At 31.4% G+C, this 72089-nt stretch overlaps 1 protein-coding gene across 3 annotated transcripts; it reads left to right on the plus strand.

Moving 5' to 3' along the window:
* The first annotated feature begins 213 nt into the window (after positions 1-213).
* LOC143072852 (neuropeptide Y receptor type 2-like) lies at positions 214-59745 on the plus strand. Of its 3 annotated transcripts, none has more exons than XM_076247965.1 (3): positions 214-446; positions 36023-36082; positions 58102-59745. In XM_076247965.1, exon 3 carries the CDS (start codon positions 58200-58202, stop codon positions 59379-59381), a length of 1182 nt encoding a protein of 393 aa, XP_076104080.1. In that variant the 5' UTR covers positions 214-446; positions 36023-36082; positions 58102-58199; the 3' UTR covers positions 59382-59745. The 3 variants fall into 3 exon arrangements, with proteins under 3 accessions (XP_076104080.1, XP_076104082.1, XP_076104081.1); XM_076247967.1 differs by lacking the exon at positions 214-446 and adding an exon at positions 33053-33075; XM_076247966.1 differs by lacking the exon at positions 214-446 and adding an exon at positions 35370-35585.
* The last annotated feature ends 12344 nt before the right edge of the window (positions 59746-72089 follow it).

Genomic DNA, 72089 nt, shown 5'->3' on the forward strand with positions numbered 1-72089 from the left:
ATTATAAGCCAAATTATCCAAAAGAAAAACGATCTGGTGACCATTTTAAATCCTCTGGTGTTTCTTTAATAACTACATAATTGATTCAGCCACATTTTAATCAATATTTCTATTTTTTTAACATCCGTTAACAAGCAATAGTATTCGTAGAGGATGCGCACTATGATAATGAACACTATCTATTGATTTGCATGGTTATAAAGCAGACGATATCCTCTGCCTTCATTTTCCCAGTATTTTACTCGTGCTCACTTAACGTCTGTTTAGTGTGTTTTGGAGTTGTCTTTCGTAATACGCCTGGATTAGTGGAGATTTTTTTCTGTGACAAGCTAATATCAATATGCTTTGTAGAGCTTGATCGTCAAATCGATTGCAGTAGAGTTTGAAGAAGGATTGTCGCTGTGTGATGAAGATTTTCTGGATCTTAACTAGAATCTAGTAATCAGGTTTGATGCCTTTTTATATTATTATTCCACACTTACAAAGAATTGTGTGTTGTTATTGTTGCTGTGTAATTTTTTCTGGATAAATCTTATCTTTTTTTATACTTGAATTTTATCAAATTTGCAGGTTTGCAGTCGTTTTAAGCTTCCTACATCATCACTTACTTAAAACATGAAATACGGAAAAACATGTTTTATTTTTTATATGATTCAACTTCGTGTTCAACTTCTTCATTTTTAAGCTGGTGAAACTTATTGTCAACTATAAGACTACAAGATTCAATCAAGTGTTCTGATAATTAGATTTTAGAAGTGCATTACATTTTATAATTTGATTTTGTGATTTATATATATAAAAGCAAAAATAAGTGTCAATTTCATAAAGCAAAAATACGTGTCAATTTCGAATAGTTAAAAAAATGTGATGCGGGTATGCTTCCTCATAAAATATTGGAAGCAACAAATGAAGCGACAAAATAGGAAAAGAAAAATGAAAAACATAACAAAGGTTTTAAATTCATAATTTCTATTAAAGTAAATTGAGAAAAAACAGTTTTAAGATGAATGATAAAATAAAAAAAAAACTAACTCGAAACTTTGCTTTTTTCGTTGGAATACAACAGAAACGAAGTATTGAATTACAATGTACAATATTTTTACGTTGACGTTGTTTCTTTGCCTTTTATATTATAATATTACAACGCATCTGTTGGGTTTTTCAATTCGAAATCGGAAAAGTTATCAACAGCTAACGAAGTAGCACGCCGACACCAGAAACTTGCAGTCAGGTGTAAGCTTTTACTCTGCATTTAAGACTTCTCCCTGACTTTGATATGAAGAACAACAAAACACTTTCTTTGCTTTGGGCTGTACATGAACATACTTACATTTCTATTGAATTATTGACGGAAAATATATTTTTTTGAAATAAAAAAAATAACGAAGAAAAGCATAGTCTACGTGGGTTGCGCTTAATAAAAAAAAAAGGAGTTGTGGTATTATTTCCAATGAGCCAACTATCCACCAAAGTTCAAATGAAGTGTATGTAAGCAGTTATAGGAAACTGACGGCCTTCAACAATGTGAAAAACCACTTCATGCTGTTTTCCTTGTATATATGTAGATAAAAGAAACGATAAAATCTTCAGTAAAAATCGCACTTTACTACCAAAAGTTTTTTCCCCTTAAATTTCAATGTTATGAAATAGAAAACAAATTGGGAATGGAAATGGGGAAATGTGCCAAAGTGCAGAAAACACACGAGGGCCACCAATTGGTCTTCAACACAGCGAAAAAATCCTGCACCCGGTACTCATATTCGAACCACTTGTGCTGATGAAGGTGCTTAGAACTAAATAATTACTAGTATATTTTGTTAAATGCCGTGAAATGAATCTGCTAGAATGGTTATGATATAAGGTCAAGATGGTACAAGTTTCTCTGCTAACGAATAAGTAACCACAAGGGAATCTTTTGGAAAACAATTTAAGAAACAAAAGAATATAGATCGCTATTAGTAGGTTGTCATTACCAAGTACCACCTGGGTTGTATATTACATCAAAGGCCAACACTTTTTGTGATCTATCTTGCAGAATATCTCAGGGCTAGTCGATGGAATCAATAACTTTCCGAAATTAATTGCTAATTAGAAAGCTTCGCTGGAATCGTAATTTTAACGCATTTATAAACACTAAGCCTGAAACCAATTCTATCTAGAATTAATTTAAGTCTCATTTGATGGTGAAAATACAATTAAATGCTTACATGACACTTCGTGATACATCGAAGATGCCCATTATTTGAAAAATATTATAACCTACACTTTCTGTCTTGGTTAACGACTTTAATGTTTGATTGAAAATGAATGAGGTTTTCCGTTAAACTTGCTGCACTGCAAACGAATTTTATATTTTAATAGTTAGCAGCACACAATGTAACGATGAATGCCTTCATTTAAAAAGAGCAAAAACAGAACAGTTTTATTTTAAAAAGCAAAGCAGACGATTAAGGAAGAAATAGTAAGAAAAACAATCGTCTTACATTTTTGAAGGAATTATATGTCAAAGCCACTTATATCACGGATCACAAATATATGGTAACCGATATATTCAAACAATTTATGTATTACTGAAAAATTATTACACCAGGGTTTTCGATATCACAAACTAGTCAAAACATTTACTAAATTTTATCATCGGTATAAAGACATCATTCGTAAATATAGCTCAACATGCAGACTTCTAATACGTTCAGGTATTTCACATCCAATTTTTTATGGAAATATTCTTTATAAAGCACAAAGGTGTCAGTATTCACCTCAGAAACTTACAAAACCTTTGAATAGACTTATTAAGAAGGGATATAATTAGTTGTCAAGTCATTAAAGATTGCATATTTTGGCGTTAATATTGAGTCACTGATAAGGTCTTTGCATCGGAACTAAACACATTTATTCTAAAAACAGTTGTTGGCATGACACGGGTTATGTTCTTCTCATATATGTTATGATGGTATGATACTAAACCCCTAACGGGAAGGATTGTGCCTGATGTTCATATGATGAAATCATAATCTTTCAGTCAGTTTAATTGAAGTCTGGAGCAGGCATGTCAGTTAACTGCTAGTAGTCTGTTGTTATTTATGTATTATTGTCATTTTGTTTATTTTCTTTGGTTACATCTTCTGACATCAGACTCGGACTTCTCTTCAACTGAATTTTAATGTGCGTATTGTTATGCGTTTACTTTTCTACATTGGTTAGAGATATAGGGGGAGGGTTGAGATCTCACAAACATGTTTAACCCCGCCGCATTTTTGCGCCTGTCCCAAGTCAGGAGCCTCTGGCCTTTGTTAGTCTTGTATTATTTTAATTTTAGTTTCTTGTGTACAATTTGGAAATTAGTATGGCGTTCATTATTACTGGACTAGTATATATTTATTTAGGGGCCAGCTGAAGGAAGCCTCCGGGTGCGGGAATTTCACGCTACATTGAAGACCTGTTGGTGACCCTCTGCTGTTGTTTTTTATTTGGTCGGGTTGTTGTCTCTTTGACACATTCCCCATTTCCATTCTCAATTTTAATGTTTAAATACGATGATTGCTTTCAATATATAAAAAAAAGCAAAAGCAGAACAGTTTCATTTTAAAAAGTAAAGCAGAAAGAAAAAAAATCGTCATACATTTTTGAAGGAATTTCTCTATACATTTGAAAGTTCTCGTTTATTTGTAAAGTAAACGTTTTAAAGGTAAATGTATTTGACACTAATTTTAATTAAATATCAACGAATTCAAAGAAAAATTACAAGTTGCGTATAAAAGCATCTTATATATATCTAACATAATCTGGACGGGAGCACCATTCTTTGGTTTTGCATAACTATTACAGAAGTTTAAGTTTATCTTTTCAGTATTATTTCTATGTTTCACAACCCTAAGTAATACGACTTTATCAGTTATTTTGAGTGTAATTGATGTACACATTTATATATTGTTTAGATAGTAAATTTCTGTGTAATACTTAGTTTTTCATGTCTATTGATTGCAGAAGAAAATAAGTATTGACAATAAATAAAGAATACTTTGAAATTGTTGTATGAAAACAACCGACAGATGCTTTTAACATTACGGGAATATTATGTATGCAAACAATAACGTGGTTAAACCTGATCATAGATCTAGAATAAAGTCAACCATCAGTGGCGGATGCAGGAATTTTCGAAAGGGGGGGTGCTAGCCCAGGGCAAAGGGGGGGTGCAGGGGGGGTGCAAACATATGTCCCGATTCAAATGCATTGATCGGCCAAAATAAAGGGGGGGTGCGGACCCCCGGAACCCCCCCTCTGGATCCGCCACTGACCATGCATTTTACAATTTTGCATAACTATACAATTATGTTTTGAAAAATAAAAATAAAATGAATACCCGAAGGCTGTTCCGGAGACAGATTGACAAGTAAATGATATGGAGTATAAAAAGGGACGCTGAAATGATTAACTTGAAAGACATTTTTACATTATTAATTTTGAAGTCGGGAATAGAAGACTACGTCATATGTGCACGAAGATAATAAAAATAAAAAAAAAAAAAAAACTGTAAAAACGAAACTTCTCAAAAGCACGAAAAAATAGATACGGAGATTTTCCCCCCTGAAATGTACAGATTTAAATTATCAAAATGACTATAGAACTGTTAGCATATAGTATGTTATGAATACTGGTATTTCATGATGATAAAATAAATGCTTGATGGCTCATATCAGAATACAAAAGTCATGATACAAATGTCAGTCACACCCCAAATAAATCAAATGCAAAACAACCCGTAGTAAGTAAATCATATGGTTGATATAATCATAACACACCCCATATCAAACTCTCGACCTTTGCTCTCGAGCATGATCGTTTATAGTATTGAATGTGATTTTTTCAATTTTATCTTTGAAAAGGTTGTCTAGCTTATAGTTTTATAGTTTATTTTTTGAAAATACTAACAATCTAAAGTAAGCATGTATTTTCTAAGTGAAACCAGCATGAAATGTACAAAAAATGAAATTGCACAACAAAACCAACTTAAACGATGTTTTTGCTTAAAATCAACATGGTTTTATAGATTTTAACAAAAAAACTTAAAACTGAATTATTTTACTCTTAAATTTGATTGAAATCAACGTAAAACGCCTTTCTGTTTTACTACGACGCCGAAAGCCATGGTATTATACATAGACTAAACGTAATAGAAATTAGTTCAGAAATGAGATTTCTATGTTAAGTCAAATTATTACGGATCTGTCTTCTGCCTAATTGATAGACATGCAATTTTGATTTATCAAAAACACCTGTTGTTTATTCCCGTTATTGAGGTCATTACCCTTCAAATCTTTTATTTATTAGAAATTCTTTTGATTATCTATTTTACCGAAAATACTTTTATAAATAACACGAGACTTGTAATGTCCTTCAATTAATGTCTGTTACATTGTTCGCTGTAAAATTATAAGCAAACTGTAAGTACTTCAGACGATCAAAGGCAGTACAGTGAACAAGCAATGTAGATTCAAATTTTACACATATATGCAAATAGCGAACAAATGTTTGAACATTATTTAATGATAATTTACAAGTCGTTTTTTTGTAAATGTATATGTTACTAGGGAAATAAATGTTTATGAAATAATAATTATAATTGAAACACATATTAGCTGAGACCACTAAAGTTTCACAAGGGATACGACTTTCTCTGCAAATGTGTAATGTACCATAGACGTCAACATAATTAACGTGTTATCTTTTACTGTGCGCATGCATGCACGTGCCGCGTCGTTTGCAGCTTTACGAACACCTTATAAACTTGCAGCGTCAAAGCTCTTACCGAGATTTACTTTCATCAGGAACACGTAAATCTTTAAATTTGGAAGCCCAAAAAATACAATTGTTTTTGGTATTTTTTCCTTTGCAAACAAACAATGATAACAGAAATATGTTTTGTATCATTACAATGACTTTGAGATGACGGTTTCGCACAGCAAAATAAATGGGCGGCCCATATTAAAACTAACAAATATATGCAACACACGTTTCGCAGAATATTTTGCATTTCAAAGAGCGAGACCTCAAAAGGAAAAATACACGATTGTTGTCGGCGAAGGATGAAAAAGAAACAAAACGAATGCTATATTTTGTATTTTTATAAAATCGATTTGAATTATCAGACATAATCAGCAAAAAAGAAAGGAATAATGAAAAACAATTCAAACAAGACAACAAACGGCCTGAAAGCATGTTTTGTAATGTAAGATCTTATATAAATCAGTAAAAAAACAAACAAATACCAACCACAAAAAAAAAAAGAAAGAAAAAGAAAACATCAACGGTCGGTAAACAGTCTAATAACATAGTTTCCAGTATGGAGATATTTGTTACTAAGTATTCAGTTTCTTTATAGCTTTTCGCCGTTGAAGCGTGACAAAAGTAAATGTACCATTGTGTATTTAAAGGAAGTATAGTATTGTTTTATTTCTAATAAAGCTGGCGGATAATATGGGATAATTTATCGACTCATTGTCTTCTTTCTATAATGTAGGTCTTTATATACGTAAAAAAAAATTGAAGGAAGAAACATTAAAGATTTTCGCGTGTACAAGTTTTTTTTTAAATTTCGATTCTGTCTTTTTTCGACGACATAATTTGTTCCTCGAATGATTCCCAATGACGTTAGCATGTTTTAATCAATGCTCGTATTTAACCTTTATAAAATCTGATTAGGATAGTTTTTGTAAAAAAATGTCCAAGTTATTGAATATCTACATTTAATTATTTTGAAAACAATTTAAAGGAAGCGTGGACGTATAGTGAAGCAAATAGTAGGCGTCAGAACTGGAACATACGGAAACAAAAACTCGATAAATTATGGTGATGACATTACATAATTTTAAGTTGTATAACTGTTAATGTTAAATGATACTTTGGATATTGATTCCTTTAACTATAAAAGTATTACTTTTATAGTATGGTGCGTGATATCGAATTACCATGAGAGATTATAGATACAACTATCTTTGGTAGGTCTCCCGAGACCCTCGTTTTTATAGTGTTTATTCCGATAAACACTACATCAATCGATGTTTTGACTATGTGGAATTATGTTATTCTGCATGTACACACCCCATAAACTACTATCGAAACTACAAAATGCAATTAGCAACACAGATCAAAATGTGTTGTCAACTGTAAAATCTTTTGTATTGCAATGGCAACCGGAAATGCAGACAAAAAAAGTTTGTCATCAACTGATGCAAAATTCATTGTCTAACAATGGCAATCAGATCTGCAGGGGAAAATATGATGTCACTTGTTGCAAAATCCATTGTATCACAATAACAACCGGATCTAAGATAAAAATAAAAATGTTATCAAGTGTTGCAAAAATCAGTATATTGCAACTGCTATCGGGACTGCAAACAAAAAAATCTATGCTGCCAATTGTTGCAAAAACATCATTTGAATCGAAATGAAATGTGAACTGCATACAACAATAAATATGATTTAAACTGCTGAAAAATCCATTGTATTGCAATTGCTATCGGGATTGCCGACAAAAATGCATATGCTGTCAATGGTCGCTAAATCCTTTTTATTACAATAACAATTTGGACTGCAGACAAATATAAATACTAGTATGCTGCCAACTGTTTCAAAATTCATTGTATTGCAATTGCTATCGGGACTGCAAACAAAATAAATGTTTTGTCAAATGTTGCAAAATTCATCGTATTGCAATGGCTATCGGGATTGCAAACAAAATAAATGTTTTGTCAACTGTTGCAAAATTCATCGTATTGCAATGGTTATCGGGACTGCAAACAAAATAAATGTTTTGTCAACTGTTGCAAAATTCATCGTATTGCAATGGCTATCGGGACTGCAAAAAAAAAAAAAAAAAAACTATGCTGCCAACTGTTGCAAACTTTTTTGTATTGCAATGGCTATCGTGACTGCAAACAAAAACATATGTGTTGTCAACTGTTGCAAAATTCATTGTATTGCAATGGCAATCGTGACTGCAAACAAAAACAAACGTGTTGTCAACTGTTGCAAAATTCATTGTATTGCAATCGCTATCGGGACTGCAGACAAAAACTATGCTGTCAACGGTTCGAAATTCATTGTTTGGCAATGACAATCGGGGCTTAATGTAAAATAAATGTGTTATCAATTCTTGCAAAACTACTGCTGTAAACGATAGTCAAAAAATATATGAATGGGTGATAGTCTTTGTACTAATTAGTAGGAATAAATTTTTGATGAAATGAAATAATTCTTTTATTTCACCCTTATGTCTATTGTATTTTTGGGTATGAGAGTTCTCGAAAAAGGTCAATCCAAAAATGCATTACGGATGCACCAAATTAACAAGGCGTTGGTTAATTTCTTTATAATTGCAGGCAAAAAACCGAATGTATTATGTTATGTTATACATTAATGTACTCTTACGATTAATTACTAAGTCTGATAGAGCATTAACCTTTATAAAATGCGTGGTACATGCACTTAAGTTTTTCAGCAATACATGGTTTATTTCTGTATTAAGACTTCATGATAAGCGACTAGATGATATGTTGAATAAAAGGATGTAGCAGAGTTTACTTGTCTTCTAATCATGCGATTCTTGCCTCTACATATACTGATATACAAAATTTGTAACTGATGTTTCCGATTCATATCTTCGCGTCCATTAACAATAAGTGATTGCTTAGTATTAACCTGTTGAGTCACCGTAGTATGTGTAATATATATCACTTCTGAAATCTTATTAATTGTACAGGGAACAACAATTTTCTTTCTTCAGTATGTTAAGTTCTGCTAAGTGGTGTTGGTATTTTACCTTGCCCTGTATTATAACTTTTGTCGATTTTTCATGTATTCCTTATGTTGCTTGTTCTAGTATTTTCATTTTTCCAATATGATTTTTATAGGTCGTCTTTAGGTTTAGCTAAAGTTGAAACAATAATTCTTAAGGAATAATAATGAGTTCATCTGAAATAGTTTCGGATTTTTGAATCTTTCATTTCTTGTATTATTTCCGTTACGGTAATGAAATGCCAAATCACACGTGACACTGTTAGTTCTAAATATACAGCTGAATCTCGTTATCATAGAATTCATATTTTCTGAGCGTCAAATGTCTCTTCAAATTGATAGATTCGCATGAAATTACTTACTGTATATCAAAATCATTTCAACGCAAATTTTTAAGTCAATTCAATCAACTTTCGGTAAACGACAGTGAACTGTAGGTTTAAATGACTCTTATTTCTATTTCAAATTGACATTTGCGCTTTATGACTTTACTAGCATTTGCCAACATCACAAAACAAATATTAAAGCGCTCCAAAGATTTATAAACTGTAACTAAAAATCAAATGAAAAACAACACAGGAAGTGAAACCAGGTTTAAGAGGTTGGGTTAGACTGCCTTCGCATCTAAAGTTGTTAGGTAATATTATATTGTCAGTAGGAGCAGACAATTGAAGTATAATACCCACAAGCTCATTAATGACGATATGGAACTATAACCGATTAAAAATTGAAGCACATTATTAAGCTTATTATGGAATACTATTATTTACTGATTTATAGAAGTACTTTCAAGATGAATATCAAAAAGTACAATAACAAAAATACTCCAAGTTCGGTTTTAAGTTTATATCTGAAATTCAGAGTGTTATTAAGTATTTTGTCTCATCTGTTTGCAAGCCTCTCTTATCATTACAAATACGAATAAAAGTAAATATGTTTTCATTTTGTCCGATGAGGTTGAGTATCTATTTGAAAGGATCCCAAGACTCCGCCTATTCTCCGGTTACTAGACGTACAGAATGCACTTTAAGAAACCGTAACAATAAGATAATAATCCATATCATTTCATATAGTAATAGACTCCGACTAAATAGAGTCTGGGTCTCAATTTTTTAGGCCCATTGTATGATTATCACTTACATAGTTGCATAATATTGTCACAACAGAAGGAAATAAGATCATATCGATCCTTGCTTTCTCATGTATATTTTATATCAGGAATAACATGAAGAAAACATGAAAACCTAAGGCAAGATTAAAAATGTATTTGCAGACTTAGCCGTATTGTATTTCTAGTCTTGTACATGCAATCTTAATGTAATGAGTCTATAGTTGTCTCATTGTATGTCATGTTTTTATGAATAGTACAATTGAGACATACATTCATGTCTTATTATTGGATCCTGTATATTGACGTGTAAAATTATAAAGTGTTTTTTTTAAACATTTTTACATTTCTTTATTGCAAGAATTTATTTTTTTTGGAATCTATTGTTCCAGTTGACGGATATTAACATTGACTATCCAGTTTCTAGTTGCTATCCGGTTCTATTCATATTCAAAAGGCAAAACCACTCTTTCCATCAAAAACATGTGTTCACACATTGTTGTCAATTTAATGGAAAATCCGCCCTTTTCTACATAAGAAAATGCTGTTCCAAGCTAGGAATATTACAGTTGTTATGAATTCGTATGCTGTCTTTGAGCTTTTGATTTTACCATTTGATAAGGGACTTTCCGTTTTGAATTCACCTCGAAGTTCAGTTTTTGTCATTTAACTTTTCACTACATAGAAACAAGAGCTATACAAAATTTCAAACTGCGAATTTTGTATGATGAACTTTTATCATATTCAATTATGACGTATGAGTTTTGTATAATTATTATTTGGAGGATTCATCAAAATCTTGACAAAAGTTTATAAAAGTACAATGCTTTCATCGAAAACACATGTTGAAATTAACTTTCCAAATTGTACAAGATGTCATTTTCCACGACTTCTTTTTAATTTCATCATTTCTCGATCTAATCATGCTATTATATACGCATGCTTTCCCTGTCCTTTTATTAATATTAAAGTGCATTCGAATAGTTGGGTATTACTTAAGAAGTATTTCGATGTTATATCAGACTTATTCAGACTTGCATATTAAAAGAGAGCATAGTTACATAGCTTACATAATTGTCTTAAAAGGCAATAACGAAAATAAATGTATTCTTAAATTAATTTCTCTATCAGAACTAGAAATAGATTTACTTTAACAAAATTGAAAAGGGTGATAGAACACACATTGACTCGATTTTCTTTAAATCTAATAATTGCAGAAAATTAAATCACTGGCTGTAAAATTGTCACCAGATCGCTGCCATTAAATCTAGAATCGATCCATCACTGGTTTTATTAGCTTTATTGTTGACATATCCTACTTTAGACTAAGACTGAGAAAAATAAACAACATAATGTAAAGCATAGCCAAAGGTTCTTGAAAACTTTATACAATAGATCCTTAAATGAAAATAAAGTAATACAAATCACTTCTTCGACCAAAGTACTGGGTTAATTTTCTTCATTTTGGTATTGAACGATTATCGACAGGAAATATAACTCATTAATCTCAATATAAAAAGCTTAACAAAAGAAAATTGCTGTTCATGTTTTAAGGACAAAAACATCAGGGGATCAACAGAATTTAAAAAAGTATTTGTGAAATAAGTCAATTCTTAGAACATCACACTGACTGGAAAAGCGTAGTTGTTGCCACTATTTCTTTCTTCTTTTTTTCGAAGTTGTTTGACATTACGATTTAAGTTAAGATATACAAAATGCTTTTTTCTATTGTAAGCATTGTCAAAAGGCTAGTTTAATCCCATATTATACACCTCGATGTATAACTCAAACGTTCTTTATATCTTTATTTAGTTTGTCGATATCGAGTGGTTCCTCTGCAAATATGACAAACAAAATTAAACGGGGAAAATCCATTGAAACGAATACATTACAACGTTTTAAAATCACGTTCATAAAGATCAGAGTTACAAAGAATGGTTAGATTTGTGTTTTATTTGTATTTCATCAAGTGCAAATCAAATTACTTTGCTGTTTCCTGTTTGAAATGGTATATTCTGATTTGTTATCAACTGAAGACATGTTATGCATGCAATATCAGATTTGAAGTAATGATGTTATGAGATGATTAAATACTTTTTACAGGACAGATTTGAGTAAAAATTACTTCATGAAATTATGCATTCATCGAATTTTTCTTCATCAATATCAACAAAGATCCATTCTCACATGCAACACAGAAGATGTTTTTAAGAATGAGTGCCAAGATGTAGTATCACACAACAGAGAATATATGTTCAAAATGACAGAAGATTTATGCGGTGTGCGTGGATTTCGGACCGCTCTGGACCTTCATCAAAGTTAAGTAAAGGACCGGTGAGGTCCGGAAACCATGCCACATCCAATCAACAATCATCCAGATAGATTAAATATTCAGCACCTTGGGCAGCATCGATCTAATACAAGATAAACATGAGTTCACAACGTTATATGAACAATGCGACAAGTCTATATAACTAAACCAGATACAGGATGTTTCAATGGACAAATATAAAACAACAGACAAACACTCATTTTCACAGTGTTGTTACTGGATATACAATGATCAACCTAGAGCTCAAACGAAAATCTTCACGATGCAACACGTAATACAATCGTAAGAGCGCTTCTCCTACATTAACAGAGATACTATGCAGTACTAAACAAGACGCCGTTACTGATACAATGATCAGAAAAAAAACAACACCCATTTATAAAACAAGCAGAAACTTACATCAATATCATTTACCACGTTTGTACACTACAACTAGACGATACTACACGAATTCCATCGTATTGTTAAGAAGACAAACATAACAGTATTCACCCTAAAGTGGACCTAATATCCAACATCGACTTAATAAAAGAAAACAATTGGAGATACCAAGGCATTTCATTGTTTAAAGTGAAAGTTGGACACAAAGCATTATAACAACAAGGGTAAGAGACGAAAACGCCTTTTCAACTTACAACAAAGCCCTATGCACAGAATAATAAGTATGGAAATCCTAACAAAAATAGAGAGAGTACCTACGGGCAGAGTACTCTGTTCGACGTTATAAGTGGCATTAATGCAACAGTAGTTTAACGAAGCCCAAATATCGTAAATCTATGTACCAAACAGAAACTGAGGGAATCGCACGAATTAAAACTCCATTGGTGTTTCGCATGTGAATAAGGCAGCAACCATTTGATTTTCTGGGGGGGGGGGGGGCTATGGTTTTTTTTCTGGACAAATTTTTTTTTCGCCTGCGGCGAAAAACAATCTATTTTTTTCGCAACAAGTCGAAAACAATTCTTTCAATTTTAGCATTACATATAGTGGCAGCTGAGGGTGAAACAAACAATTTTTTTTTCTCAGAATCAAAAACAATTATTTTTTTCTCCAAAAACTGGAAACAAACTTTTTTTTCCAAAAAAAAACCATAGCCCCCCCCCCCCCCCCAGAAAATCAAATGGTTGCTGCCTAAAGCATCTGGTGATAAATCAACCAAACAGAAACTGAGATAATCGCTTGCATTCCAATCTATTCGTGTTTTGCATGAGAATATAAATATATATATATTGTGGTCCAATCGTCCAGGAAAATACTCATAACTATTCAGTTTTGTTATTAAACATGTAACTTAAGTATAATAAACGTTTATTCCTTTTTCAAATGAGAACAAAGGGTAATTTTATTATATCGTGTTGTAACCATACTAGTTATATAAGCAGATGTTGTCAGAAAAACCATGCAAGATGTGGCACAGTAAGTATTTAATTGTCTTTTTAAACCATTTTATATATTTTAATAAGCTTTGTCTAGACCTAAAATTTTTAAAATCATAATCAAGTAGGATCATTACTTGATATTTATAAAAATCAAAATGATGCTAGAACATATTGATGTGGAATATTTTTTTCTTTTGTAATAATTGTCATTGGACGGTAGTTAATAAAACATATCTCTGGAAAATATCACTTCATTATGGTTAAGAAGAAAAAGACGATACAAATTGGTATACAATTGTGGTCAAATCGTCCATATCCCGTCGACTTTTTTCCAGGAATATACTCATAACTATTCAGTTTTGTTATTAAAAATGTAGACTTAAGTATAATAAACGTTTATTTAAATTTTTAGAAAAACTAAGGATTTTCTTATCCCAGGCATAGATTACCTTAGCGTATTTGGCACAACGTTTTGGAATTTTGGATTCTCAATGCTCTTCAACTTTGTACTTGTTTGGCTTTATAAATATTTTGATATGAGCGTCACTGATGAGTCTTATGTAGACGAAACGCGCGTCTGGCGTACTAAATTATAATCCTGGTACCTTTGATAACTATTTACACCCTGGGTGGATGCCACTGCTGGTGGACGTTTCGTCCCCGAGGGTATCACCAGCCCAGTAGTCAACATTTCGGTGTTGACATGAATGTCAATAATGTGGTCATTTTCATAAATTTCCTGTTTACGAAAATTTAAATTTTTAGAAAACTAAGGATTTTCTTATCCCAGGCATAGATTACCTTAGCCGTATTGGCACAACGTTTTGGAATTTTGGATCCTCAATGCTTTTCAACTTTGTACTTGTTTGGCTTAATAAATATTTTGATATGATTGTCACTGATGAGTCTTATGTAGACGAAACGCGCGTCTGGCGTACTAAATTATAATCCTGGTACCTTTGATAACTATTTATACCACTGGGTTGATGCGACTGCTGGTGGACGTTTCGTCCCTGAGGGTATCACCAGCCCAGTAGTCAACATTTCGGTGTTGACATGAATATCAATAATGTGGTCATTTTCATAAATTTCCTGTTTACGAAAATTAAAATTTTTAGAAAAACTAAGGATTTTCTTATCCCAGGCATAGATTACCTTAGCCGTATTTGGCACAACTTGATATGAGCGTCACTGATGAGTCTTATGTAGACGAAACTCTCGTCTGGCGTACTAAATATTAATCCTGGTACCTTTGATAACTAATTAGTCCTTTTTTCAAATGAGAACAAAGGGTAATTTTATTATTTCGTGTTGTAACCATACTAGTTATACATATATACAAACAGATGTTATCAGAAAATGCGGCGACTAATTTTTGATAGGTTTACCAAAGTTGTAAAGGGAATATTGATACAACTGATTTCATAGTTAAGTTGTAAAGGTCCGTTCAAATATCAGCATGTTCTAATATGCTATTGGTACCAGGTATGCAAGAAAATAAGACACGTGCACTTTATGGTCTATGTACTTACAGTTCTTCAACATGTAATAGTATTACATCTTTTCACATATTAAAGTTCAGACAGCTGGAAATACGATGCCCACATGGTTTAAAATTTCATCAATATTTGGAAAGTCAATATTTAAAGTGGCTCTATACTATCCTTTTAAAACAAAATTCAAGACTTAAGCAAGATGATTGGTATGTGTTAGCCATAATGAATTCTGATTCTCAGAACGGTTTTCTTAAAACATTCCATTGACCACTGACATTTTAAAGAGGATATTTTCTACTTGATTTACAGAAATGTCTGAACATCCGTTTAAGTAATGTGACTTTAAGACGAAGTAATAAACGTTGCAATGTTGATATACATGTACTTTACATTTTTCGATGACCGTCCAAAACACTTCATCTTTCACTCTGGTGGTGAAACGTCGGTAAGTGAACTTAGCTATTACCGGAGATTTGTGTTTTCCTTAGTTCGTCTGATGAGAAGGAAATAAATGTCATCCATCTCGGTCGTTACATAGTGAGATCCCGTTTCCTCTACATCAATACTAAGAAATAATAAAGTTATTTTAATTGTACTGGCCTGTTTCTGAGGTGTAAATTGCACCGTATTACAATAATAGGCTGTAAATGGAAAATATTGATTATCATGTCTTGGTACTGTAGAATGGAGGAATGACAGAATGCTTATTACGTTAAATCACTGAATACTGATTTTATTTCCAGTTTATCATCAAGTTCAGGATTTCATTACTGCACTGTTTCGTTTAAAATTATACCACAAAGTTCGCTACGTTTACTGATAAGGACTTTGTTCCTTTCGTCACATTATTCGCCCCCGGAATTGCAGTTTTGTTTTCTCTAATTTCAAAACATTTATAAATTTATGAATGATTATCGCTGGTGCCCAAGGAGACAGGTAGAAAAATTAATCCCATGCGTTTAGAAATATTCACTGCGATACTTCCAATCAATTTTTTCAGTAAGTCAGTCACATCGAAGAATTTTTAAATGTACTTTTGTTTCAATAACTCAGTATAATACTTATAAGAACTGTTTTCTCCTTAATTAAATCATAATCATCCTTTTTATATAAACGATAAAGGTACTGGAAATACGTAACCAAAATCAGCAACCAAACACCCCTTCCCCCCCAAATTAAAAAAAAAAAACAAAAAAACCTGGATACTGTGGATGGCAGCATTAAGTCCCGAATGATAATATGTCAACAATAATTTTATCATTACAAGTAATGAATCATGCCATGCTGGACTTACTCTAGTGTAAATAACCAATTACCTTCTATATTCATGTATATTTGTATTCACAGCTATGCTGAAAAATTATAGTTATATTAGTCCGTTCATTACCCTTGCATGTGTTCTTAAATTATCATTAATATCCGGTTCGTAAAAAATCTGAAACTTATTTTAATAAGGAATTACTTAAAGTGTTATATTTTGAATTGTATCTATTTTAAAATAATTGCCACTTATGATCCTCGCTTAACTAATGAGTGATAGGGCTGAAGGTGATGAGGGTTTCAAAGATAACATTCACATGGACCATTTATGCTTTTCAACTTTATTTGGCCATTTTAACAGGTGTGATTCGAGCGTCACTGATGGGGTTTATGTGGACGAAGCGGGCGTCTAGCGTGCACAAATTTAATACTGGTATATATGATGAGTTTATTTGTTAATTAAATTTCCCACAAGTACTTTGGGAATGTGATATCTGTCTAATTTGGATATATAGGGGCCTCATAAAATATGATGAGGGTATCGATAAAGATTGAACGAATATAGAATAATACACTGTATAATATCTATTAGAGAGCAATTAATTCAGAAACAATTGAAAATACAGACCTAATATGTTGAAAAATAATGAAAAAAAAACTGAAAGAAAAATCCCTTTTAACGTTAATTCGTAGTAATGATTGTGTTATTGACACTATACATTGTATATAACTAATTTGCATTATCTGTTAAACAAAATTGCATTTTTGTGTTTTTGATGGTTAAGTTATATGCTCCTCAAGTGTTAAAACTTGCAATTACAGTAATAGTATGGATTGTGCTGTGGGACCTTGAAGATGTTAAAACAATAGTTATTACAACCATTTCCAAACCCTATTCAGGAACTTGCATGTTTTCATGGAATATCAAAGAAGGGGAAAATATATCAAGTCCGGAATATGACAGTTGTTTTCCACTCGTTTCATTAATTGATAGCGTTTAATTTTGTCAGTTGATACGGAATTACATGCCTTGGATTTCGGCATTTTTGTTATACTTTTATACAATATGACATAAATATCGAGGGCTTGAAGTTGATCTCTTTAGATAAAGGGAAACATACTTTGAGGTATAAATGAATATGTATCCCTTTGAATCTAAGGGAATGTTTTCTGCTAGTTTAAAATCGATTTGTAACATCAATGTAATATAGATATTTATTTAAATGTTTGAAGATCCTTTGATTGTTTTGTTTAGAAAACTATACTGGTACAAATCGTCAAACAATGTTAAATGAGCTAAACTGTTTGTACTTATCATGACAATGTGTATTATATTACTTTCTTGATATCAATTATTTACATATTGATAGCTATCTGTATTGTCAGATAATTAAAAAAAGGAAAATTTGATATCCATAATTCTCATTGACATATATTGATATTTGTTCAGCTTTTACGAAAACAGGAAGTTTGTTTTAAATCCTTCAAATCATATTATGCAGACGTCACAGATATAGAAAATATTAAATAGGCAATAAATATATTGTATATCCAATTTCAAACAAAGTTAATGTTTTCATTAGCATATATTTTGATTTTGAATACTAACCAATGATAAATATATTATATCGTCAAATGTTAGTTGCACTAGTGAAAGGACTTCAATCTCGAGATTGCATCGATATCAAAAGTGCCGAACATACGAATCGGACAACATTTAATATAGAATTAAGTAAAATCGGTTTAAAACGTGTTAGATATATCATGGTATACATAGATTATTACATTGATACAAGTGGATTATCGGATTTATCCAATCGAGATAGTTAAATTATCAATTTTAAAGTCCAAGCCTCGGCGAGGACTTAAAAATTGATAATTTAACTATCGAGATTGGATAAATCCGATAATACATGCGTTACTATGTAATAATCTGTTTCTCTAATGAGTAAAAGATGATTTTTCTTCTTTTCTAAACCAAAATCCCCTTCGAGTGCCTTCCACTTTCCACGAAGTTGTTAATTTCATTAACACCTGTTGGAACATTTTGATCAATTCAGGGAGCCGAGAAAGGTTATGACCCTTTCACTCAGCCAATCATCTTCTGAGATCACCGGCAACCACACGTTGATTAAATTTTTTTATACAATTCGTTCGGAAAGGTATATATTTCCATAGAATTAGAGAAAATAATATATAGTATAGATGTTACACATACGAATCGGACAACATTTAATTAGAATATAGTAAAATCAGTTAAAAAAAGTATTAAATATGCAGGTAATAGTGATATATAGTATAGATGTTACACATATGCTAGGCAAGAACAGATGTTTTTATTCTCTGTAGACCATGTACATGAGACTTAAGATATATTTTATTCATGAAAAGCCAGTAAGTGGAAGAAACAGAATATGCTGCTTTAAATTACTACTTATAAGTAATCGTTTGCGAAAAGATCAAATCTGAAGGTTAGGTTCTACATTTTGCAACTCGTACTATATTTGAAAATTTGGATCAACACTATTCAAACACAATTCGATCCGAAAATTTGATCAATATTCATAATCACTATTATATCTTATGATTTGAATCAACTTTCCTCAAGCATTATTTGATATGAAGGTTTGATTAAAACTTTATAAAACACTTTAAGGTCCAAAGTTTTGTCTTAAGCTTCCTAATACACTATTATGATTAAGATTTTTATCAATTTCCTAAAACGTTAGAATTCTTCATGAAAAGACCTTCTTGGTGCATAATTAGATTTGAAGGTTCGAATCAACCATTCTGAAGGACACTTTTTAATTACTGTGGATTCATTTATTTTCATGAGTACCAATTTTCGTGGTTTGAGGAAAATTTGCATATTCTTGGATATTTAATTTCGTGGTTTTAAAAAAAGTCTGCAATCATTCCTTAAGGCCAATTAAAATTAATTGATAGATTTTCATCCCCGCCCGCCCCTCTGAAATCTTCCCGCCCCGATTTTTTTTATTTTTGAAAAAATTATGATTTCCGGATTTTGTTCATTTCCGTTACCGGTAACCGTCGATAATTTCGCTTCATGTAAAACTTCCTGTTTTAAAATACGGTTTTCGTATTTCTCAGAGTATTCTTACTAAAATCATTAAGTCGATATATTCTGATCTATGATGACAACATCATTTACCGAGAATAGAGATTGATTACGAGAAGGGCATGAAATATTCGGGTTACGAGTAATATGCTGTGTCCAAAAACGCAAGTCGCCGTATGTCACAAATGACACAAATGTTTGTGAATAAAACACCTTGGATTTATTTTATTTATACAATGACTTTGTGTCAAGAAATTTGAACTGTGAATGAATCCCAAAAGCGTAAGAATCGTGGAACACATTTGACTGGAATAAAGAAATTGACACAAGCATGAACTTTTTAGATTGGTGACGGTATATTGAGTTAAGAAAATCGACAAACATACGCATTTTTTATTTATTAATTTATAGCAAGCTCTTAGACTTAGATTTAGCCATGCCTTTCGTTTTTTGTAGAAAAACAGCAAACATCCTCTGTCACAATACCCACGATAGTCATTAAACAACTTTATGTTTTACATTGTAATTATATTTGCATCTTGCATACTAAGGACCAACCCTATTATTTCAACACTGTTTAAGTTTTCATTTTATTCTGTACTTATCGTACTCGTGTTGCATACCAATGCATTTGCTTCGTTTTATTAAGACAACAAAACATTGCTTAGAAAGCAAAATACATTTGATGGAGGTAGTCCAACTGAAGAGAGCATTTCTCCTCATTTCTGCTGTTTACTATAAAATAGGTATCTAAAGCGGCAATAACATGAATAACAGTGATTGCCAATCAGAGATATATATTTACGAATTTGAAAAAGCGGCACCAGCATATGGAGTATATATGTGTCTCAATTGATACGTTACTCTAGAGCTAGCTCAAAGTACGTTGATTTGTTGAACGAGGAATACTGCTTTCTCAAAAGTTGATAAGACAGGGCTATGAATCAATCAAATTAAAGTCATCACTCAAGCAATTTTATGGTCGCCATCATGAGCTGATTGGCCATTATGACAAAAGTGTGTCAGAAATCATATCTCAGTGATATTCTTCCTCAGTCATAATAACCTTCCATCATAACCGAACTGAACAAAGAAATAACATGACGGGAGCCGTATACGGTGCAGGAAATGCTTACCCTTCCGGAGCACCTGATTTCACTCCTGGTTTTTAGTGGAGTTCGTGTTGTTTCCTACTTATTATTTGTAACTGTTGATGTAAATGTCTTTTGGTTTTATGAGTCTTTGGTTACTCCTTGGTTTTGATTGTTACTGTCTTATACAAGACACCTTATGGTTGTATTTACATATCAGCTTATTATTACACTTGCATATATGAATAAACCGTGACCAGAAGGTTTCATATGAAATAAAATTTAAAAAATAAAATCCTCCCACCCGCCCCATTTTTTTCAAAAATTTGGATGAAAATCTACTAATTAATTTTAGTTGGCCTAAGGTAAATACAATTACAAAAAATCAATATTATATCTGAAAGATTGAATACAATTCTTCAAACTCTGTGATATTTGAAGGTTTTGATCAACAGTTTTCGGATTGTCTCGAAAGTAAAAACTTTATATGAATGTGAAGGCGAGTATAGTAAATTGTTTTCTCAGTGCCTTTTAAACCTGTGCGTGATGTAAATGTGCAAATATAATGAAAAACAAAATGTATTAACCTTCCAATACACTTTATGAATGATAGCTTGTGGCGACCATGCAGACTGATCTTTTTTTGGATGCTGAGGAGTAGCATATCAAATATCAAGGGATCATTTAAAGCACTACTGTGACAGGATAGATTTTAAACTTTATACCATAATAACAATAATTTCAGTGAATGTCTTTTGAAGATCCGTAATATTTTAATGGAGTTAAAGCTTTAGCTTCATTATATCAAAATCATTTCGTTGTATATTTTTTTTATCTGTCATTGATCGTCAATTTCGTTTTCAATTATTTGTTCAAAGAGATGATAAATACAATACATTGAACGGAGTGCCCGATGGACTTGATTTGCCTATCATTCTTTATAAGATTTTAATCTACTTGTAACCAAGGGGAAATAATAGTCATATTGATCTAGGGAAAATCGTGTCATCAATTTGAAGGTTTTACTTTAAAAATATGTGCTTAATTCATTGTAATATATTTACTAGTATCAAAATATCTAACCTTCTATTAACTATTTTCAACGATTGCCGAATTCTCTCTCTTGCGATGAGATTTCGATGCCTGGAAAGGCATTTTACAAACTTTATATTTATAACAGTGAGTGGATTAGATATGAAATGTTGTCATCAATATAGGCAACAACAGTTAACTAAAGATCTTGCCAGTCATCTTCGCTAGCCAAGGGTTACGATCCACTCCCGTTCTCTTCTCCATTGAAGGATTGAGATAACATTTCGGAGATACAAGGTAAGGATTTTTATTGGTTGCAGTCGAAACTCGCTGCATCCAATCAAAAAGCGCCAATAACATGACACGTGTAAATGTAGAAGGTGTTTGTAAACAATTGCCACATGTTTGTTGTATAAAAAGTCTTTACATCCCTAAATATACGACCACATTCAGTGACAATTTTAATATTTTTAATCGACTAATAGAAGTTCCTTTGTATATTTCTTGCACAAGTGCATGCATGTTGATGTATATTTCGTTTCCGGCTTTACCAAGTGTGTAGAATCTAGACACCATCGTGTTTTTACCTCCAAATTGAAGAGTTTAAGTGCTACCATTGGTCAAGAATAATGTATTCGGAATGGGCATGACTTTAATTTCCCGATAGATGGCGCAACATTGTTTTCACAAATGTTGGCTTAATCTGCCAAGGGTGAAGAGAACGGGGGTGGATCGTAACCCTTGGCTAGCGAAGATGCTTGCCAGTCGACACTTAAAACATTGTTTTGTTGATCTGTTTTAACCAGTTCACGATGTTGTGAATGTCATCTAACAATCCCCGTTTGACAAGAGTGAGATTAAAAAAAGAATAAGAGTCCTATTATTCTTTACGCCATACGCGTTGGTTTTTTTTTTAAACATAAGTCTCATCAATGGTGCTCAAATCGTAGTAATATTGAGTTTTTGTAAATATTTATAAAATCGGCACTTAAATCGTTGTTACGTGTTAACGTTTTCCTGTGACAAGATTGCTATGTCTGTCAGATATTACAAACTCTCTTATTAATGAGAGTGAGATGCGTTTTAAGAAATTTTTGGCATTAATTAATATATGCATTAATTGTAAACAAAACTTGTCTGTCGACACTAAAGTTATTGTTACGTGGAATGATCATCATTTATTTAAATAAGAAACTTCCCCAAAAAACACACATAATCGTATTACCTTTCACTGTTAATAGCCTAAGTGACAGTATTTTAATTATTTCAGAAACTGAAAGTGTCTTATGTATTTGATAAATGAGAAAATGTGTATAGCGTTACCGTACCTTAATTTAATTTCAAGATTTTGTTTCCCTATTGTAGGCGAGAGATATCTTCTAATGTAAAATTCAAATTAATTTTATCATGTGATATGCTCTAAAAAAAGAATTCTTTGAGTTTTCTGTTGCTTCTTGTTTAATTTAAATTTCGAAAGATGTTAAAAGAAAGCGACTGAAATTAAACTTTTGCATCCATTGAGGATATGGCATAATTATTTAATTGTATCGAATATTTCAATTTGATGAGAAAAACCGTTGAAATGTGTTCAACTTGTCTCAGTTTTACATGTTATAGTGCTTTACAGAAATTGGATCTTGAAAGATTCCTTTTGAATTATAAATGAATAATGACACGGTAGTAAAAAGAGAAGGTATCGAATCCATAATTTGTAAAGTATAACCAAAAACATGACTACTAAACGTAGGGTTATCATTTCATAATTGTCAATTTTCAAGCACCAAAAAATTGTACTTTGATCTAACTTGCTTTTTGAAAATCCCTTTCAGACTCCCCAACCAACATGTCAATAGAAAATGATATATGGAGCTATTGGGTTGAATCATATCCTATTAAAATCAATTATACGTAAATCTCTGAAAGACTTTCCTGATATCTATACGTACCGACAAGATTTCGTTAGCGTTCTACTTCCGTTTACAATATATAAGGAGAGATTCTGAACAATTCGCTTATTGTGTTACCGTCGAGCATATTATTCATTTTCTGTTTACAATTCTTTCCCAGCATGTTGTTAACTACTGTTGTAATGAAGAAAATTGATGGATTGTTTTTCCGAAGCTGATATTTCTGATGTATGTTTTCGTAGTATTTCTATTATCAGTTAAACATGACAATGTTCTACAGAAAGGGATAAAACTTTCAAAGGGCTTTGGTATGTTTTAGCTGCGATACAGACAAAGCAAAGACAAACAGTTCGCCCCTCCCTATTAACATATATAATTTATAAATTAATAAAGTCACAGTTATAATTTAATGCAATAAGAGCCACTTTTATAGCGATTGACATTATATAACACAATGCTTACTGCTGTTTCCCAATTGTTGACATTTGTTTCTCATTATGCTCACACATTGTTGTCAATATAATGGAACAATATGCAACTCTCATAAACTTAAAAAGGTTTAGCAAACTATATAAACAGGTTGTATACACCATTTACTACATAAGGAAGTACCTGTACCAATTGTGGATTATTATTGACAGTTGTTTTTCATTTGTTTAATGTGATTGAGCTTTTTATTATGCAAATTATTAAGAGACTTTCCGTTCTAAATATTCCTTGGAGTAAAGCGTTTTTGTTATTTAGAATTTTAAAAAGAGCCATGATAAACTATAAAACTAACTATGCTGTATAAAATACCTTTTGTCTCTCAAATAAGACATCATAGCAGATCTGGCCTATACAATAACACAAATGGTCCTCTGTGAATTGAAACCTGAATTCAGCATTGGACGAATAAACAAAATTACAACAAAAGGATCTAGCCTGGTTACATAAGTTAGCGAGCAAATCGGCATATACTTGACAGTTAGTTATATAATACATAGTTTTCATCTTTGACAATATAATTTTCTACATATTTCATGAAAAAACAATCTGTCCTCACAATACTGTCTTCATTTCGCTTAGTTTCTTTTCATATAGGTGCAACACCAACATAAACATTGCATTTGCACCCTTACGTTGAACAGTTTTTATTTGAATATATTTTCGCTTCTTTTGAACTTGTAAAAACTAAAAAAAATAAGATATAAATTAAAATGATACTTAATATAATCAGTTATCTGTTCGTTTGATGTGTTTGAGCTTTTGATTTGGCATTCAATTTGGGACTTTGAATTTTCCTCTAAATTCGTATTTTTGTGATTTTACTTTTGTCTTGCTGTTTGGGGTATACTCCTGCTGGTGGTTCACTCCGTGTACACCCACTCCATCTACTTACAAAAACTGGTCACCATGATACAGCATAGTTTTCTGTTAAATACAAACAACCAATCAAGCTTATGTTCAGTTTTATAATTAAGTAAAACAGTTTCAGTCATATGTCGATTGCATGCATTTATCTACTTAATCCGACATCGAAACGTATGTTTCCGTTACATGCCAATTGCAAAAAGTGTAAACTCATGACCTGATATTTGGTGTGCTGTTAAAGTCATACATGTAACAAAAATGTGCAATAGAAAACCTAACCTGTTGATATCGAAATACCGCCAATTACAACGTCATAATATTTAAACCAAAACATGACGACTAGCAGAATAATTGTATTTGTACCTTATTGAAAAAAAAATCACAAAAATACTGAACTCTGAGGAAAATTCAAAAAAGAAAGTCCCTTACAAATGGCAAAATCAAAAGCTCGAACACATCAAACAAATGGATAACTACTGTCATATTCGTCACTTGAAACAGACATGTTTAGTTATAGAAAAAAAAAGCAAAGTATTAAAGAATGTTAAGATAAAAGTAATAAAAAGAAAATTGATTAATTAAAAAGAGAAGCAGATGTATTTACCATTCAATATATACAGAGTATACTTTTTAAATTGTTTAGTTCAGACAAATAGAAAGACCATATTTTAACATTCAGATTAGAGATGTGGTATTTTCTAAATACGTCTCTTTATTTGTAATATTTAAGTGAAAGTTATGACATTTCGTGATGTCTTATGGAATAACATAGTATAAAAATGAAATGTCAAAAGTATATATGATAGAGTCGTGTATTGTATAGTTTGAAGATGGACACTCGGATGAAGGTCAATACGTTTAATGAATGTCATGCAACATTATGGCTGTCTGTAGAATCTTGTTATGATGCTAATCACGGTCCGCGATCGAAAGAATACTTCCTTTTCGTTAAATTATATTTCCATTTAGCAGTATTGATATTGCGTGGTTCGAAAATATCAGTTATTTATTGTTAGGTCTCTGGAATAATTGTGTAACTAATCTCTCGACAGAACATTAGTTTCATTCAGTACTTTCTGTGTGAATGTCCATTTGGGTCTTCTTTAGTGGTATCTGTGTTTTAATCTTATTTGTTATAATGTCCAAGTTAGTGATGTTGTCCATTTGTACACGAATTTCTCATTTCATTTGTTCCAAAAAACGTAAATATATTCCCGAAGTGAACTTCTGATCATTTAATCTAATGGTTATATTTTGGTGCTAAAAATTGAAGGACATTTGAGAACAATGTCTCTATATCTGGTCAATTCAATGTCTGGATCAGAGAAGTAAAACAGAAATACATAATAGCAATACAATATTCCGTCTAATAATATACAATAAATTAGACACAACAGTTGCATCTTAATTAAGTCGACAGATTTCTGTCAATGGATTATACTGTGTTGAATTCTAAAGTTTTAGATACAAGAGTACTGCTTTTGTATATCTTTTATCGTAGAATAAAATTGTCTCGCTTAGGTCATTTCTGTGACGTAAGTCTGTTTTATGTGCCCGAGTTATACAATCAAGTGCCAAATAAAATTTGAATTTTACATATTTCGAATTTTGTAAAAGCGTTTATATAAAGCTGTCGAATAACTGAAAAAGCAAAGCATATTTAATTCGCAGCAAAGTTTTTATTGCTTAGAACGGGTCCCTTAAACTTAGTTGTAGTGTGAATCCATTTAAAAGCAGATGACTTTATTGCATTCTTTATACTTTCATGATTTCAGAATATGTATTTCTTTGTAATGTTAACATTTTTTCTGGGATTATCATAATCAGTTTTATAGGTTCGAGAGAATCGAGACAAAAATTTAGAAGAGAAAAAAGTTAAAAAAAATTGATAATGCCTGTACCAAGACAGGAATATGATTGTTGTTGTCAATCCGTTTCATGTGTTTTATTATTTATTTTTGCCATTTGTTTAGGGACTTTCCGTTTGAATTTTCGTCGGGATTTTGCTTTTTAAATAAGAAAAAATTTGCTTACAAATAACAAAGAGCTGACTTTTTGATATTATTAATATAATCAGGTATGGGAATTTGTCAATAAAACAGCAACCCGAGGCAACAATTTTAAAGGATAGCTATCATCTAAACGAATATTTTTTTGTGTAACGCGTCCAAGTGTTTAATAAGCTACGATGATCGGTGATTTGACCGATGACTACAAGCATTTAATCGATTGCCATTGCCATTAATAAGAAATGAACCCTGTGACACACGTAGATATGTGCTACGTTTGACTGTCAAGAATAGAATCTAGGTTTGGTATTTAATGTTTTGATGAAAGCCAATATCTTATCTTGCTGCAATGATTGAGGGAAAAGTCTGAGCTGAAGTCTGGAGATCGTTAATCAGATATTTGAATAGTTAAACCAAAAAAGGGAAAATTAGATGTAACCGCCATACTTATATCGTCTAAGAAGGCTATTAGAAATTAATTGCGAATCTGCAAAAATACATCTCCTTCAGCTAAACCTATCGTCTTAACAACTTACAAATAATGAAATGTAAATTAGTTTCATGTTGCACGGTAGACCTGGGCGGTTTGTCAAAGTTACCGATTAACAGTCTATTTGACTGGATTCTATAGAAATTTAGAGTGACAAGCTGAAGAATTAGAAGATTCTTTGTTCTCAAAATTGAAATAAACTGAAGCTTTACGTTGGCTTAATGAATACCCATGAGAAGACGTCATAGATAAATCAATAAAATACTTGAAAATTATTCAAAAATGTCAATTCTGGTTTGAAAACGTCCCTTCATGAACATTTATGATTTATTTCCAGTGATTTCCACTGGGAACTAGTCTTGACATTTTCTTCACCGTATTTGTCCAGCGGCGATCAGGTGATTAGCTTAATTATATTCCTGGTGGTTTACCAAATTATAAACCGCGTGGTCAAGCTACAATCATAATTCTGGAGCTACAAGTCAATGCAAATTTAACACGAAATCCTCCAATGAATGTCTGTGAACTAATCCTTGTTTCTGTTTCGAATCGTTATATCCGTTGAACTCATTTATCTTACTCTGTCCGCCCACCCGTCCTATATACAACAGTTGTTTGGACTCTTCGTCATAATCGCCAATATTGACTTGAATTAATGCTGTTTGATATTGAACTCTGATCTGATTAACATTATTTGTCTGAATATAGTCATTGGAATATGGAAACTGAAAAAAGTATTAAAAATATGAAACTTGTCATTTTTATGTTTTTAATAATAATTCATTCTAGAAATTAAGTAAAACTTGACGAAACATTTTATTTGTGGATAGAGCAAACGAAAGATGAAACGTATTAAGGATGTACTTAGGTGAGGTTTTAGAATTTGTGTCAAATGTTCGGACTCCTTGGTGTTTTTCCATACAACACAATGTAAAATATTTTGCCCCATAACACCCATTTATTTTTTCATATAAGATTTAATACCTCATGAAAGGTCATTTACCAAAATTTTAGAAGATTCTTAATTTTCTTTCTTTTGTTTTGAGACCCGATAATACCAATGCAAATATAAGTTAAAAGTCCGAGTAAGTCTTTTCCCGCCATATTTTAAATCTGAAATATCTCGAAAAGGAGGTCCATGACCTATAAATATTTTTAGTTTATATTTATCCTTAATTGATGCTCTTCCTTTATTAATTTTCATTTATCCTCGCCTAAGTTCATCCTTTACCAATTATAACCATACAAATGTAAGACTTTCTAATGTCTAATAATTTAATTTTGGATGTAACGCGTCTTCTGATTGGCTGACGTTATTTTGTTATGAGCCCATAGACATAATTCAGTCATATGACCGTGACGTCATCAACGTTTTTTCATGGTTTTCTACGGTTTAAAATGGAATTTAGAATTAAATTATAAGAAATGACTGTAATATTTTTTCTGTCTATTCGAAATAACATAAAAAATGTGGTGCACACTGTTAAATAACCCACTACGCGCGTTATTCAGTGTGCACCAAATTTTTTATGTTATTTCTTCATAGACAGAAAAAATATTACAGTCATTCCTTAAATGAATAAAATGCACAGCACATTTATTGCGTGAAAAAAAAAGATTCATAGTCTTCAAATCAAATTTCTATTTCATCTACCTAGCTTCTAAAACTTTTCAAACCTCTTTTATTTTTATTACTTCTTGCTGTTTGATCTAACAATTTTATTGGAATTAAAAATGATATCAAACGTTAGAATATTATTTATCAACTCCCCAAACCTATTTTATTTTTCAATTTATGTTGATCCAAACAACTATTGTCATATATTACATCAACATGAACAAAGAAGTTCAAAAATTAATTGTCACAGTAAAAAGATAATCCGCTGTAGAATCCATCAATCGGGAATTATTTTCGCGTTGTCAAAGGTTCGGAAAATCATCAAGGACAACAGAAAGTGATATATTTGCTATTGTCTGGTTACTAGGTTACAGATAAAAAATATTTATTATAAGTAATAATTTAAATGGTATAAAACAGTAACCCCCTAGAGCGTTCAATATCAGGATCAGAGATGAAAGATACTGTCTAAGAACTTTCTATTACATGCCCTTGCTGACATTTTAATGACAATGATCTTTACAATAAAATCATGTTATGGATTTTGAATATCCTAGGAAAAATAACAATAAATATGATTTTTTCCAATATACTATAGACATCATTTAGTAATATCCCATTCATCGAGCATCTTAAAAATACATTAACGTAATTGTCATTTACAAGATCGTATACATGAAATGTCAAATCGATGGTGTATTGAACGTTCTGCAGATGAAGTTTGGCGAAGAAAATCACTTTCGTTTGCTTGATAAAGTAGGCATGTCCCTTGGTTTGATTTTTATGAAAACATAATTTCCACAAGTCGATATTATTTAAAAAAAATAATAAGCTGCATAAAAAGGGGTACAATTTTGAGATAATTTATGCAGCCTTAGTTAGCAGATTTATATAAGAGTATGTATATCATTGGATCCTGCTCCCTAAAGCGAAAATAAGTTATATATTAAAACAAAGTTTTACATTTAAGAATGATAAATATTAAAAAGAAAACACTTACAAAGTAAGGAGCAATATGCAAAAAAAAAAAAAAAAAAAAAAAAAAAAAATACAATCTCAACAAGTTTTGGTTTATTGAATGAGTGAATTTTATTTATTTCAAAATAACGAGTGTTACTAGATGGTTGCCAAGACATGCTTCAATATTATAAAGTTTTGTTTTACAATGTTATGTTACATAGGTATTGTACTTGAAGAAAAATATTTTACGGTATCTCGTACTTTTAAAAGAGCGGCACTTGTATTTCAAGTTTGTTTTAAACTATGTTTATCTTTGAATTGAGTATGTGTTTATGTATTTCAAATGGTGAGCCTCTAATAAAGTATTGTATTTTGAGTCTTACTTTGAGTGTTCCAACTTTCAACTTCAAGTCTTTTTTTTTCGTTTCTTATACTTTCTTGGCTTTCAAATATTTGGTTTTTGAATTTCCTGATGAAGGTAAATCGAGAAAAACACTTCTGGCGGATAAAACTAGATATAACGTTTTCTTTTTAAACTTTTGACGTAATTAGTGATGTTTCAGTTGAGCTATTTTTTCAAAATATTTTTGCATCATGCATATACCTGCAGAAGTTTTTCTACAACTGTATTCAATATATAAAACAAATGATGATTTGATAATGACACACTGACTAGTAGTAATAGCTATAATTGTAATTGATAAAGCCCCAACATTTGAAGCAATGAAAACATAGTTGTATTTTTAATGACATAGCCTTGCTTACAAATCTGTAGATTTACAATTATTCCCTATATTTACCCCTATTTTTGTCCCCTTCTACTAAAAAAGACGTGCATTCATATTTTTATTTTTTCAATGTTTTACTTTAATTCATCTTATTAAAAATATTTATTACAATCATTACTATCAGCATTATCAAAAAAGATATTCTCCCAGAGGAAAGTCCTTGGTGACTTATATTTATTATTTACTGAATTTACCCAAATATCACTGCTTCAAGCTTTTCATTTTAGCCCGAGTTTGTTCTTTCATGTCATTTGTTTTTATTACCCATTTGAGACTGAATTCTAATTGCAAAATTTCTGATGATTGATGTAGTCTGAATGTTTGTTATTGTTATATTACTAATATGTTGCTAAGCAATTAATGACAATATTCAAATAAGAGGAAAATCTTAACAGTTATTTAATTAAAAATTGTAATTAATCGAATACTCCAACACATCGTAACTTTCAAAAATAATTATTTTTACTGACATCGATGAATATAAATAAAGGCAACAGTAGTATACCGATGTTCAAAACTAATAAATCGATAGAAAAAAAACAAATCCGGGTCACAAACCAAAACCGAGGGAAACGCATTAAATATAAGAGGATAATGACGACACAACATTAAAATGTAACACACACAGAAACGAACTAAGCATTAGACAACATCCGATGAGAATAACAAATATAACATCAAAACTAAATACATGAATTTGGGATAGAATAGTACCGTGACACGTCTTATAGTAATGTGAATTCACACTCAAAGATAAGAGGAAACAAACGACACAAAAGAAACACAACGTTAAAATTACACAGAAAAGAACTATAATATAACAAGGACCATATTCCTGACTTGGTACAGGACATTTTTTAAAGAAAAAAATGGTGGGTTGAAACTGGTTTTGTGGCATGCCAAACCTCCCTCTTTAATGGCCATGTTAAATATAACATTATAATAACAACACAACATTACAGGACTACAATACAAATAATTAGGAGAACATATTTGACAAAGAAACACACGAATAATAGCTAACAAAAGGCACCAGGTTTAAAGTTTAATACGCCAGAAGTACGTTTTGTCCATACAAGACTTACTACTGACGCCCAGATACAAATGTTTAAAAGCCTTGAAATATAAGAGTAGCTTTTAATGTTTACATAATACGTCCTCCTTGTCTTTATGTCATAAAAAAACATTTTTTTTCTGTACTCTGAATACCTACTTTCTGCTCGAAATTCAAAATCCGGATTTAGCGTACTGAGCCGGAGTACAATAATCATTCTCGAAATGTCATTGACCGCGAGTCTCGGAATACAAATTTGCCCTTGAAAAACCAATTCCAGTATTTTGATTGGTTGATTTCTGAGTCTGACTACGGTAGTCGCACTCTAGTTTGTATACCGCAAGCATCGGTCTTTTTGTAAATAGGAATAATTTGACTCAACATTGAAGATCCTTATCCAACTTTATGATAAAAAACAGCATTAAAGCAAAAATACATTATTAATAAAAGAGGATGGATCAAACATAAATGTCCCAACTTAAAAGTTTAACGCTTTCTTAAAAGAAGAAAAAACAACAAAAGCGTTTATTTCCAAACTTATCATGATAAATTACACAACAATCCATTTCCAAAAAATGAAAACCTTTCACGTTTTTGACTTTATTTTCCACGTGGCACTGAAATCAAATTTACATTTTTATCTCGTTAAATATCAATTTTGTTTCTGTTAAAGAAGCATGTACATTAAGTATTACAAAAACAAAAAAGAAATAAAAAAAATAAAAAAGGAAAAAACAAGTCTCAATTGCTATCATTGCAATTCATTTATGCCTGGTGATAAAGAAAATTAATTGAAGATAGATTTTGTCTTTCTAAGATCTATTGTAACCTATAACCAACAAACAAAATTCCAACCTTTGTAATTTCTCATGTAATATGAATAATTGACTTGATAAAGCATTGATAACTGATTATATGATGAATATGAAAACCTAACCCTGTCAAATCTAAGCCTATTTACTTTGTAGAATATTTTTCCAATTAAGCATGATATCGACCAGGCAATTATGGGAAACTAAACAGTGTGAACAGAGATTTTGTTTTATGTAAAACATATCATCCATTAAAGTAGTGTTTGATTTTGATTTTCTCACGAACGATTAAAGGCTAGAAAAGCCAAACTGAGACAATTTTGAACTGTGGAGGAAATTTTTCTTGCTTTTGAACAAAGAAGCATTGTACAAGAATTCGGACTGTTTAATCGTAAAAATATACTGAATACAAAAATACAACTAAGATCTTGATAACTTTCCTAAGAATTCTCATACACTAAATATATTTCATACAATAAAATTCCTCATGGTATGCTCGTCCAAATTAAAGGTACGTGTAAAAATCATTCATTTTTTGTACATTCATTTTATACAGATAAGTAAATAACACACTGCCGATATGAAGAGTAAAAGAACCAAATTTACCTCTCGGGACATGCTGAGTATTTGAAGGCCACCGATTTCTTAAAATGGATTCTATCAATTTCTTTATTCTGGTATTTTTGTAATTGTTCCATCCAATACTTTATGAGTTTTCTCACTTCTACGTACAACTGTTGATGTTTCAAGCCTTAAAAACAGAACTCATAAAGAGAAAGAAAAGGTAAAAGGATCTTCAATATTTATAATCCTAGAGAAATGCAAACCACATATAGCGAGCATCGTTTTTCAGTCTTTCAAAGATACAACCGTTAAAAATTCTATGAAAAAAGTATAGGTTTTTTCAGCGTATTTTGCTTCATATTAAACAGATAACATTTCAGAACTCCATTTTCATTAAAATTCAAGTTTAATATCATTAAGATATACAGCAACATGGAAGAAACCAAGGACTTTAATTGAACCTGTTGATTGATTTTTTTTCTTTGTCTCGTTAATTGGGGTTTTTATTTGTTGTGATTCCAACTTTGGTGCAGTTGTTTTGTTATCTCAAAACTGTTATCTATAAACAACTTCCGAAGCTTCCAGGAATTGTGCTTCAATTTCCGATTTATAACAAAACCTTGCTTCGAATTTGATTTATAAAGGGCAAATATTTTACCAGATACATTACTACAAATACTTTAGTCATAGTTGTTTTTATTGATTTGTTAATTGATTAACCCTCAATGGTTATATTAGATATGATATTTTCAAGCACGAGAACTATACATAATAATGACAGAAAGCAGTAAATCTAAACATGAAATCGACTGTCACTGGAGACATGGCTATTCTATATTTTTCAGCTCAAATGAAAGTATGGTCATTTCACTCTTCAGTTGCAAGATTTATCAAGAGAAAGGTTTATTTTACGTTTGATCAGTTTTACGTCTTCTGAATCAAAATTCGCTTTGCTTCTAGACAAACCAACCAAGAAATATTGTTAATGAAATTTCTTTCAACATGATAACTCATACGTATGTGGTATTCATATTGTAAATAATGCCTTAAACTTTACTATGAAAAACACCGGCAAACATAAACAGTATATTTGAAGTCGGATTAAGTATCTCAATTTGTAAGCAGCTCTGTCAGATTGATGATGCATGGCTTTATTTATATATAAGCACTTGTTGTACTTAATAAAATTGTTTGATTAATATTGTCCTATTTATGGGTAGGTGAATATAATTATAACGTATATGGGTATATACACTACTTTATTAGGCGAAATTTATGTATAATTATGTACAATAATGTAATTCTAAAATTTCTGTCAGATATGCTGACAAAACTTCCAATGACATTTCAATTATATCCAATATTTGTAAAAAAAAAAAAAAAAAAAAAAAAAATAATAATAGAAATAATAAAAAAAAAAAAAAAAAAAAAAAAATTCAGAAAAACGTTTAATTTCTTTCTTCAACAGTTCACAATCAAAATTTCGCGACCTTTTGATAATTCAGTTGTTTTGGTTAACATGCACTTAACATGTTTTTCAAGCGCTAGCATATCTAAACTTTACAAAACTTAATTAAAACTACAAATTCATATCTCTCTCCATTTGTATTGATAGGTCAACGTTAGTTTTTGTTTCCACTATGCACGCATTACGCATTCAATATCAATTAGATCTATATTGTAAGATGTGTATATAAAAGTGCAAAATGCAAACCGATTCATTCAAAAAATGTTGCAATATATTATAATGTGTTTCTTGAAAAGCTTTGATTCATTAGAGTAAAGGTGTATAATTCGCACATATTTTCCTGGAGGTAGGAGGAATCACTGTAATAATTATATAGTCCAGCTGTATTTTGGGATTAAAACTACAGTGAGTTTAGAAAAAAAAAGTAATTTTAATTTAAATATTCACTTTTCGGATAAATCAAATTTGCAAACATCATCCAAATTAAAGTTATAGTGCACACATTTTGCAACAAAGTAATAAAATATTAAGAATGAAAACGATAAAATGTAAATTCCCAGATGTAGTACTAACACAAGGCATAGATTCTGATACTAGTAATAAGTTGCTTAATTATTAAATCTTGACGCAACAAACAAATTCTGCACTAAATATCCCCTGTGAAATATGCTATACATTATTAATTAACAGAATGGTTGCTTAAATAAGACCTCCGGGCAGATCAGACAACTATTACTATTTATTTTTGTCAGAACACGGTGTTTCATATAACCGCCATAAATATTTATTCTATTACACAGTTCGTCGATATATTTTCTGGCTATTATTGAAAATTGATACGTTTGAACTTTTTGCTCAGGTTTCAAAACACTCGAGTAGAACTGCAGTTTTCTCGTTGATTTACATTTAATGGGATAAAGAACGAAGGAGACGATGTGCTAAAGTATAGCTACATCATATGCTAATTATTTTAATGAAAAAACGTAAAGGTGAAATATTTTAAGTGATTTTTGATGATAGCGACTGCAGTGATTACAATTCATGATCATCATGCAGTCGGCAAAAAATGCATAAATTTAAAGAAAATTGGTTCCAAGAAATTTTCTGGAGAAAATCTCCTTGTTTTTTTTCAGATATTAAAAAAAAATGTAAAATCATTTTATAACATGATAAGGAAAGATTGTCTTGTGTATACAGTGCTATCTAACCGACAGTAGTTCTTTTACTACGCTGCAGGTGCTCTGCCAATCGATTTTTGTAGAAGCTGAGAATAACTACAATGTCGCGGAGAAATGAAGCTCTTTCAAACGTTTAAATCCATTTAATTATTGTTAATGAATATCAAGACTTAAACTGGACAAATGCATCTTAAACTTTGTCATGATTTCAACATGTGTTAACGACGACATCTTGTTTTTGTCTGCAGGTTTGAGGAATAATGGCGGGAAATTAACAGATGAAACCTCGATGTGACAAGATGGACTTGGTAAGTGACATATTGTTAATCATATTGATTTGTAAATAACAAGCAATGGATTTCCGATATCAAATAATTTTATATTGAGTTAAAGATTCTTTATTTTGTCATTTGTGATAACATTTGAAAATTCTATTCAAATATCGATATTTTCTTGTGTAGAGTTGTAATACATGACATCATGCGTGCATAATTTTACAAATTGTAATAAAACATGGCTTATCAGTATCTTCTTATACTTTGTGTATTGATTTTTTATCTAGCAGTTTTTTTTATGGTTTTAGATCGCCTTAACAGATAAGGTTCTGTTTAAACGTAGAAACTGTAATTTAATTGTTACGTGCATTATGATTGTAGTTTAACTAAAAATGATACCATGTGTTGGCATTTTGCTTACATTATCATAATTGTTCAATGTATTTCATTAAATCAAACCATTTCATTGTATCAGAAAATTGCTTACCGTTCAAATATAAGTATGATCGCACTTAAAATTAACAATGTGCAGGCCTTCTTGTCATGACAAACAGGACAGGAAAGGTATATCCACTTACTGTAGTTCCTGTGGCATTTTGTTTTATGTTAGTCCTGTATTATTTATTTTATTTACTTGTGCTGTTGAATTTCTCATCTTAAAATTCTTGACAGATCGCCACGGGATAATGTCTGAGAAAAATGTGTAAAAATAACCTTATTAGGAATGAAAAAAAAAAAAACCAACAAGGCATTCAATATTACAATGTGAGGTCTGTTCATGTGATCATTTCGGAACCTTTTATAGTAGACTATGCGATATGAGCTTTGCTTATTATTGAAGCCCGGTAACTTATAGTTGTTAATTTCTGTGTCATTGTGTCTCTTGTGGAGAGTTATATTATTGGCAATCATACCATATTTAATTTTCTTTTTGGCTTTTCTTTTCGATCTTTTTGTATTTTTTCAGGTAATCAAAGTTTGTGATCTCTGAAAAAATTTAAGCCTTAAGCTTAAGTTAAGACACTTTACACGTCGAAATGCAATGAAAATAATTCCATCTAATGCTATAAAAGCCTTAACTTTATTTTTGCTAATGATAAGTTATATTCATCAAATACGCGATCTGAGCAGGCAGCCAATGAATATATCGATGTACGTTATAATGAGGCACCTCAATGGGATGTCAAAGAGATCACATAATCATAAACCTGTTGCCAATATACTCCCATGATTGTTACTGTTTTTTTTTATACAAAATAATCAAATACTCATGAAATATTTGGTCTGGTAATCAAATATTCACTAAAAAAAACCGGTCAAGTAATTACATAATCAAAAAAGCCATGAGGAGGCTCTGAAAGGTAAAGAGTTTTGCAGGCAGGACGGACCTTATATGATTTGCGATCGTTTATGTCGTAAAAGTTTTGAATTTTTAAATGTTTGTTTTGAGCTTATTAAAATTTGGTTTTCATACGTATCCGATGTAAGTTTTCCAAAAACACCACGTGTTGTTCGCACTGAAATCGGTTATCATTATATTGTAATTTACAAAACGATGTTTGGACAAAATTTTTATAGCATCAGCTTTTTTATTTAGTGTTGATCATATCTTTTAAACACGTTGGCGTATTATTTTCAACATTAAATATCCCAGTGCAATTAAAAACCGATATCTCACCATTCCCGTTTACTGATATGATGCAACATATCAGAAAACGGAAGCGAAGAGAGATCGGTTTTTAATAAGGTTGAAAATATCTAAATTTATCATACTTTGCAGGTACCACTTAGATGGATGCATTTCGAGAAAAATTGAGATTGTTTTCTAAAAATAACGTTTTTATTTCTATAAAAATGAAAAAAGACTCCAAACTATTATGTAAGAAAGACCTGAATATGTAATGACAATAAACGAAAAAACACCAAAAACAAACAAAGGTCAACAAATTATTATTCACCACAACATAGAAAACTAAATACTGACCCACACAAACCTCACAAAAAGCCGAAGGATGATATCGACAACACTACAGCTATTCATTGAACATTAAGTAATTTCTACAAATAGCTAAACGGGTCAAACTAAGTAAATATCATCAAAAGTATATCGAAGATTCTTGTTTCGATTAATTCGAAATAAAATCGGTTCTTAAATTGCTTAGGATTCTTCATAGTTTTATAACGCCCATCATGAACTATCTTGTTTAGCTATACTAAAATAGTTGCCAGGTCCTTTATGGTCTTCATCGGGAAGTGCAAGCCATAGTCTGTTTTATGCAGAACCTCTCTTTCCATTTCTACATACCTAAACAATAAATAAATTAGTTTTGCATAAATCAGACTCATCGTTAACAACAACCGACCATTTTTTATTTGCTCATGATAAGGAAACTACTTGAAAAAAAGACAATAAATTCAGTTAGTTTTAAAACAGTAATTATGGTACGATTGTTATGTTGTAACAGTAATGATAACGACTTCAGCAAATACTCGTCTTCTATATGGAATGCAATGTAAGTGCTAATTTTAAAAAACACGTAATTTTATTCCTTTTTTATTACACTTTGAATTCCATCTCTCAATAACCAGAGACGATAATTAACTTAATGCATTGTACTGATAAATACATTTCAATTACAATCACAAGTTATAATGCCACAATATAATGAGTTGTAAAATTATGACTACACCGAGAAGTAATTATGTAATCAATGTCTAATCAGTCGCCATAACCTTTTAACCAATATCATTATTCCAGTCTTGTATTTTTACTTTCATGTTATAATAAATGCTTCGATAAACTTACTTGCAAAACATTTAACACTTCTGATTGGTGTTAAAGTACGTTGATGGTGCAATGATGACGAAATCGACGTCATCAAATGTTAGTTTCTGTTTATCCTAACGACAGATATTATTCATGTTGACCAACAGCAAATTTGGTAGGTAGGGGCAACTGTTGTCACTGAATATTTTTATTCACAAATGGATAAACGTAAGGTTACAATATCTAAATTTGTAACTGAAATATTCAGTTGTTTTTACCTTTATGGAAGAAATATATTGCGAATGACCAATAAAATGTTGTATTCACGCTTTAATCTTAGCACATAGCTTTCCAAACGTTTGATTTCAGTTTTGAACTTAATAAGAAACACGAATAATTTTATTTTAAATGTATATAGATTAGACCGTTGGTTTTCCCGTTTGAATAGTTTTACACTTGTAATTGTGGGCACCTTTATAGCTTGTTGTTCGGTATGAGGCAAGGCTCCGTGTTGAAGGCCGTACCTTGACCTATAATGGTTTACTTTTATGATTGTTAATCGGATGGAGAGTTGTCTCATTGGCACCTATACTACATCTTCCTATACCTAAGTAGTTCATATATGTAAGATGCCAATAAAATAAGTAAATTAAGGCGTCAGTAATTTACTGTGTTCAAATTTCGTAAATATAAAAATTAAGGAGACCACATGAACTCAAAAAGGACCAAGACCGTGTGTATCGACAAGGTTAGTGTCTCCTGCTATGTATGCATCCCCCAACATGCGAGTTTACACTCCGTAAAAATGTTCAATTTGGAAAAAAATGACACACAATTGGTTAATAATTGTTGTTTGTTTTTTGTTGCACATCAGTTTTACTGTTGTTTCGTTGTTTCCCCCTTATATATAGTTTATGTGTTTCCCTCGGTATTAGTTTGTAACCCGGATGTGTTTTCTCTTAAGCGATTTATGACCTTTGAACAGCGGTATACACTTCCTTTTATTTAAAATACAGATTAAAAGTGTATGATTTTTTTTATGCAGACAGCACTGATGAGTCTTTAGTAGACGAAACGTGCGCCAAGCGTAACACATTTCAACACTGGTATCTATGGTTAATTCATGTAAGATAAAACAACTACAATCAAAGAATATCATGGAGCAATAATCATTAAAGATGAGACTTCATTTTCCTTGTAATTTCATACTTGCAATTACAGGATGCGAATATCACTACGACCTTATCCGTTTTAGCAAAAGGTCAGAACATAAAGGTTTATCGAACCGTAGTATAGATAATTATTTTATTTTGTAAAATTGCCAAATGTATGTTGTTAACGTTCAACTTTCATAAAAATTAAGATAAGCCACACTGTTCGTAAATTGGTTCAAATTAACAATAATGTTTAGAATAATAACAACATAAAACATATTCTAAAAAACAAATACAAACAGAGAAAATATCATTACATTCCGAATCATTTAACACATTGTTTTAGTATTCATATAAAAACGTATGCTTCATTTATCTGTAGATGCTTTTGTATTTTTTAGTATAATATTATTCTTACAACAAACACACATAACATCTAATTTACAATGTCTATGTTTCACGGACGTACTCATTATTTTGTTGTCCGTCATGGAATATATGTATCTCAGAAGACCACTGATTATATTGTCCTCTGCCTATCTTGTGACAAACGGTATTTGGTACCTCAACATAGATACCAGGATTCAAATATAGTATGCCAGTCGCACGGTTCGTTAAAATAAAAACTCATATGTGAGGGGGATTCAATAAAGTTTAAACGGTCTAATAAAGTACAAAGTCGAAGAACATCGAGGAACTAAAAACCCGAAAAAGTTTGCAAATTAAGCCAAAGTAATATACGGCTCGCGAAATTTAACATTCTCTCGACTGGTATTTTTCGCAAATACCCATCCTTAACATGATATATCTGTTCAAAATGCATTGCTATTCATACAAGGTATACAAACCTAGATGGAAAGCTGTTTTATTTTTGTCTGTCTCGTTTGCGTATCTCTCTCTGGTCACATTTGAAAATGTTTATAACTTTCAATTTTTTAAACAGACATTTATTTAGTCTTTACTTAAATCGGGAAATGTTATATCTGAGTAAATGTCTGTTTCAAAGGATTACTTTCCACATTTACATAAGTAAAGTTTGTACTTTTCTTCAGATTCTAACATGTCAGTCGTAAAGTGACCGTCAGAGCTAACTAACAAAATAAAAGACACAATTTCCTGAAGCAGAATCACTTCAAGACATTACTTCTCACAATAAATTGTCTGTTGAATTCTCTCTTATGACCAATTCAGTCCTGGTTTGATTAGCTTGGTCCTCCAAGGACTTGAAAACATTGCTGTCTTATTGAATTTAGACATACGCTTTTCTCTGTTTAACTTGTTCAACAGATTTTCTTAGAGAAAATTAATTTCTTTGTCTTCGAGATTAGGTTCATGTTGTTGAAATCTAATGTGATGTTCTCTTCAGGCTTAAGCAAACAAAACCTGAAATTCACCAAAAAGGGTGTGATCATCATACAAATTATAGAATATTTAAGTGATACATTTTTGTAAAGATAATGTGTCGAGTTTTAATTATTAGTGCAGCAGTGAAGAAACAGTTAAGTTTTTATGTTTGTATTTTGAAATTGTTGAGTTTAATTGTGTGTGTATAACAGGAAAAAGGGAATATTGGGTATCCATCCTTGTTACTAAATCAGATCTTGCACTGTAAAAAATACATGCACAGCAACAGAACGGCGCATTTATTTATGTTTGTCATCTCAAAATGACAGAGAGACTTTAACAAAATATCTCTACAACTTGTCTAGATTAATTGGGGTTTTGAACTTAATAAATATGTTTGTTGGATTATTGTAAAATTAAGTATACTATATATGTCCTTTAATTTATCCCACTGGTGAGCTTCCCAAACTCCGACATTATGGTTAAAGCTAAAAAGTTGAATATAGATATCAACATGCTACAGAAAGCAAGAAAAAATATCTTAAAGAGTATAAAGACTACACTTTAATTAATGACTTTTCGTTTTGAAATTCCCTTGGAGTTAGGTATTTTTGTTATTTTACTGTTTTTTTTTTCATAGAAAAAACACAGACTTAACGGTGCATATACCATATTGAAACTGGATTTAAATCTAGTCATTCAGGTTGAGTTTGTTAATAGCCATCGGATAACCATTTACATTTTAGATTTAGATGTCTATTGAACATGTTTTCGTTATTGGCTGCTGGTTTATTGACGATTGCCTGACTTCTTTTCCATATCAAAGGCAATTTATTTCCAAATTCTCGATTGAAATGTTAATCTAAAATTTATTTTAAGGTTCGATAAAGTTTTATATTTCAGTTATTCCCTTTTCCTACTGTTACACATCTCACGTAACCTTCAATTTTTGAAATCAGATTAACTGATATACGGGTTATTACATAATTTCATTGATTAAAACATACAAATATCTTACAATCAGAGTTTATTGTTTTACATGCATCTATCACGAGATAGATTACAACAAGAAGAGGTTCTTTCTTGAACAGTAATCGGTTAACGTTTCTAAAATAAAACTGTATGGAATTTTTTATCATATACATCATTACATATAATGATCTTATCTTTTTGAGTGGAAGATACGCGCCAACTATTCGAAACCTCTGCAATCACTAAATCATATTCATATTAACTTGCAACATTGAAGTGTTTGAAAGATATACTCTGACAATTACACTTGACATTTTGTATGTAGGTTTTGAAGATATCTTTTGACATGGTTTTGAAAAAGAAGTGTAACGCTTCCTGTTTTACATTCTTAAGTAAGTGTAGCCAATAGCAGCAACTCTTAATGATTCCATTGTCTGAATTTTTAAAATATTATGAAGGATATTTATTAAAGTAGCGTATGATCAAAAGAGACAGAAACGCAACGACACAACACAAATGAAAACTAAAGACATGCAAGATATGTATAGAAATGTCAACGTTATTAAGTCAAAACCATTCCAGTAAATTAATAACGTTTTTTTTCAAATAATATTTTATTTTAAAAATCGATGCAAATGCATGGTAATAACAAATGAAATTCCAGCATTGATACAATTAGATGAGGTATAGAGATGAGAGACACTGTAATCTTACATCAGGAATTTACTGTAAATAGACATCTACAGATCAACTACATATATCGTTCAAATGACGTGACAAGCTCTAAAAAACGAGTATAGATAAGTTCTGGCTAAGATCAACGGATCCGATTTAGATCTTATAGCTTCGTCATATAAAGACTGACAAAGATCTGATATTGACGTCAACTCTGCATTCTTTCAACACATTATCGAATGTCGTGGTTTGGGAATATTCTTCAATGATATTGTTTAAACCTAGGTGATTAAAAATTCCTGTGTGTAACACATTATTATAAAATGTATTTTAACAGCTACGCCTTGTAATGGATGGAAGAATTAGAATTTATGGATAGCTAGTTCACAAGGTAACAGTCCACAGAAGGACATTTCATCCTACCCGGACACATTATTCTCACTTCGAGCTGTATTTGAACTTTTTCTAAATGTCACATGATTAGCCGAATTAGGAAAATAGCAATTTTTGAGTCTTTAGTTTGATCCGACCAGGACACACTCTCGAGCATTAGAGGTCAACATGAAATTAGCGAGGAGGTTACTAAGCATATTATTCTTCTGTTAATTCGAAATTTCATCCTACAAATATCCCTGCAGCAGCGTTTGTTTTTTAACGCATATATTCTCGTTTTTACTTCTGCACTGATTGCACTACATCTTTGTACAATTATTTGTAGTGCAGATCAGAAATAGCTTCCTGTGATAGGAATCTTTATACCTGATCATATTGTTTTCTTATTTCTGAGTGTTTTGACAACTGACTGTACACCTGTCTAAGCTGTAAACTAATCATTTAATATCGTTAACGTGTTTGAAACCATAAGATATATAAAAACAGAAAACTGAGCTGTTCGTTTGGATGTGATATAAATGGTTTTTAATTGGTTATCAATAGTTCTCCCGCACACTCTGAATTTGCTGACTTTAATGTAAACTATAATTCGTAAATCAAAAATTTCCGCGCAATTATGTGAGTAATCAGTATTATAATAACATTTGGTGTAAAGTATTGTTGTTGTCCTTGTTGTCTTAGTGCATTACGAAAATGCGTTAGAGGGTAAGTGATCTCAGCGGAGGTAGTTGCAAGTCCATTCAGGTTTCATTCCTTTCCGATCGAAAAATAAAATAGACTCTATAAATGTGCATTGTAAATCTCAGAAGCGGGAGGTTTGGCTAGCCATAAAACCAGGTTTTGTTGCAGTTCCGTGTTTCTGTTTTCCTGTTATAGCTAATGTGTTTGCCTCTGTGGTAGTTTGTTACCAAGAATTGTTTACTTTTAATCGATTGAGGACTTTTGACAACGATATACTACTGTTGCTTTATTTACAGTATACGTTGTCAATGAATTTGAAAGCAGTCATTAATATTTGGTATTGATATACTGCGACGTGATTGTATTTGATTTATTTCCATAAAAATAGTTATATTCTTATCAACGATCCTCTCTTTGAAAGTGTTATTTTCATTTATTATTTTTAATATACTAGATCTTTGGAATCTCCATTGTATACATGGCATATGTATTATTGATATAATTATTATTATAAATTAACTGTTAACAAACTTTGATTTTTTTGAAATACTTTAGATTTTCTTCCCGATGAATATATTACCGGAATTTTGTGTCCGCAATGCTCTTCAACTTCGTAGTGCATTTGGTATTTTTTACTTATTTTATTTGAATGTCACTGATGAGTCTTTTTGTGACGTAACAGGCGTCTGTCTACAAATTTTAATCCTAGTATCTATGATGAATCAATTTTAATGTTTAAACCTATGATAGCATAGTTATTGCAATTGCAGGGTAACAATTGCAATGTGTATACGTAAGCATAGATATTGCAATTTCAGGGTAACAGTTGGTAAACACGTATTAATTCTTTATATTAATTATCTAACCTGTTACGATCACTTCCGAGCCGTTATATAACGATATAAAAAGAACGTTTTTCTCTTCATCTGATACAGCATAAGATCTTAGGAAGTCATAAATAATGTTTACCTTTATGCACTCGGCTAACTAACGAAATTACAACATCTTTAATCATGCAATGTGCTAATTAATGGAAATCATACACAGCTACTAGAAAGGTTCAAATGCATAATTGAGTCCGTAACATATCTTTCAAATTATGATAAATTGAGTTCTTAGCTGTGTTTGAACTCACCACCCGGTTAGTTGATTTCTCCAGTGAATAAGCCGTATCTTTATTAGTATCGTGCAAATTTGTATCACATTAATTTCAGTAAAAACAACTTTCCAATTAAATTTCTAATCATGTGTGTTTCAATCAACATTTTCTAAGTCAAGCAAATTCTAATTTCAAAGTCTAAGACAAAAAATATCCAAGTTCTAATTTTTCAAATCATTTGTGTTTTTTTTTTTTTTTTAAACCTTGTACTCAAACTTTTTTGGTACAAAGAAGTATTACTGACATTTTTTTTAATAGATAAACAAGCTGTCGAAATATCAATTAAATGACGGGCTGCATTGATCCTGTGTATGAACAAATTTTGACAAATTCATTGAAAAATTCCAGAAACTGTAAAATAAATTGGACTTGTAGGAAGAAATGAATTTATAAATTTCCTTTTTATATATTTGCACGATTGAAAACTAATTAGGTGTGACTTTCTGTCATGTAACTTTTTGTATTTGGACTTACTATAGGTTAGCAGATGTAAACGTTATTCAAATTTCACTCCTTGGTTGATTTTAGTATCTGCTTTTCATAAAAGAATTTAATATACTATACCAATGACCGTAAGAAATCTCGACTTTGAACAGATATAAGCTTTATATATTCATGAGTATAAGCTTTCAAATAAAGCTTGGTTAAAATTTTCCTATTAAATTACATCACGCTTCGAGAAAACTAGAGTTATTAATTTATCAGGTTTCAGCATTTTATATAGATTAAGCTACTTTGGTTAGACATTCAATCAAGAATAATTGACATATGGGTTGTAGGTCATTCAAACACAAAAAAAAAAGCAACAACAAAATAATTTAGTGGAATTATCATCACCATATCCAAGTTCGACATCACCTCCGCTAGATCAAATAAGGTATGGATAAATGTTTGTGGGTCAACTCTGAAACTTCCTTTAGTTTCATTCCTTTTAAAAAGGCCATAGATAGTTATCATAGGTAACTGTCTTATAATTTGATACGCAAGACGCGCGCAGTGACGTTCAGATAAGTTAGTTAGAAAGCCTAACAATTATAAAGTTGAAGAGCACTGAAGATCAAAAATTCAAAAAGTTATGCCAAATGCAGCTAAGATAATCTTTCCCTAGGATTAGAAATCCTTAGTATTTCGAATAATTCATACTTTTGCAAACATTAACAGTGCAGACAATACGATTCTGTATAAAGTAATTACTGAAATACAGATAATAATAATTTCGAATCACAACTTTGATTAGAATTACATATGTTATTAATTTGTATTGACATGTGTTCCAAGAAATTATATATGGCTGTCTTCGGTTGTCGACCAAGAATTTCTTTCATGTTTTACTAATAAATCTATTATATGCCGTCGAACCTATCACTTGGTGCAAGACAAAAATGGCCTTTGTTATCAAAAAGGTCGTTTCTATGTATGTTGGCGTTTCTTTTTGAAACAGTTCAGTGGGTTTGTTCTTTCGTTGTTTTCTTTTATAGTTTATGTGTTTTCCCTCGTTTTGGTTTATGACCCGGATGTGTTACAGTTTATGTGTGTTCCCACGTTTTGGTTTATGACCCGGATGTGTTACAGTTTAATCGATTAATGACTATTGAACAGTTGTAAACTGATGTTGCCTTTATTTATCTTTTCGTCGTCTTTCGTATTTTACCGTGGCGATGTTTGTTTCACCGCGATTGATGGCTTTTGAATATACCCGTGGTATCTTACGCATCTTTTTTGGGTCATCATTAACATACGATTACGAGCCACATATTAACTCAATAAACGAAACAGGGTCATTCAGTGAAAACAAATCACAATCAATATCTCGAATGAAATATTATCTTTACATTCCTTGTGGGTACCATTACTGTCTAGCTCTAGACTTGAGATATATGATTCTTTGATATTATCAATTTATCAGGTGTTAATGGCTATTCTCTTACTTGACTTGTTCAAATCAGTTTTGTATTATTAATTCGTATTTTACTACAAAATAGACACCAGTTAACAAACATTCTTTTTCCCCAGTACAAATGATATTATATGATTGTCTCTACTGAAAATAAAATAAGAAAATTATCGAACTCCAAGGAAAATTCTACACTTGCCCTTTACAAATGGCAAAATGAAAAGCTTTAACATATCAAACGAAAGGAAATACACTGTCATATTCTTGACTTGGTACAGGCGTTTCCTTATGTACAAAACGGCTTTTGTAGCCATCTTAACCTCTCTGCCAAAAGAAAATTCAAATTAAAAAAAAGAAAAGAAAAAAAAAACAAACTGATAACGCCATAGCAAAAAACGAAAAGAATCAGAAGACAGTCAACAGTAAACAAAACTCAACGTAGAAGACTAACCTTTACAAAAACCGGGGAAGATCTCAGATTAATGTTACGAAACCAGAGTAACCTTCATTCCAAAACGGCACACTGATAATACTTTGGGCATTTGAAAATTCCTAATTCATCACATATATATATAAACTTGTTAGGGCTTACATGTAGTCTATCAGATGTCTACCAGGATTGTATTTGTATCTTTTAAAAGAAAACAAAAACGAAGAATTTCCATTTTAAGGCAACAAATCCCAACGGATTTAAAATTATTGTTCTCCTTTAAAAAAATCATCATTTTATTTCATGACAAGATGAAATTAAGAAGTAAATAAATAAGAATAAAACGAAGAAACTTTTAAAGAACACATGGTCGAATTTTTAATTCGAATAATCCAACCATGGTTTTCAAGCTATATATGTGTTTACTTTTCAAGGACAACATGAAAAAAACATATGCGACATTTAGTTTTAAAGTCTACTCGATTACTAATTTTCAATTTGATATTCAATGTATTATTTTATTGAACTTATCCAATTCAAATCTATTGTAACACTCACTGTTATATCCAGCTAATGGCCAAATTTCTAATTTACAAAATATCGAATCAATAAAGTGCTATGACATTCCACTGTAATTTATCATGACTATTAGTAAATGTAACTCTAAAGCCATGCTTCGTCAACTCCGTACCATTTGCAATTTCTAAAAAGATGCATCGGTGGTGTAATGGTAAAGATAAAGATAAATTAAAAAAAAAGTCGATTCGGGATTACCATTAACATTCTTGTTGACAAATAAAGGCAAAAATAGTACACCGGTGTTCAAAAGTCATAAATGAGAGGTAACAAATCCGGGTTACAAACTAAAACCGAGAGAAATACATCAACTACCAGAGATAGAAATAATAAAAAAAACAAAAAACAAAAAAAAAAACAAAAAAAAAACAAAAAAAAAACAGGAACACTATAGTGCAACAAAAACAAACGTCAACATCATAGAAAAAACTATTTAATAACAACTGCCATATTCCTGACTTTGTACAGGACATTTTAAGAAAAATGGTGGGTTGAATCTAATTTAATAGCTAGACAAACATTCTGTTTTATAACAATATTAAAAAAATATCGCTAATTGACAAAACTTCTTGACAGAAATACAGCACAAACACGCAAAAGAACATTCAAGTAAATCAACAAACGTGCAAGTATTGAAAGTAAACTAAAATGAATTATTTTTAAAACGTTCACTATGTACGAAACACAATCTGGACACAAGGTAAAACCTTGAAAATGAAATGCATGCTTATCAAGGGAAAATGTAGAATGGTATAGAAGAAACATAATTTGGATGTGCAGTTTTTTCTTCTTCATTCTAGTATCTCTCATGGTTTTAATGATACCAATAAAAACCTGCTTTTTATCCCCTTTAGTCTGTGCTCAATCTGAAAATGAATACCTTTAAGGATAATTGTGGGAAAGCTTGGTTCCAATTTTCCGTGCAGTTGCAGCGAGGAATTCTGTCACCGAAATTCAAGGCGAGAAAAGAACTCGCATGACTCTTTGGAACAAATTAAATGAGCTGAACTGAATTTTCTGTATTATCTTTTTCTAAAAAGAAATATTCCTGTTTAGGGTATAACAATTACGCAACTATATTTAGTAAATCTTTTGTGTTTAACATCGTATGAAATAAACAGCTAATACATTTCGAAAAGTATTTCTATAGATATGAAGTTAGTGTCCTCTCAATATTTTTGCAAACACATAAAAATAAAATTGGCGGTAGAATGTCATTCAATACAGAATGAGGAAATATCTTTCGATACCTATCTTCATCGGTTAAACAAAATGCAATTTCCTGTATCACCCATACCGGATATGACGTTCAGAGACATGGAATCTAGAACTTTTATTCCCGCATAAAATAGAAAATGAGTCACCGTAAAACTACTAAAAAAGGAAATGAAATAGATGTGGCAATCAAAAGATAAGAATTGAAAAAAAAAACTTTAACGTATTACAACATTAGCTTTATATATTACTCCACGGCAAAACGAATGTATAGATATCTAGTTTCAATATTAAATACATATTTTAGAGATTTGAAAACGGTTATTGATCATCTTAATATTATATGACCAGTGAATCGTTAATGGAAAGTGGATAAATACGATTGAAGTGTACTATAGCTATAAGATGATTTATATTAATGATAAATGTAGTTGAGCAGTACATAGAAAGACTCATCAGAAAAACCAACCCAAAATACTTTATGCATCATGATTCTATTCTTAATTGCATGATTCAACCAGTAAATGTACAAAGGCACCAACCACAGACAGATTATTGTCAATATCTGCTTGTGTGTATCACATCATTCCTCATCTAAAAGGGAATAGGAAGAAAGATGGTTAAAAAAAATTGGGCTTCTCAAACATGTCTTTTAGCACAGATAAATTTGGCCTTCTCAACATTGCCTTTCAGAACAGATACATTTGGATTTCTCTGTCATAACTTGCATAATAAAGGCAAGCCTTCTCTATCATGCCTATCAGAACAAATAAATTCAATCTTTTGGAGTATGCCATACAGAACAAACGTTTAGCCTACCATAAGGTCCGACGAAAAAACAAACACAAATATATTATTTATCAGAGGAAATGATTTTTGAAAATCTAGAAATGAAATTTGGTTCAGGAAAACAAAAATTCAATATTGATTATTTATTTCTAGATAATAAAAAAAATAACAAGAAATATTTGTATTGTTTTAAAACGACATCCAGTTGTATGTCATGTAGTTTATTGGGGGTTTGTTAACAGTGTTTATAATTAAAGGCAGTAACAGTATTAACAGTAGTTTACCGTTGTTCAAAACTCATAAATCGATCGAAAAAAAAAAAAAAAAATCCGGGTTACAAACCAATGCTTAGGGAAACACATCAACTATATGAGAAAAACGAGGGAACAACAGGAATACCGAAGTGTCTGTGTGTTTTCTCTCACTGGCTTGATGATGAGCCGTAATAGTTAGATTTGATACAAAACAAGGGGGAAAAAAATATTGCTTTCACTTATAAAAACATCCTTGATTGTTATCCATTTATATCCTATAATTAAAGACATTGTATAATTAATGAACACGAAAATGAGGAAGAAATACTAACACCCCGTTTATACTGGCAACGAATTTGAATCGATCTTTATTTGAATCGATCTTAAAAAGACCAGTTCACGTTTACATTGCACAAGCAAGATCGATCGAGATCGATCTTATTTAATCCAGTGCGTTTACACTACAACATAAAAAGAACCGGTCTGACCTTTATTTTTCTATCTAAATATAACAAACACCTGAAAAAAAGATCGATCGCGGTCGATCTAAGCGTTTACACCCCCCCCCCAAAAAAAAAAAAAAAAGATCGATTCAAATAGGATCGATCTTTTTAAAATCACCTTTAGAGGTAGACTTTTTAAGTTCGATTGAAGATCGATCTTACCCATTCACACTGAACCAAAGCAGATCGATCTTTTTTGTCAGTGTAAACTGGGTCTTAGTCTGTGAACATGTGTCGTGATTCAACATACTAACGTACGATTTATATGCAAATGAACACATTTTAAATTCTTAAAACATCAGGAAGCATTGTAACATGATTTTATCTAAAGCACTTCTTGTTCAATTTACATGTATATTTATATACGGAAATAAAAAACTGCGATAATGATGTTCATATTTCATTTAAAGAACTAAATATCAATGTATATTTTCTGGCTACATTACTTGGCAAATTCAATATAAAAAAAAAAAGAAAATGATACAGCTTGTTATGTAACACAAAATTGAATAGTTCAGTTGGTAAAATTTATCTTAATAGGTTTTCGAAACTTTACACTAAAGTATTGTCTGAAGATGATGGTTTTAGATGGTTTAAGTGCATGTAAAAATCTTGACGGCTGTTTATTGATTTGTGATAGTCAAACTTTAAAATGAATATTCAATTGATTTTGTTAAGTTTCTGTAATCCACACTAATACGTGGATGAAATCTCTTCTTGAAGACTATGAAAATAATTGTATACTGAAAAGATTTGTCACCATGGCAACACTTACTTTTTGCAACAATGAAATGATTTACGTTAATCCCCTTGTTATTTTGCCATTGTATGTTTTAAAGATTCTATATAAATGATGGGTCTCGTGTGAATAGTTCTGATTTTGTTGGAAATTAATTGTCGTCATCCATTACTGAATTGATGGCTTAACGTTGACCTGGGTGGGACATTTCTTATATAATGGGATTTTGATTTATGGATTTATATGTTACAGTAATATGAATGTAAAAAAGATTCGTCTTTTCAATCTTCTACTTTGTAAGAGTACAGTTTTTTGTGTTGTCATGTACTTTGTCGGTAAAGAAAAATCGTCTTAGTTTAAATGGTAATTGCATTCAAATATTTTAAATCTGTTAAATTGCTATTTGTTCTTTTGCTAAGTATATTGTATCCCCCGATATTTCGTCATTAATGTATGTTTTCTTAGTACTTAATTCAGCAAAACAAAACTATCTTGCAAGCTTTGAAGGAAAAACGTATGCATGCGTTGTTTTTCTCTTTTGAATTGTTTCACATTGTATCATGCCAGGACCTTTTATTGTTTCCAAAATATTAAGGATTTTGCTGATTATCAGTAAAGTGTATGGCATGAAGGACGTTTAGACGGTCTCGTTTCCCTATCTCCTTCGCTCTGTTCCGGTGTGATCGATATAACCTGGAGGGGCGCAAAAAAGGCAATCGTTTGCGTCTGCACAAAGATTCATATACCTGTTACCAGACACATAATTCTCGTTATTGAGTTCAAAGTCAAGCAGCAAATCGGAAAATCATTGTTTTGGACAATGATTTAATTGGTTCCAAATCAGCCGATATTTCATAGTGCTATTTTGGAAAATAAATGCATAAATCTGTCGCTTCCTATTTTTAGGGAGAAAATATATATAAAACTACAGTAATGATATCCCTGTAATGACGTCAATATTGCCTTATTTACTTATAAATTTATGGTCGCCATCATAAATTAGGGAAAAATGTGAAATAATGTGACACGCGACTTTTTTGCAGCATTGTTTATTGATTGGTCGAACTTATTAGTGAAAGACTATCGACATGAACAAGGCGTTCAATCAGAAGCGATAACAAAGTTAATATAGCGAGGTATATAACTAACTTATTGTTTTGTTATTCTGTCAGTCGGTAATTTGAAGGGTAATACTCGAGAAGGCAAAATCTTAGTTGATATATTAATTCCATCATCGTGACTTTGACGAGATTTTCCACATTCGGATTGCTTAATCCAATCCAATTAGGACAGGCTAAGACAGGGATTGATGCAAATTAAACAGGAATGGAGAAAGCTAGAATGCGACTTACTTTGATACAATGTAAAAAATAAATAGGATTGTGTATTTTTCTACGTTTGAAGTCCATTCGAGAACAATAAAGTATTATAGGATCCTGTCTGATGAAGGACAATAAATGAGATTTTCTCTGGCAAGTCTATTATGTTATCAATGCATAAAAGACGACATAAAGAAATCTGATCCTTTTCTCTGTGTTGACTTATTTGACATATGATAATAGAATGGCGATGTCATCGATTCACTCATTCTACTATAGTGGAATATTTCTTAAGTATCAATTTACAAGAATACCTTTTTTAAAACTGGTTTAAGAATCATCATTACATACACTAATACGAGTTCTTTTCTATTTTAATATAATAACTTTTCATTAGTATTTGTAAAAGCTTTTCTTGGGGAATCATATAGGATCGAACCATAAACCCTGTTTCTTGACAAGTTTTTGTACTTAAAGGATTTATAATTTACACGATATACATATAATTTGAAAGGTTAAATTTTACTTACCATTATCAATTTAAGCATTTCAATGTACATGTAGTGAATGTTACGATTTTGTATGGTCAGAATAATAAATGAACTGCAGGGCAAACAGTTTACTTTGCTTCTACTTAACATATTACTATTTAGAGTTTGACCTTTAAAAATATTTTGTTAAGCTTTCTAAAATTAGTTACAGTGTCATACGATCTGTTTACATGATATCACAATGACATATGCATCCATTATGATACACCACTGTGAATGATTAAAGTAATGCATATCTCGGAATCGGCTTACAAGTAAAATACGACACTTAAGTTCACCCAAGTGGACTGTTAATACAAACAATCCTTATCCAAGCTTAAATTCAACGATATCACAATAACAAGGTGCATATTTAATAGTTATGTAGTTGTTGCATGAATAATTTGATTATACTAAGAACAATTGGTAATGGTGGATATAATTGCAAAACGAATCTTGCGCTTATTCAATGATGAAGAGAAATGACCTGTTCTTAATAATAAAACAACAGGATTAATTGAACCTCATAGAATAAACCAGTACTCTTGGTTAACCGACAGTTGCTGTACGATTAACAGAAAATTTCTTTATAATTGCTAATTATTTATAACAAATTCTGATAAACATGAGTTTGCGCAAGGGCAATGGATAGGAACATAATTGTTTTTAAGTCATTGTAATAAACGTCTTATATTTTTTCGATATGACATGAAATAATCGTTGTTTCTTTGGGTTGAAAAATTGTTCACATTGTATCATCCGGGTGTTAGTATATTTTCATGTCCTTTCACCTATGCAGACGGGTTGAACTTAGTTATGTTGTATGTTTATGATATATGATCACACCATTTTGTCTGCTGCATCCCAATTATTGTCACGTTAACCAATTATATCTAGATGGATTAGCTCACGCAATGTTGCCAATAAAAGGGACAATATAAATGTGAGGGTTGACTATCTATAAAACCCAGACAAGTATAAGGCTCCATTTTGAAGACCGAACTTTGACCTATAATGGTTTTTCTTTTACAAATTGTGACTTGGATTGAGATTTGTCGCATTGGCACTCATACCTCATCTTCTTTTTTTTTACATCAACTAATAATCACGTTCTTCGAGAAATGGCTGATCAGTCGTTCGGTTGGTTGATTCAGTCGAGCGTTTTGTTTTTGTCAGTTTTATGGACTGTACATTTCTTAATTCACCTTGGCGTTAAATATCTTTGTAACTACATTTTATCTAGGTCTCTGCATTGTAGTAGTCACTGTAATTTAACAACCAAATCATGTGGATATATGGCTGACAACTAATGTTCTGTATCGTCTTGGCTGTTTAAAGTAGCGAGAAACGAAAGTTATTCTGTTTATAATTCATTTAATGTTTATTCTCCCACAGAGACTAATTCGTCCTTGACTTGTTAAACGTTCGTCACGATACCGTTGTTTTGGCAGGGCCTTTCCTCGATGATCTCGAAAGTCCTTTTTGAAGTGATTGCAGAAAGTTTAAATAAGAAGTGGAAAATGAGCAAGAAATAATTTTGAGCTCTCCTTCGTGTATGTTATCAATGTTTATTTAGTCTTTCCTAAAATTGACAAAAATTTAACCTTAAAATAAAATATTCCGTACGGTATATTGATATATATGATAGTGAATGTATTTTATGCTTAAAGTACTTTGTCAAATACCACATTCATATTCGTCGATGAAGTACTAAAAGTGTTTATATTTCGCTCAGAGCATATAAAACATGTGAATAAAAATGACAGAAACAATCAAAGACTTACTATTTAAAAAAATCATATATTCTCCAAATAACGAAAACCATTAAGATAATGCATTCTACGCCTACTGACGAGGTTTCGGGCTTTGGACACATACATAAATATGCAGGGGTTAATCTGTCTTTTTTGTGATCTCAATCTAACATTTTTTTTTAAATTGTGGCTCTTCAGATTTAGGAATCGGATAATTTCAATTCTTAAGTAATATTTAAGTGAAGAGATCATACTCAAATGTTCAACTATTATAGTGATTTATTTGTCCTCTATTGAAGTTTTATTCTAACCACATGACTCTATTATGCGAAAGGTTTTATTTAGGAGACTTCTCGTACTACTTTTTTAGTCTCAAGATACCTTTTAATTTTGATTATCTCCCTTGGCAAATATTCATTTTTTTCAGACACTTAGATTTGATTTCTCTGTAGTCATTTACTGTCTGTATGTTATACTTAAATGGAGATGCACACTCATCTTCTGAAACATTTGGCGTTACTCAACATTGCTCGACGATTTCTTATTCAACTTGCTATTCTCATGGCGCTTTTAGATGTCCATTATTCTAAACATATATATTTCTCTTTGAAATCTTAGGGATGGCTTTTTGAAAGACATTAATTATAGTCTGTTAACCCAGCCTATTAACTTTTTGTTTTAAGTGAGTATATATAATAAGACTTAACCGGATAGTTTGTCAGTCCAGTTGCTGTTAAAAATGATTATCCTTGAAACACATTAACAACTTTTTTACGGGCCATTTGCATGACAAAAACGATCAAAGCAGCCAGTGCGAAAAAAAACAGTGCATAGGTTTAACAGCATACAATAGTTATGATCATGTTTACTTATAGAATTTACATATGGCAGAATTGAAAATGGCACTATATGGTCCCTAAACTCTGTTAAGGACGTATTAGAAGTTGTCATTAAGAAAGTGCATCGGCATTTAGCATTATAAATTGAGAAGATCACGACAAAAATAAATAAAAATAGTCCCAGCGTGCCTGTCTTCTTAATTGTAAGATATCAGTCACTCCATGCAAAATAGTCCCAGCATGCCTGTCTTCTTAAGAGAGTACTTATTTGTAAGTAATCAGTCACTCCATGAAACTAATTTAACCTAACTGATCAGTTGCTTCTGCTATTGGATTATGTGTCTTATTAAAATGGCGGCGAATAAAAGAAAATTTATTGCTCATTTATTTCCGCTGGGTCATCGTTTATGGACAATAACTAATAAACAAGCAATGGCACTTGAAGCTAATCAGATATTCAATATAGATGGTCTGGTAACGGATACAGTTCTTTGGGTTTTTCCATCAAACCAGTTTCCGTTACTAATTTGGTGTTGTTTCACTGGTCATTGTATAAAAGTTTGTGGGAAGAGAATTTTGCAGCCAAATCATTTATTTAGATAGTTTGTCTATACTGTAGTTAGTTTATGGTTTTTATTCGGGTAATGGTTTCTTATACTTCGACTTTCTTACAATTCTCAAGATACAGTGTTATAAAATACCTTTTTGATCTTTTAAGAAAAAAATAATCTTAAAAAAATAATTTTCTACAAAGACCAACCGATTGAAAAAAATCACAGTATATCCTGCAATTATACCATATCTCCTTATAGTTTTATAAACTTCTGAAGGACTTCGGTGCTTCAAACTTTCTCGAAGTTCTGCAGAGTTTATGAGCTTCGCTCTTTGTTTGGAAGCTGATATTTTTATATTGAGCTATTTTTTGTCAAAATTCAGCTATTAAAAAATTGCAATTTCTGATAAACAAGTACACATGTGTATGCAGTAAACGTTAAAGTAGCTTTTATATAAATGAACTGGTTATTCTATGAAAGTAACTAAGTTGTACGAAGATGGTTTTCATATTCTTATACAGTGGTTATTTCTGTTGTCGTCTAGGAATTACCCATTTTGAAGAAGACCTTAGATATTGAAAATATACATTTTTAGAATCATTTTATAAGATTCACTATTACATAGATTTTTGAGGAGTGTAACGTGAAAAGAAAAGTCATATTATTTATTATATTTTGAAATATTGTGTTGTTGTAACATGTTACTAGTATCTGATACTGATGAGAGAAATTGTGCATCAGATGACTTGTATCAGCAAGTAATGAATTTTAAGATTCCATAGAAGCAGAAGTGTGTAAAATGCTTTCCCATTATCTCATTCTAATGACGACGGTATGACGTAATATTTCAACTTTAATAGTTTGAGATTATATCATAAGACAATGCACTACAGTTTTCAGTTGTAATGCCTTTCCTCACCATGCATGATATCGTTAAAGATTAGAAATAAAATATTTTCATCATTGAGTTATTTCATATTAACCATGAAATACGTAAAAATAAATAACAAAAATTAACAAAATATTTGACAGTACACCAGCATACAAACCCCTAACCCGTCACCTTTCCCGGAAAAATACCGGACAATCATATATACTGTTAACAAAGACCACACACCCAGATAGATCGACTTGGTAACACACTGAAAAAAGCAAGTCACACAATAGTTCTGAAAAGTTTGTTGCTCTTTCCGTATAAAAATCAAAGAGATAATTGATAAGAATTATTTTATTGCACGCATAGAAGTTTATTTTAACTCCGTGAATATTACCATGGTCGGAAGTTAGATTGGAGGTAAATCCCGCGATTCAATCGTTTCATTCGATAATTTTTATGTGTAGCAAAATTACGACATAAATGCATGATGCAATCGTCTACATTTTACAAAGCAAACCTTCTTTTAAAAGAAGTGATAACAAGTATAAAAACCGCTAATATTATTGATATTGCGGTATGTTAATATCAATTCGCAGGAGATTCATTTTAAATTTAAACGTTTTTATCGTTTCAGGTATTGTAGTTTCCAAAGACGACACGATAAACCATCAATCAAAACCTTTCAACACGAATATCATATCTTGCTGATTAAATCAAACTGCTATAGTCACGATGGAGAACACAACAAACATGACAAATGCTACAATGGATAGTAACCATACAATCACTGACCAAGTAATGCATAAACCTGTACTGATGGGTATATTTGTACTGCTGTATTGTATTATATTTTTGTTAGGTGTAAGTGGAAACACTCTTGTGGTTTATGTTGTCGTACGGAACAAGACAATGCAAACCATTACTAATATTTTCATAACAAATTTGGCTGTATCAGATATTTTAATGTGTTTGCTAGCAGTACCGTTTACTCCGCTTGGATATTTCCTCCAGTCCTGGGTATTTGGAGAGGCACTTTGTCATATAGTACCGATGTCATTAGGTATATGTGTGTATGTATCAACGCTTACTTCTACTGCCATAGCTGTTGACCGTTATTTTGTTATTGTATACCCGTTTAAACCACGAATGAAGGTTTTTGTATGTTTGCTGATGATCGTTGCTATCTGGGTCATATCTATTTCTATATCCCTCCCACTAGGTATTTATATGGAACTTACTCCTCAAGCGGACGAATCTTTTATGTGTCGGGAGAAATGGCCACGTGTTCAAGCAGGACAGTTTTTCACGGTCACTAGTCTAATCCTCCAGTACATTGTGCCTTGCAGTATAATTACTTATTGTTACACGAAGGTGTCTCTAGCTTTGAAAAAACGTTCCCGGTCAAAAATTGGAAGTGGATCAAAATCAAGGGAGCGAGACGAAATGGAAATTAAAAGAAAACGACGTACAAACAAAATGTTAATCGCTATGGTAACTATATTTGTTTGTTGTTGGCTACCATTGAACATAGTCCTTTTAACAGCTGAATATATTTCATCTTTCTCAAAGTGGTACTTCTATACACTGTTATTCTTTAGCGCTCACGTGATAGCAATGAGCTCTACTATTTACAATCCATTTTTATACGCTTGGATGAATGACAATTTTAAGAAAGAGTTTAAGCAAGTTTTACCCTTTCTATTTAGAAGAGACCGCGAAAGGCCAGTGAACGGAAGCTATACTCAGTATACACATGTTGACAATCAACCCTCTGTTGTAATTAACAAATCTCCTCAAAAAGACCCGGATGACAATAAACTAGATGGCAAGGTTACAAAAGCATATTACGACACTGAATCAGAAAAAGTTCAACTAAATGTTAACCATGAAGGTGACACAGAAGACTCTGTATGACAGTTTATAGTGTGTTCTCGTAAAATCTCGCCACACGGAGTGACACCACACGCGATTAACAGTCTGACAATAGTGCCTGGCAAATCGGAGTGAGTTTGGAATCTAGATACTTAAAACTACTGATTATATGAATTAGAATGATGTTTGAATTTGTGGAACATAAAATATGTTCTAATGTTTCAAAAGGGTATATTTAACTCTTTGTAGGAGATCGCAAACAAAATAAACAAGCTCATTCAGTTAGTTGTATGTATCATATTGTAAAAATGTTTCGCTTTGTGACTATCAGTGTGATTATGTTTCATTCATTATCTGTACATAATTGTTGTTTTATTTGTGAAATAAAATCGAACTCTTAGTTCTATACAGGAAGTTAATATCGATGATAGCAACGTTCAACTCTCTAGTTGGAGCCTTTCATTAACCTATCCATGGTATGTGTTCACATTCCAAAAAATGATAGTAAAACTTTCAATTGCATTGTAATGGAAGGATATCAAGGGGACAATAAAAAAACATTAGTCGAATAAAGACATACCGACAATTCCATGGAACACGAACATGAAAAAAAAGATCAAGCTTCAACACACCACATAGAAAACAAAAGAGAGAGCAACACGAACCACACTAAAAGCGGTAATGAAAACAGGATGGATTAAAAGTGTTTTCCCTACTAGACACATCAATCATGTTACTCGTGGTGAAATGCACTGGGTGACGAATATAAAAAAAAAACATAAAAAAAGGAAAAGATGGTCGTTACATGGTTTAAATAAGCAGATTCGGTATATTATTAATAGGACACTCCAATAACATTTCTATTTTAATATTGTTATTGTGTACGCTTATGGTTTTACTAAAAGTACTTGGCAAGACATACAAATGCAGTACATGTACAGCGATTAAAAGATATGTTTGATAAAAAAATAAAATAAAAACACACACTATAAAGGACAAATGTTAACGCTCATACAAAACCATAACTATATTAAACAGAGTAAAACTTTTTTTGTATGCACAGTTATGAAGATATTTTGATGTGGAGAACAAATTCTGATTAGGACTTAAATGAGATGTATATGTACACTGTCGACATTTTTTGTTTTGGCACAGCCTGCTATATAGTGATTCGCCGCGATATAGCCTTTTTGTGCTCATGCGGCGTAAAGCAAGCAACAATCTATCTATCTATATAGTGATTATGTCAAACGTGTAAACACTGTGTGTTAATCGTTAACCCATTGCAATACAAGGAAGATAAAAAAAAAAAAAAAAAAAAAAAAAAAAAAAAAAAAAAAAAAAAAAACAGGAGACTATAAGTGTTCATAAGTCGAATAGAAAATAGACAGCACCATGGAGAAAAAAAAATGAAAAGCATCAGTCAACAAAACAATATCACGAAAACTAAGTTTTAACAACACAAACATGACCAGCAAGCGGAGAGTAAACTTGAAGCCACGAATCATCGGAATGAAATGGTTCTTTAATACTACTGTTCGTTCACATATTTGCCTTAGTTTAATGGTGTAGCAAGCTGTCTACGAGTTTGTTCCTCCATTTATCATCATTGATTAAACAAGAGTAACAGAAATGAAAGCATTGCGTACATTTTGTTTTCCTGTTATAATAATAATTTGTAAAATTTGCGGTCGATTTATAATATCTTAACCCATTTCTAATATCATATAATATATATATAGCATTGAATAGCAAAAGATCAAGGTTGCAAAGGCTTTATCAAATTCCTAATCTGTATGACGTCATGTCAAACCTATAATCTGTATGGCGTCATTTCAAACCTCCGTATCTGTACGACGTCATGTTACATACAAAACATCTACTTGTGGTATATGTATATAAAAAAGTGTATATAATATGGCTTTTTCAATATCACACACCATATCAACCCTCAACCAATATAATCCTTCGAGCAGAGCTCTAGGGACTATATTGGTGTCTCGGGTTGATACGGATGCGATATTGAAAAAGCCATATTATATACACTTATTTGACAAAGTAACAGATAAAACTTTAGAACGTTGATAAAAAGCAAGCATGCCAAGAGTTCAATAATACATGTACACAAACCAATATTTATAAAATAAATATTCGAGGGCACTAACTAAGCTAACTTAAAGAATAACAGGAAGTTAACATATGCTATGACTGTTAATCAAATCATAAGTTTATCCCCTTCAATGCTAATTTCAAGACCAGAATAAATTAATGTTTGTAATGCGCATATACAGACTGCATAGTGCATGAACCGTCACTTTAATTTTTATTCCAATTCATCAAACCATTTAAAGGTAAAAAAGTTTCTCTTGGATAGCATTACTTTCGATTCCAACAAGGTCGTTCTTGAAGAATTTAGAATGTTTTTTTTCGCGAATGAAGTACACATAATCCTGCACATTATAAAGGAAACAGACTTTCCTTCAAATCCCGACAGAGGAAAGCAACGATTATAAAAGAACAAGCATAATATTGCTCACATGGATTCTTTCATCAAGGGCAAATTTTTGTAACAAACGAAAACAGATATATAAACAAACATTTTTTTCTTAGACATGCAAGTGTTTCTTATGCCATAATACTAAACTCATAATACTTAACTTTCATGCGGGTATCCTCGTGAGAATCCGCTTCGCTCCATCTGGATATGCGGAATTGGCCTATGTATGCGAATGACTTAACCGTAACATAATTAAATGAACATTTTACAATTTAGTGTTCCCAAACGCTTTGTTAGATTCATTAGGAATCCTCAAAACAAAAAACAAAAAACAAAAAATGAAAAGCGTGGATGTACATGTATTATTAATGCATAAAGAATATATTATAATGATTATAACTGAAGTAACCATAATAACCAAACTCGTCCATAATAAACTTTACCTGAGGGATTTGCTTTATAAATTCATAATTTATAAATGTAGAACTTATTAAAAAAATGTCAGAAATCATGTCAGTGCAGAAAATATATACCTCAGAGACTAGCAGCGGTATCGACATAGTGTTAGAAATTTATAATAAAACTTATTCATTTTCTGCATCACAAGCACTTATATGAATGCATCTTTATCAGGAACGACCAAATATAAGAAATTTAAAACCAAAGAAGAATATTAGAATACCTGGTGAGCTACAATGATATATACAGACCCTATAAAGAATATCCAAATCAACCTAACCTAAGGTATACATATATAATCTCTTCTTTTCACTTCAGAATGAAAAAAAAAAAAAAAATATGACAAAAATACCGAACTACAAGGAAAATTCAAAACTGACAATCTATATCAATGACAAAAACAAAAGCACATCAAACCAGTGGAATACAACTGTCATATTCCCGACTTGGTACAGGTATTTTCTTATGAGGGAAATGGTGAGTTAAACCTGGTTTTAAGCTAGCATAACCTCTCACTTGCATCATAGTCGCATAAAATTTATAATGCGGACAACAATGTGTGAGCAACACAAACAGACATAGTTCTGACCATTTACCTGCTGATAAACTTGTTCAGACACTACTAGTAGACTGTGTGTATTCCACCGATTTCCCACTTTTTCATGTAACTATATATCAACCTTAACTATCAGGAACTGAAGTATATCCTGTATTTGGTTTTATACTTTTTTCCCACTTTTCTTATTTAATTACTTGCTATTTTCTCTTAAATAAGGAAATAGTAGGACTCCTGTGTCGACGGAACCCACCATATTCAATTTTGTTTGTTCGAAGACAGGTAGCGACCATGTTTGGGTTTATCTTTTTTTGTAGTAGTTTTGTACATTTATCTTGTTTTTTGTATTGTGCTATTAGCCAAATTTGATTGTGTTCCTTCACGGAAGTGTCTTTCGCTGATACGAACACGAAGGAAGCGAACCAGCCATACAATGCTTACAAAATAAGAGGATAATGCATGAAGATTGCTACTTAGAAAAGAAAATCCACTAATTGGAATCGCAAATGACCAAATAGATGTAACAATGCTAAATAAGGAGAAGATATACAGATTTTCCAAGAGCCAATTTCAATTATAAATATTGGGGTTAAAAAAAGTCGGAATCGTGTATATTTGAGATTAATCTTTACTTAAGGAAAGGACATAACCTGTATAGCGGAAACATAATATAAAGTAATTGGCGATTAACATTCATTTTTCTTTTGTAAAACAGTATCTTGGATGAATTCAGCTTCATTTGAACAAAGAAACACATCCTTGACAGAAATAAAGGTTCATACATAGTCATTGCCAATCAGAATAATTATAGAGTCCATCGAATCGAAAGAAAAAAACCGCTATTAATTTTAAACATGACTTTTTTTGTAATAACTTTAGCATTTGAACATTTTGTTTTCTTTTTTACGGTTTTGTTCTTGTTTTAGATTCATCTGAACTCAACCCACAAACTACTTATGCATACATTTTAATTTTTAAACATTCCAACTTGGTGTCTCAAGGAATGTATCAAAGAGACAACACTGTGTATCTGTGTTTGTGGTTAATAGCTTTAACTTTCTCATAAGTTTTATAAGTTATTTTATTCATGCTAAATGCAGACAGATTTTTCTTCGACATTCCCCTTTTCTTCAGACAATTAAAGATAAAAGAGTAAAATAATAACATAAGTTTTCATTGTCTTATAAATGTTTATTTGATGTACTAGCTTTGTAAACTTATCATATCCGAATGAAAACGTGTTTTGTCTATGTATATTTTGAGTTATAAATGACAACAGCGAAAATTCAGATTTACTTTTAATGTGGTAAAATTCTCAACAAATGTGTAACAGAACACTTTTCATAACTTTCTAATTCCATTTTCTCAGTTCCTAACTCCCATAGCAGTGTTTCTCTCTTTGGTTATTATTGAATATTAATTTTCAAGTTTAGAAAGTTTTATAATTATCATACATTTGGCATACTTGTAACAGTACGGGTATTGGATATTGATGCCAAATGAGACAGCTATCCACCAGAGACCATTATGGCTTGAAATTAAGCAAGCTTCAACAATGAGAAAAAACATGCACCGTACAATCGGCTTTGAAAGGTCCTCACATGACGAAATATAAGTATAATATGTATCAATCGGAGTGCTTTTGTTAACATGATAAACTTTAGAATTCTTGTCTGTATGTTTTGTCTGGATATCTCAATGATGGATATATCTTCCTTATATCATTACTTACATGTATATTGATATTTAAACATAAAATGATAAATGTTTTACAATAAAATGTAAACTAATAAAAGCATTGCTTGCATCTACTTAGCCTACACGAATTGGTTGGAAGAACAAAATAAATGTGCAATTTAATATTAAGTAAAATTACACTGTTTGGTCTGTACTAACATAACCTTATACAAATATCTGAAAACGAATTTCTCCAATAGGAAAGTCTTTTGTTGTGCTAATAAAAAGAACAAAACAAATATGTTATTGGCTGCAATGGTGCATTAGTTTCAATGAGAAACACATTTTAATCAATTAAGCTAAAAAAGACAATCTTTTGAAACACGTATGGTGATATGTAATTCTTTTTGAAGCTCTAAATAAAGAGACGAAGCTTAAATGTACAAAGGAAAATTAATGTCATTATAACATGAATGGTAAGCGTCACATGCATGTAGAGCAATTTCATTTAAAACATTTTAAAAAATTGTAAGTAAAGCGATGAAGTTTAAATGTAAAAAGAAAAGGTCATAGCATGCAAGATAAGTGTAACAAATGTGTTACGCAGTAGCAATTTCAATTAAACAACTTGTTTAGTTGGACACTGATGAAGGCTTCACTTAGTATAACTAATTGCTTCGGGTGTGTTCTCATTAGACTTTTTGGACAATAATAATTGAATTTCCCCCAAATATATATCTTAATAATTATGATTTAGCTTGATTCAAGCAAGAAGGTATTCCAGTAATGTTCTTTTTTTATAATTGCTGTAAAAATGATAGACATGATCAAACTCCATCACAACGAACAACTTAATTAATTTTCCGGTATTACTAAATCTACTGTAAAGGGACACTGTTCCCATATTCGATGTTTTTGTGTACAATCCCTATAGTACAAACAGAAAGAAAAAGGAAAACAGGAACCAAATGATATCGAAGGTTTTATATTTTGTCTTTTCCACTAAGCATTCCAAAATAAAATCCACCAAAAACACTGTTTGACCACAAAGCGTCATCATAATTACAACAGTCAACTATTTAATAAAGTGCTGGGCTAAAATTCGGCAAGTCCTAACTACACTTCACTTCATACATGTAAATAACTAAATTTGAATATTACTCGCAGGTATTTTCGACTCAGTTTTTACACTGCCGACTTCCATTCAATTTTCTCAAATGCAATGCCAAAAAATCATTGTAAATGTAACAATATGGTTAGATGTCCTGGTATTGCATCAGACAATAATATTTCAACATCACCCATCTTATTCTCCAGATGTCTTTTGGGTCTTTGTTATGTAGCAAACATGTTTTCATTGTTTTTTTAAATGTGAAATTCTTTGACTTTGTAACTTTTCCCTTCGGCATTCATATTGACATATTACTTAGACTGGAACTATTTATTATACGATGTTCAGTGTATGAGACAGACACTGAATGACGTCTACCATACGCATGTTCGATGTCACAAAATCGTGACAAGATGGATGATAACAACAGCTGTTGTGTGATTTAACGAAATGGTGCTCTCTACTTAATAATACTTACAAATAAAAGATAACTTAGGAGTTATTGATCAGTATGTATACATGGGATATATGTAGTAGATAACGTTATTTTTTAACCAAATATTACATATAAACAACCATGTATCAGCTATAATTAAGCATGTCTTGTACAAAACAACTTCTACTAACTTAAAGTTCCACTCTTCGTTATATTTAGAGAATTTAATAACATAAATCAAAGGTTAAAGGAATAACAGACTGAAGAAATATTTGCTTTGTTATTGGTGTCGTTCGGATTTTGTCTTATTGACCTGTACTTCTGGTATACTTTACCATGTCCTTACTGAAAGGCATTATATACTTCTAACTGATTACACACAATATAGATTCTGACAGTTAGAGTAAAAACGATGAAATGGTATAAACAATTATTAATATAAAAATAAGCAGATATAGTTAATGGTAATATGATTGCAAATGGAACAATTATCCACTTGAGCCAAAATGTCATAACTTTTAGCAGCTAAATGTCATGATACGGCCTACAACAATGAGTCAAGTCCATACACCATAGCAAGCTGTAAAAGGCTCGAAATGAAAAATGTAAAAATGAATAAAAAAAGTAAGAAAACTTACAGTCTGTTTTATGTACAAAACAATAACAATTGAATTGGTATGGTTACTTTGACTTTTACACGTATGATGTATATATATGAACTACAAGGCATCCGAATTACTAAGCTTATATCTATCAATATATCGTAAATTATAATGACACAGAAAATGTTTATGACAACTTCAGGTAAAGTGAAAGTATATTTAGGTCAACTTGTTTTGTAACGGTCCTCATTTGGTCCCCCTTTATTTCTTTTGATATGTGGGAGTACAACAATGGCATCTTTGAATTTGTATGGCGACTGAAGCAAATATGATAATCAATTATTCAAATTGTGCTATAGGGTCGAAAAATGTATGTTACGCTTAAAGGGTAAGCAATTCAGAATATATCCATGATGATCTCCCGACGTTCGAGTGGAATACGATTTTAAAAAGCTCGCTAAATATTTGACAGCTCATTCTTATGGTCATCGAAAGAACGTATTACAATATTATCAATAGTTCTGTTGTTGGGATATTAGCATCAGAGAACGAATGAAACAGATTTACATCAAAAATTTAAATAATAGTATATAAAACACATTAATTTATAACAAAAATCTATTTGATGAAGATATCTAATTTTCATTAATCGTAATGCTAGTCTATAATTTACATTTTTGTATCTGCCACCTTTTATCTTGTGTTTCATTTTACATTTTATAATATTGACAGCACTTTGGAAGATAATTTCTAATTCCTATTTAAGACTATGACATATTATACATTTCACTTCAAACGCATTCCTCCGAAAATTACATCTCTTACAAATAAAATAAAAACATCTCTTAAAAGAATATGCAAAGCAATTAAGCTTACATTATTTTGATAGAACCAAGAAGGTTTACAATTTATTTGGAGTAATAATTTTAGTTTAATAAGATAAATGGAACATATGTTGGCTACTGTGATTTTATGTATGATCGGAAGCTATTTAACAAGTTTACATTGGGAAATGCAATAGGTGCAAAGACAGGAAATGAAATTAACAATTGGTGTGATTTATTTCATTTCTTGAACCATTGATGCGTAAGTCGATTAGTAGAAAATTATGAAAATTAACGATGAAGAATATGACAGATAGCAGGTAACACCTTCAGTACAGACAAGAAAATCTATGATGTGCATGTAGATGTTGTGTCATGGAAGACAAGGCTACACAATATTGTTTGAACTTTTTACTCTACGACGAGTAGCAACTGTTACAGATAAAATCAATCAATAGTAAATCCATCTAAAACATTCCCCTCTCCCCGAATATGAAATGGTCGCCCCCTTACACAAATTCCACACCGTAAATCAGGTGTTTTGGAAGGTTAAACAGTTCCCGATACACAAGCGAAACTAGTTGTTCGTGTGATATTCCAATCACGCATCATTAATTGAAAAGATTGAAAAGAGAAGAGAGGACAAGCTAAAATTAAAAAAAATATTAATGGAAAATTGGATATAATGAACCACACAATGTTCGGGCATAAACGCGTTTCTGCTCAATTTGTGACACCCATTGAAAAGATGGGCGAAAGATACCAGAGTCAAACTCATAGATCGAAAATGAACTGACAACGCCATGGCTAAATAATAAAAAAGACAAACAGACAAATAATAGTACACAAGACACGTCATAGTAGAAAACTAAAGACTAAGTAACACGACCCCCACCAAAAATTGGGGGTTTACTCGGGTTTTCCGGAATAGTAAGCAGATCATGATGAGTTTCTCTGGTTAAAATCTAATAAGTCGATAATGATTCATACCCTTGAGGAAAGGTAGGAACAAAATGAAAGTTTCTGTATTATTAAAATATGTACTTTCGCAATGTTAAGTCCCTAAATGCTCTTTAACTTCTTACTTTATTAAGCCTGTTTTTAATGTTTAGATTTTAGCGTCACTGATTATTCTTTAGTAGCCTTGCGTACAACATTGAAATACTCGAATCTCTAATGAGTTTATTTTCTACAGTTTATAAAATTCTTCTATTTACTACCAGATGCGATTCAAATGAACTGCAAATTGCGCTAGGACTTTTTGTTTTTATCTAACAGTTAGTATTTGACGCCTCCTCCCACCCTGTTTAACTACTCATGGTTTAAAGCCACAGAGAACACCATTGTCGCCTTAATTACATGTTAACTTATTTAAACATTTTTACACTTTGCATAACTGAATTCCAAATGCTTGTTCCAACATCAACAGAATAATTATGCAGACGACAAAGAAAAGAAAAGAAAAAAAAAAAAAAAAAAAAAAAAAAAAAAAGAACAACAGAAATAATAAAAAAAAACCTCACACAATGATTATTTGTGTGCACATCCCATCTATTATGGTAATGTACTATATAAAGCACAAACATGTCGTCATTCACCTTAAAAGTAACGAACCTTTAAAAAGACTTCCCATATTCACAAGGGATTTAGTTACGATACTGTTGTCAAGTCTTTAAAATGGCATTTTGTAATATCGATTCACTCATTGGGTCTTTGCATTTGAAATAAACACATTTCATTGTAAGCATGATACGAGTTATATTATTCTGGTATAATTTATGTTGACATTATACTAAACCACTTACGGGACAGTTTGTGGTTGCTTTTCATATGATGAAGACATAATATTTCAATAAGTTTAACTGAAGCTAGCATGTCAGCAACTGATAGTAGTCCTTTGTTAATTTATGTTTGTCATTGCAATTTTCCTTTTTTGCTTCTGTTACCTATTCTTCGGACTCAGGTATCTTTGTATCTTTAAAACTGAGTTGTATTGTTCGTTTTGTTGTGTGGCGTTGTGTTTTGTCTTTGTTAGTATTGTGTGTGTGTGTGTTTGTTGCAGATAGTGAGTGCAACCCTCCATGTACATTAACCACAACCTTGCAACAAATCAGTAGGATACGCAAAAGGCATGCTTTTTATTCCTGTTCAAAATGCCCCTATTTCATAGAGGCAGTGTCACTATCCCGACCTTTATTCTGCTTTTGTAAAAGCTAACTATAAGTATGTTATTATGGTTAATTTGATATCGTATTAAAAGTGCATGAAATACTTATCACGCCATGTTAAGCAACTGACAATAATCAGTAATTGAATTTAAAACAATATTTTCCATGCTTTTATAGAAATATCGTTAACAGAAAAGACTGATTTGTGTCCGAAAGCCAACTAATATGGTCAGGTTGTTGTCGCTTTGACACATTCCCCATTTCCTTTCTCAATTCTAATACTTAACCTTTACTTTGATTGCGTCGGTTAAGAATTTCTTTCTGCTTCATTGTTGAATAGAAACTCAAAGAGAGCTCAAATCTTTCAAACTTGTAGTCCGGTCTACATTCCACCATTTATAGTTTGGTCACATATTTTAAAATAAGCCAGACAATAATTATACCTTAAAGTACACACGAAGCTGTGACACTGTGAAAATATGTAAAGATTGTAGGTCTTCCAGCTAATGAAATTGTTCCTACCTCTTTCATAAGTATTGAACATAATTACTTCCTTCTTAGACGTAATTTTGTGTCAGAAGGTTTCGAAGTACATAGTTGATAGTATCATATTAAAACGTCATGAAAATAATGCATTTTTCGCTTGAAAAGTTAAACGCACAGATACAACTCAATTCAGTTATATGCATTGGTTTATTGTGTGGTATGCATTACCCAGTAATATAAAAAGGATGAAACGAGTATTATTTCAACATCTCATGCTTTATTTATCAATCATTACAAAGGCACATGCCCTCTATTTCTTCCGTCATGACTTGTGATTCGCCAATTCCTAAATCAAATTGTATTTCCAAATAAAATTCAACATTCATGACTGCACAGGATTCTCATGAAAAACGTCACTACATTGCATAGGAAAGCAAATGAACATTTTTTACAATAAGAAAATGCCTGTACCAAGTCAGGAATATGACAGTTGTTATCCATTTGTTTGGTGTGCTTGAACTTTTGATTTGTTTGAATTTTCCTCGTAATTCACAGTATTTTTGTGATCTTTTTTTCTTTTTTTTTTTTTACATAAATCGTTATTTCATAGTTGTTCTATAGCATAGACACTGAATTATTATAAACTATAATTAGATGAATTTTTTTACGACACTTTTGACTTTTGGTACATCAATTCCATGGTTGATGGTCGGAGTCATTGGCAATAACGTTACTGTGCAATCGGGGCAGCCAACGTTTACGGGATATTTGAATTGTATAATTTTGAACATTTTAAGAGTGCTGTCTTGGAATTGGAATAACAGTACTGAATTTAAAGAGAAGCCATCGTCAAATTGGTCGCAAATATGCGTTTTATTGGCTCCAATCCGCGTTACCAGTAAAACTGCATTTTCGACCGTTCAAATTGACGATGACTTCTCTTTTTTAAAATTTATTTCTAAATGATAAGTACCGAAAGTTTATTTTTGTTATTTTATAGGGTTGTAAAAGCGTTGATCTTGTGCACGGTTTTAGTGTACGCGTTTCATACAAAATGTCCTTCAGCCAAATCTTTTACGACAAACACTTGAATTGTCTCTGATTTTTGTTGCCCCTATAAACTTAAAGACAATTAAGTGCTTGTAGCTTTTATATTCCAATTAGATAACAAATAGCTATATATAGAAGCTTTCAAGTCTTAAATATAATCTAAAGTCATTTATAATTTGTTGACCACTGCGTACAGGTTTAGACCAGAGTTTAGACATTGAGTAAATATTGAAAATTTATTATTCAATGGACGGGATTGATATATCAACCCAAACGTTCTTGTTTCTGAAGAACTTCATCCTCATATTGGCAGCATCATATTTGTTCAGCGGATCATGTATCAATTTAACACAATTATTACATTATCAGCTGTATAAAGTTGTTAAGCCTAATCATGACATCGAATTAATGAAGAACAGTTGGATGTCGTAAAGATAATTAGACACGTCGAGAATTTGGATGGACACAAACTTACTGAATATTGCCGAGTAAACAACTTAATGTAAATATCTAATAAAACCAGAGGTTGATAACAAGATAAAGAAGTTTTATTAGGTATTTTACAATAACTTTCAGATTTATGAATGCACAGTGTTTTAACCTTTAATGTAAGACGTGTCCTTATAATCATGTAGCTGTCCCCATCTACAATAAAAAATAAACTGCTGTGCAAGCTACAACCACTTGTAATTCAAACGACAGCTAGACATTATTCTATAAACATGAAGAAACTTTAAACAAAATTATTAAAGCATAATATGACAATTCCACAGATAGAGCAAACATTAACCGTACGTGTTAGGGACTGACTATGCATAAACAACAATATAAGACACACATTTATCCCTCAAAACACTTCTATCGCAAAACAAAAACACCATTGC

The sequence above is a fragment of the Mytilus galloprovincialis genome, chromosome 4, assembly GCF_965363235.1.
Source record: "Mytilus galloprovincialis chromosome 4, xbMytGall1.hap1.1, whole genome shotgun sequence".
Taxonomy (NCBI): Eukaryota; Metazoa; Mollusca; class Bivalvia; order Mytilida; family Mytilidae; genus Mytilus; species Mytilus galloprovincialis.

Excerpts from the sequence above, each read along its gene's own strand:
- LOC143072852 (XM_076247965.1), top strand. The coding sequence starts at position 58,200 with ATGGAGAACACAACAAACATGACAAATGCTACAATGGATAGTAACCAT.